The sequence below is a fragment of the Bombina bombina genome, chromosome 11, assembly GCF_027579735.1.
Source record: "Bombina bombina isolate aBomBom1 chromosome 11, aBomBom1.pri, whole genome shotgun sequence".
Classification (NCBI taxonomy): domain Eukaryota; kingdom Metazoa; phylum Chordata; class Amphibia; order Anura; family Bombinatoridae; genus Bombina; species Bombina bombina.
The window spans coordinates 197,004,261-197,076,349 of NC_069509.1; the positions used below are offsets into that span (position 1 = coordinate 197,004,261).

Consider the following 72,089-nt stretch of genomic DNA (forward strand, 5'->3'; position numbering starts at 1 on the left):
AAACAACTGTTAGAAGATAACTTTTCACTCTTTATTATCGTGTGACCAAAGTGCAAATGACAATGACAAGCCAGAAACATGTGGCTTTTCTCCTTCAATCCCTCTAAATGTGTAAATTGAGAATGTGCCAGGCCCATCCAGCACATAAGAGGAGTCAGTGTTGCACAACTGAATGCACAGCTAACGTCAGCAAACAATCCTCGGATACAAATAGTCCTGACATGGCGCCAGTGAGTACAGTGATTGGACTGTGTCTGCTGATTTGTGGGGTACTCCTGCCCAGTGCACATGCTGGAAAAGTCCTTGTTGTTCCAGTAGACGGAAGTCACTGGATTAATATCAAGGTCTTGATGGTGGAACTTATTCAGAGAGGCCATGAGCTGACAGTCATCAGACCCTCCAACAGTATTTATATTGAAGAGTCCTCAGAACATTTCTATGTGGAAAACATTCCAATGCCTGGCGATAGCTCCCTAAGCAAGGCTGAGTTTGAAGAATATTCTATAAACTACATTTTTCAAATAATTGCTAGAAAACGCACCTCCTCCTTCTCCATAGCTTGGGACTTCATTAAAAATCACCAGATTATGGCTCAGATGATTTCCATCCAAATGACAGCATTATTTGAGGACAAGGACATGATGGAACGCCTGAGGAATGCTGACTTTGACATGGTCCTGGCTGACCCCTTTAATGCAGGAGGTGTAATGTTGGCTCACTATCTCAAGCTGCCTCTGGTGTTTTTTGGAAGGTGGATGCCCACAGATGATATACACTTTGCTCTTGCACCGTCTCCTCTCTCCTACGTCCCGGTGCTACACTCCAGAGTGACAGACAGAATGCTGTTCCCAGAGAGAGTTAAGAATGTCCTCCTCTATTCCCTGTATTTTGTAGTCAACCATTTTATAGTTTATCCAGCTTATGATCAGATTGCCAAGCACTACCTTAACACCAACATTGGGGTGTTTGAGATGTACAAAAGAGCTGACATCTACTTGATGAAGGTGGACTTTGTCTTTGAGTTTCCTCGTCCAATGATGCCCAATGCTGTGTACATTGGTGGGTTCCAATGCAGGCCTCCTAAGAATCTGCCCCAAGAGATCCAGGAGTTCATGGATGCTTCAGAAGAGGGAGTGGTGGTCTTTACACTGGGTGCTCTTGTGAAGACCCTTCCCCCCATCATTGCCAGAGAGATTGCTGCAGGTTTAGCACAATTGTCAGAAAGAGTCATCTGGCGTTACACAGGAGAAAAAATGGACACTCTGGGGAATAATACCATGACGGTCAGTTGGCTTCCACAAAATGATCTGCTCAGTCATCCAAACACCAAGGCTTTCATTGCACATGGTGGGGAAAATGGTGTTTATGAGGCCATTTACCATGGTGTCCCTATAGTTGGGGTTCCCATCTTTGGTGACCAGTATGAGAACATTCTACGTTTGAAGACCAAGGGAGCTTCTGTCCTGCTGGAGAATCTAGGGGACCTGAAAGCAGAGGACATTTTCCGTGCAGTGCGTTTGGTAATAGACAACCCTTCATATGGAAATGCCATGAGAGAATTATCCAGACTGCACAGAGACACCCCTATACCTCCCCTTAAGGCTGCTGTGTTTTGGACAGAGTTTGTTATGCGCCATGGGGGAGCAGGGCACCTAAGAGCAGCGGGCACAGAGCTGCCCTGGTACCAGTACTATCTGATAGATGTCATTGCGTCTCTGACCTTTGTCCTCATCATTTGCATCATCTTTGTCAATAGATTTTTCCGAGTCATTGTGAAAAGATGCTTCCAAAAGAAGCAGAAAAAAAATAAAATAAATTGAATTGAATCATGTCTGGAACCACTGAATGTTCCAATGACCCCCGGTGTATCTATCACAGAGGTTAATTCATTCTCTTAGGTATGTTACTCACATGAGCTTGACAGCAAAACGCATCAGGGACTTTATATTTTCTCTGTGAAGGGGCATAGTGTGCTAAAAGAGTATGCACCCTGAGTGGCACCCAAAAAGGAACAGGCACAGAAGTTTTTCCAGCTTTTGTTCTGTCTCAGCTGCATCTCTCTCTCTCTTTTTATATTTATGCAAATTGCTCTTGGGTCTCCCTAAGAGTAAAAGGGGAAACCAGACGTGGACTCCTTGTACACATGCCCTTAGAGAGATGCGACTGCACCTCACTGACGAGGCCCACAGAAGGCCGAAACGATCGTCTGGGGTTGTTGTTTCTCTTGTTCAGAGAAGAATTGCCTGGTATTTCGGTGCTGGACTGTCATTGGGCAGGGTCAGACTGATATGCTACAGGATATTTTTTCTCTGTGAAGGGGCATAGTGTGCTAAAAGAGTATGCACCCTGAGTGGCACCCAAAAAGGAACAGGCACGGAAGTTTTTCCAGCTTTTGTTCTGTCTCAGCTGAGTGCATCTCTCTCTCTCTTTTTATATTTATATTTTCAGTATCTAGTACAATAATTTATAAATGTATCTAGACTGACAGTTACTTATCATATGTAGAATGTGTTTTAAATAAGCCCAGTGAATGTACTTAGTATAATAAATAACAGTATTTAATACCATCAAAAAAATTATTTTCTTTTTTAATGGAAGAATACGTATTATTGTAACCTTTACTACACCTTTTGTCACTTAGATCTTTGTATATTGTGAAATTTGCAATAAAAAAAGTAAAAAAAACAAAACAAAAATATATATATTTTTTTTACCACCTTCATATCAGGCCCCTGACCCTGTAGCCCTTCTGTCACATAGTCCCCCCTAGCTAATTATTAATTACATTGTAGCTATCTTAGGGTTTATTTTACAAGTAAGTATTTCGTTTTAAATAGGAATAATTTATTTAATGATAGTGTAGTGTTAGGTGTAATTGTAACTTAGGTTAGTTTTTATTTTACAGGTAAATTTGTCTTTATTTTATCTAGGTAGCTATTAAATAGTTAATAACTATTTAATAGCTATTGTACCTAGTTAAAATAAATACAAAGTTGCCTGTAAAATAAAAATAAATCCTAAAATAGCTACAATATAATTATTAGTAATAATTGTAGCTATATTAGGGTTTATTTTATAGGTAAGTATTTATATTTAAATAGGATTAATTTAGTTAATAAGAGTAATTTTTATTTAGATTTATTAAAATAATATTTAAGTTAGGGGGGTGTTATGGTTAGTGTTAGACTTAGGTTTAGGGGTTAATTAGTTTAATATCGATGGCGGCGGTATAGGGGGGGGCAGGATAGGGGTTGATACATTTATTATAGGTGGCGACGGTGTAGGGGGGGCAGATTAGGGGTTAATAAGTTTAATATAGGTGGTGGCGGGGTCCGGGAGCGGCGGTTTAGGGGTTAAACAATTTATTTAGTTGCGGCGGGGTACGGGATCGGCAGGATAGGGGTTAATAAATTTATTATAGGTTGCGGCAGTATAGGGGGGCAGGAGAGGGGTTAATAGGTATTATGTAGGTGGCGGCGGGGTCCGGGAGCGGCGGTTTAGGGGTTAAGATATTTATTATAGTTGCGGCGGGGTCTGGGAGCGGTGGCTTAGGGGTTAATAAGTTTAATAGAATGGCGGTGGGCTCCGGGAGTGGCGGTTTAAGGGTTAACATGTTTAATATAGGTGGCGGCGGTGTAGGGGGGGCAGATTAGGGGTGTTTAGACTCGGGGTACATGTTAGGGTGTTAGGTGCAGACATCTCCCATAGGAATCAATGGGATATCGGGCAGCAGCGAACATGAACTTTCGCTAAGGTCAGACTCCCATTGATTCATATGGGATCCGCCACCTCCAGGGCATCAGATTGAAAACCAGGTACGCTGGGACGGAAAAGTGGCGAGCATACCTGCTAGTCATTTGATAACTACCAAAAGTAGTCAGATTGTGCTGAACTTGCATTCGGAACATCTGGAGTGACGTAAGCATCGATCTGTGTCGGACTGAGTCCGGCGGATCGTAGCTTACGTCACAAAATTCTACTTTTGCCGGTGTGTAGGGCTTGATAACTTAGGCGAATCAGAATCGCCACAAATACGCTGCGGAATTCCAGCGTATTTGAGGTTGACGGCTTGATAACTAGAAGCCATAATCTCCACAAGTTTACAACAAATGCACTTAGCTTTGGTAGAACTGTTATTAGGCAGCAGGGTTCCAACAGAGATTTCTGAGACAGGATCGGATTGAGACATCTTTCAAAATGTAAGAGAAAAAAACAGCATATAAAGCAAAATTATCAATTTCCTTATATGGCAGTTTCAGGAATGGGAAAAAATGCAAACAGAATAGCCCTCTGACATAGAAAAAAGGCAAGAGGCATATAGGAATGGGGTTTTTAAACAATGAAATTATTTGGCGCCAAGTATGACGCACAACGTGACTGAAATTTTTTGGCACTAGCAACATCTGGAAATGACACACTCGCGTCATTAACGACGCAACCTTGTGCAAGGAACTCTGCGTCAACTAAGATGCCGGAAATGACGAATTTGCATCATCGGACATACATTTGCACCAAAAAATTCTCGCACCAAGAATCATACAATAAACTTTGTTATTTTGCGCCCTTGCGGGCCTAATTTTGCCCGTGAAATTGAAAGAAAAAAGCAGTCAATTTGAAAAAAAAGACTAAACCCCAGGTAAGAAAGATATTTCCTAAATATGTTTTTTTCCCCCAAAATATGAAACTGACAGTCTGCACAAGGAAATACATGAACCTGACTCATGGCAAATATAAGTACAATACATATATTTAGAACTTTATATAAATACATAAAGTGCCAGACCATAGCTGAGTTGTCTTAAGTAATAAAAACATACTTACCCAAAGACACCCATCCACATATAGCAGATTAGCCTAAACAGTACTGAAACAGTTATCAGTAGAGGTAATGGTATATGAGAGTATATCGTCGATCTGAAAAGGGAGGTAAGAGATGAATCTCTACGACCGATAACAGAGAACCTATAAAATAGATCCCCTAGAGGAAAACTATTGCATTTAATAGGTGAAACTCCCTTCACATCCCTGAGAGGAACCGGGCTTCAAAATGCTGAGAAGCGCATATCAAAGTAGAAATCTTAGCACAAACTTACTTCACCACCTCCATAGGAGGCAAAGTTTGTAAAACTGAATTGTGGGTGTGGTGAGGGGTGTATTTATAGGCATTTTGAGGTCTGGGAAACTTTGCCCCTTCTGGTAGGATTGTATATCCCATACGTCACTAGCTCATGGACTATTGCCAATTACATGAAAGAAATTTTAATTTTAATATACAGTTAGGGGGGCGTTAGGTTTAGGGGTTACTAGTTTAAATTAGTTTATTGCGATGTGGGGGGCTTTCGGTTTAGGGGTTAATAGTTTAATTTAGTATATTTTGTTGTGGGGGGCTTGCGGTTTAGGGGTTAATAAGTTTATTATAGTGGCGGCAGTGTAGGGCTTAAAAACTTTAGTATAGTGGGGGTGATGTGGGCGGACGGCAGATTAGGGGTTAATTATATTTAATTAGTGTTTGCTATGTGGGAGGGCGGTGGTTTAGGGGTTAATAACTTTATTATAGTGGTGACGATGTCGGGGAGCGGCAGAATAGGAGTTAATAAATTTTATTAGTGGCTGCGATGTCGGGAGCGGCAGATTAGGGGTTAATAAATTTAATATAGTGTTTGCGATGCGGGAGGGCCTCGGTTTATGGGTTAATAGGTAGTTTATGGGTGTTTAGTGCACTTTGTAACACTTTAGTTATCAGTTTTGTTGAACAGTTTTGTTGCGTAAAACTCATAACTACTTGTCTCAGATGGTGTTACAGATCTTGTCGATATAGGGTGTAACATAATTTTTACGAGTATGGGACTGACGTTGCGTTACAGGCTAAAAGGCTTGCATTACAGTTATACCAACAAGACTTGTAATGGCTGCGGTGCTGTTTTAACGCTGAAATGGCCATTTTTTCAAAAGACAAACGCACTGTAAGACTCGTGGGATACTCCTCTATCAGACCAAACTCGGCCAGTAGTCTTATTATCCCGGCGTCGAGCCGGAAAGATAGGGAATATCCCAGAGCAGAGAGTATCAGGCAAATGAGGAGAGTGACACTCACCACAGGCTGGACAGCACAAGGCAAATAGGCAGACAGGATCCGGCAACAGAAAGTCAAGCCAGTAATAAAGGAGTTAACCAGGTAGCGAAGTGAGACAGGCAGGGTTCAGCAACAAGGAGTCAGTCCAGCAAGTTAGGGAATAACCAAGTAGCGTAGTGAGACAGGCAGGGTTCAGTAACAAGGATCGGTCAACCCTTGAGCCCCCTCCTCAAGGGTTCCCTCCGGGAACCAGAGTCGGCTTCAAAGGGTGAGCAGCATGGAATTTGGAGACCAGAGATGGAGCATGCACATCACGGGCAGGAACCCAGGAACGGTCTGCTACAGAGTAACCCTTCCAATGTATCAGATACTGCAATTGTCTGCTCCTGTATCTGGAGTCCAGAATCTTAGCCACTTCATATTCAGGGTTACCATGGATCAAGAGCGGAGGAGGAGGAGTTTGAGGCTTGGAATATCTATTCTTGATGTACGGGTTGAGTAGTGAGATGTGGAAGACTGGATGTATGCGTAGGGTACTTTGTAGGCAACAGGAGACAGTCTTTTAAGGACCTTGTAAGGACCAATAAACCTAGGCCCCAATTTGTGACAGGGTTGACGTAGACGGATATGTTGAGTGGAGACCTAAACATGTTCACCCACTGGAATGGCACGTACAGAAGCCCTGTGACAATCAGCAAACCTCTTACATCTAGAGACAGCTGAACGGAGCTGAGAGCGAATCCGTTGCCAATGAGTGGTGAGATCAGTGACATGACGGTCTGCGGCAGGTACCCCAGTTGACCGAGCTGAAAGAGGAAAGATACAAGGTTGATAACCTGCTGAAGCTTGGAATGGAGAGCACCGAAGAGACGAGTGCCAATGGGTGTTTCTTGCCAGCTCAGATAAGGGTAGTAATGCAGACCAGTTGGTATGACGAGTGTTGACAAAGGCTCTGAGGTAGGCTTTAAGATCCTGGTTTGCTCTCTCAGTTAGTCCATTGGTCTGAGGATGGTAGCCAGACGACAAGGATACAGTGGTTCCAATTAACTTACAAAAGGCTCTCTAGAAGGCAGAGATGAACTGTGAACCCCTGTTGGAGACGATATTCACAGGAATGCCATGAAGTCGTACCACATGCAAGAGAAAAAGGGATGACAATTCCTGAGCAGAAGGTAGTTTGGCTAAGGGTACGAAGTGAGCCAGTCTGGAGAAGCGATCCACCACAACTAAGATAACAGTATGGTGGTTGGAAGAGGGAAGATCAACAATGAAGTCCATCGTTATGTGTATCCAGAGTCGTTTGGGAATGGACAATGGTTGAAGCAGACCAGGAGGCAAGGATCGGGGAATCTTGTTGGCAGCACAAATTGTGCAGGTTTTCACGTAGTCCTGAGTGTCAGACTTCATAGTAGGCCACCAAACCTACTAAAGGTCCTAGTCGAACGAGGATGTCCTGAGAGTTTGCTATAATGAGCTATCATGAGCCCAGGCTAGCACAGGGATACGGAGGTTCCAAGGCACAAAGAGGATATCAGAGGTCATGGGGGCACCAGGAGGTTTATTAGACTGAGCACGTTGTAATCTTTGCAGAAGAGTGGTATTGAGTTGAGCGATCACACAGGAAGGGGGTATGATGTGTTCGATAGGAGCTTCGGAGGAATCACTTGAGTGAGGGAACTGACGGGAAAGGGCGTCCGCCTTCTTGTTCTTGGTTCCAGGAAGGTAGGAAACCACAAAGTGAAAACGGGAAAAGAACAAGGCCCATTTGGCCTGACGAGGATTGAGTCGATGAGCAGTTTCTAAGTAAGTCAGATTCTTATGGTCGGAGAGGATCTGGATAGGGTTGACGGTGCCCTCTAGCCAGTGACGCCATTCAGTTAAGGCCATTTTAATGGCTAAGAGTTCACGATTACCCACATCGTAGTTCATCTCAGCAGGAGTGAAACGTTTAGAAAAGAAGGCTACAGGGTGTGATTTGGAAGTCAGAGGGTCCCTTTGGGTAAGAACTGCTCCAGCCCCTATCTCGGAGGCATCAACCTCTAAGGTGAACTGTAAGTTAGGGTCAGGATGGCGGAGCACAGGAGCTGAACAGAAAGCCTTTTTCAGACAAGAAAAGGCATTTATGGCCGCAAGAGGCCAATGTTTACAGTCCTTGTTCCGTCTAGTCAATTCAGTGAGAGGAGCGACTGTTTGAAAAAAGTTCTTTATGAACTTGCGGTAATAATTGGAGAACCCCAAGAACCTCTGTAACTCCTTTAAGGAAGTAGGTTGAGGCCATTCTAGTACAGCGGTGAGTTTAGCAGGATCCATGGCAAAACCCTCCTTCGAGATGACATATCCAAGGAATTGGATCCGGACTTGATCTAACTCACACTTTTCTAACTTGGCTACCAAAGAGTTATCCATGAGACGAAGAAGCACCTGTCTCACATGCCTGTGATGCTCCTCTAAAGTGGAAGAGAAAACAAGGATATCATCCAGGTAAACGATGACAGTGCGATTGAGGTGGTCACGGAAGACATCGTTGACAAATGCCTGGAACACTGCAGGGGCTTTACACAACCCAAAGGACATTACGAATACCTGGACATTCCAGAAATTTGATCTTGTGTTGAAGGCGGTCTTCCATTCGTGGCCTGGAGGGATACGAATCAAATTATATGCTCCACATAAGTCCAATTTAGTGAAGAAGCGAGCATCCTGGAGTGAGTCATACAGTTCAGTGATCAGTGGTATTGGATAGCGATTCTTGATGGTTATGTTGTTCAAGGCCCTGTAATCTATGCAGGGTCTGAGCCCACCATCCTTCTTGCTGACAAAAAAGAAACTGTCAGGTTTTTTTCCCTGTATTGTTTGCCATGTGCTGCTGGCAGCCATTTTACTCACCTCTCTTCCTGACTATGGTGCATTGTGGGGGATGCTGCTCATTTCCTGCACTTCCTTTTATGGCCAGACTGGTGTACATCATCCATGTGAGACAGGTTGCAGTCTCAGAATTGTGATGTCATCACTTATTATTTAAAGGGCCTCTCTTCAGTATGCTTTGCCTTTGTGTTGTCTCAGACATGTTTGTGAGAGTTCCTGTGTATTACCTGGCTACCTGACGTCCTTCCTGGTTCCTGATCCCTGGCTTGTTCCTGACTCTGCTGTTTTCCTTGTTGCTGATTCCGGCTCGTCTGACTATTCGCTTTGGCTCCTGACTCGGCTCATCTGACTACCTGCTCTGGTTTTGACTCCTGGCTTGTTATTGGACTTGTGGACTTTTTATTATTTTTTGCTATTAATAAAAGTGTGATTATTTTTGCACTTCTCGTCTCAGTCTGATTCCTGGCACCCTGACATTACGCAAAGGCCATGAATCCTGATGATGCTAATAATCCACCTTTACCTGCCATCATTTCCAGGATGGATGTACAGGATCACCGCTTGGATCAATTTGCACTAGCCCTGCAAACCCTGCTGACTCGCACTGCACATTTGGACCAAAGTGTCCCACAAGTTATGGCTGCTCCTGTTTCCGCTGGCTGCTCCTGTTTCCGCTGCTGCACCTATGCCTACCAGGAGCATGTCCGGTTCTGCACCTCTACCTCAGCGATATGGAGGCGATCCTATTCAGTGCAGAGGGTTTTTGAACCAGGTGGGCATTTACTTTGAGATGTTACCTCAGGCGTTTCCCTCTGACAGAGCTAAGGTGGGATTTCTCATCTACTCTCTGACACAGCGTTTGCCTGGGCTAATCCCTTGTGGGAGACAAATAAACCTGTGATTTCAAATTACCCTGAATTTGTGGCCTCCTTTCAAAGGGTATTTGATGTTCCGGCTCATTCCTCCTCTGCTGCTAAACGACTCATGTCCATTCAGCAAGGTACAAGATCTGTTGCTCAGTATGCTATTGAGTTCTGTATGCTTGCCGCAGAGGTAGGTTGGAACAATGAAGCCCTTGTTGCTGACTTCTTTCATGGGCTCTCTGATGCCATTAAAGACGAAGTTGCTGCCAGAGATTTACTAGAGGATCTAGAGGCATTGGTGTCTTTTTTGATCCTAATTGACATCAGACTCAGAGAGAGACCCTCTTTCAAGGAGCGCTTGCGGAAGCCTCTCCTACGTGCTCGTTCCCACCCATGCCTCCCTTTCCTCCCATGCCTCCTGGTCCCGAGTAACCAGGTACTGCTGAGCCAATGCAGTTGGGATTCATGCGTCTCTATGCGGTGGAGAGGGCCTTTAGGGAGGGAGGGGCTCTGCCTCTATTGTGCGTTACAGGGCCACCTTTTGAAGTCTTGTCCTACACGGCCAGGAAACGTTCACACCTAAGGAGCTGTCGGGGGGCAGACCTTGGGTGGTTTATCCTCATCCCCGGAACCGCTTAAGGAGAAACCTTTAGTCACCGTTGTCCTTTCCTGGGTGGACTCCTCCATAGTCACTCAGGCTCTTGTTGACTTGTGCACTTCTTCGGTATCTCAATTGCCAGAGGAGTACCGAGAGTTCCTAGACATTTTTGACAAGGTGCGTGCCGGTACGTTGCCTCCTCACCGGTCTTACAATTGTGCCATAGACCTGCAACCCGGAGCCATTCCTCCTCAGGGCTGGGTGTACCCTCTGTCTGTTGCAGAGAATTGTGCTACGGAGAATTATGTTGCCGATGCTCTGTCGTGGGGGATCATCTGCAAATCCTGCTCTCCTGCAGGGGCTGGCTTCTTCTTTGTGAAGAAAAAGGGTGGCGAGTTAAGACCATGCATCGATTATAGGGGTCTTAATCATCTTACCATTAAGAATGCTTAATTGTAATTTCCCTATTCTGCTCATTACGGAACTCTTTGACCGCCTCAAGGAGCTAGGTCTTTACTAAACTTGATTTGAGAGGAGCGTACAATCTTGTTAGGATTAAGGGGGGCCACGAATGGAAAACAGCATTTAACACCAGGAGCGGGCATTATGAGTATCTTGTAATGCCCTTTGGCCTATGTAATGCTCCTGCTGTTTTTCAGGAATTTATTAATGATGTCCTACGAGATATGTTACAACAGTGTGTTGTGGTGTACTTAGACGACATCTTCATACACACATCATCATACACTCACCCACACTTGAGGCTCATCGTTCTGATGTTACACGGGTTCTTCCAAGACTACGTGAGAACAGCCTGTTTTGTAAACTCCAGAAATGTGAGTTCCATCAGACTCAAGTAACCTTCCTAGGTTATGTTATCTCTGTTGCAGGGTTCTCCATGGATCCTGACAAGTTATCTGCAGTTCTGCAGTGGCCTCACCCAGTTGGTCTTCGGTCTATTCAACGTTTTTTGGGGTTCGCCAATTACTATAGAAAGTTTATTAAAAACTTTTCTTCCTTGGTCAAACCTATCACAGACATGACCTGTAAAGAGAATCCACTCCATTGGTCACCTACTGCCATTAAGGCCTTTGATAGTCTTAAGACTGCCTTTGCTGCCGCTCCAGTTCTGGCTCATCCTAACCCTGTCCTGCCTTTCGTTCTTGAGGTCGATGCGTCTGAGACTGGAGTAGGTGCCCTCTTGTCTCAACATCCTACGCCTGATGGTTCCTTGCATCCGTGTGGTTTCTTCACTAAGAAATTGTCTCCAGCAGAGTGCAATTATGAAATTGGCGAAAGGGAATTACTGGCCATAATTTTGGCACTCAAGGAATGGAGGCATCTTCTCGAGGGTACTAGCATGCCAGTGCTCATTCTTACTGACCACAAGAATTTAACTTATCTATCTGAAGCAAAACGTTTGTCGCCCCGACAGGCCAGATGGGCGCTATTTTTGTCTTGGTTTAATTATGTGGTCTCCTACCTGCCTGGTAGTAAGAATGTTAGGGCTGATGCCCTCTCTCGACAATTTTCACCTCTGTCCAAGGAGGAGTCTGTACCTACTCCTGTTATACCTCCTGACCATATTTTGGCTACCATACGTACTAATTTGACTTCTCCCTTGGGGGAGGAGATCCTGGCTGCACAAACCAATCCACCTCCTGAGAAACCTAGTGGTAAGTGTTTTGTTCCTGAGAATCTTCTAACTAAACTTTTGCACACTTACCACTATCCTAAAGCCGCAGGTCACCCAGGCAAGAACCACATGATTTGGTCGGTCACTCGACAATTCTGGTGGCCAGGTCTTCGTTCTGATGTTGCTGCGTATGTTGCCTCCTGCTCAGTTTGTGCACAGAATAAGACTCCTCAACGTTTTTTTTCAACCTATTGCTAATGGTGAGCGTCCTTGGACACATCTTTCCATGGACTTCATTGTCGAGCTCCCTGTTTCCAATGGCAATACTGTTATCCTTATGGTGGTTGACCGTTTTTCTAAAATGTCACATTGCATTCCCTTGATGAAGCTGCCTACCGCTCAGGAGCTTGCTTCAATTTTTGCCCGGGAGGTCTTCCGTTTACATGGGTTACCCAAAGAGATAGTGTCAGACCGGGGTAGCCAGTTTGTCTCCAGATTTTGGCGTTCCTTTAGTGCTCAAATGGGGATCCAGCTTTCTTTCTCCTCTGCATATCACCCTCAATCGAATGGGGCTGTGGAATGGTCTAATCAAGCTCTGGAACAGTTCCTCCGTTGCTATGTCTCAGATCACCACAATAATTGGTCTGAACTGTTACCTTGGGCAGAGTTTGCTTGTAATAGTGCTATTAATGCTTCCTCCAAGTTATCCCCGTTCATGGCGTATTATGGGTTTCAACCATCCTTGTTGTCTGATTCATTCATGTCTCAGGATATTCCGGCTTTGGAGGAGCATCTCCGGCAACTCTGTTTCTCGTGGGTGCAGATTCAGGATTGCCTTCATCGATCTATGCAGCGCCAAAAGTTCCAGGCTGATCGTAGGCGTCTGCCCGCGCCTTCCTACCAGGTTGGTGAGAGAGTTTGGCTGTCCTCCCGCAACTTGAACCTTCATGTGCCTTCCAATAAATTGGCTCCCCGTTATGTTGGTCCTTTTTGAATACTCTGACGGGTTAATCCTGTGGCCTACGCTCTTGACCTTCCTCCTGCTATGCGCAACGCCAATGTTTTTCATGTCTCCCTCTTGAAACCATTGGTTTGTAATTGGTTTACCACTGTGTTGCCTCGTCCCCATCCTATCTTTGTTGACAACCATGAGGAGTATGAGGTCAGCAGCATTATTGACTCTCGTATGTCCAGGGGCCGTGTACAGTATTTGGTTCACTGGAGGGGCTACGGCCTGGAGGAACGTTCTTGGGTTCCCTCCTCTGATGTTCATGCTCCTGCCCTCCTCCGTGCCTTCCATGCCCGTTTCCCCAATAAGCCTTTTGTCCTCCCGCGGGGGAGGGTACTGTCAGGGTTTTTTCCTTGTTTTGTTTGCCATGTGCTGCTGGCAGCCATTTTACTCACCTCTCTTCCTGACTATGGTGCATTGTGGGGGATGCTGCTCATTTCCTGCACTTCCTTTTATGGCCAGACTGGTGTGCATCATCCATGTGAGACAGGATGCAGTCTGAGAATTGTGATGTCATCACTTATTATTTAAAGGGCCTCTCTTCAGTATGCATTGCCTTTGCGTTGTCTCAGACCTGTTTGTGAGAGTTCCTGTGTATTACCTGGCTGCCTGACGTCCTTCTTGATTCCTGATCCCTGGCTTGTTCCTGACTCTGCTGTTTTCCTTGTTGCTGATTCCGGCTCGTCTGACTATTCGCTTTGGCTCCTGACTTGGCTCGTCTGACTACCTGCTCTGGTTTTGACTCCTGGCTTGTTATTTGACTTGTGGACTTTTTATTATTTTTTGCTCTTAATAAAAGTGATTATTTTTGCACTTCTCGTATCAGTCTGATTCATGGCACCCTGACAGAAACCAGCCCCAGTAGGAGAGGAAGAAGGGCGAATAAAACCTTTGGCTAGATTTTCTTGGATGTACTCCTCCATGGATTTGGTTCCTGCCTTGGAGAGTGGATACATCCTGCCTTTAGGAAGTGGGGCTCCGGGAAGGAGGTCGATCTTACAGTCATAGGGACAGTGGGGTGGCAGTACGTCGGCTGCTTTTTTCTCAAACACATCAACAAAGTCTGCATATACCGAAGGAAGGATGGAGGGAGTCTGGATGCTGGCTATGGGAATGCGGAGCAGAGGAGTGACTTTAGCAAGACAGGAGTGGAAACAGGAGGCACCCCAAGAATACAGTTGTCCCTCAGCCCAGTCGAACTGTGGATTATGTTAGCGAAGCCAAGGGAGACCAAGGATGACAGGCTGAACTGGGAAATGAATGACCTTGAACTGGAGCTGTTCGGTATGAAGAACACCTACGGTCAGGGTCAGGGGTGCTGACTCAAAATGGATCAAACCAGAACCAAGGGGGGTGCCATCCAGGGTAGTTATCTTGAGACAATGTCTTTTCTGTAGAAGAGGAAGACCAGCTTGCATCATAAAACGGTGATCCAGGAAGTTGCCAACTGCCCCTGAATCGATGAAGGCTTGAGTGTGGACAGGATTCTGAAGTAAGGTAAGGGTAACAGGTACCAGGATCCGAGAGGAGTGAGGCGTTTTGGTAGAGATCATGCTTAGAGGTACCCCTGTGTTATCCTCTAAGCATTGGCTTTTCCCTGCCGAATGTCACAGTCCTTTAGTTGGTGGGAGTTAGAGCCACAATAAAAGCATAGTCTCAGTCTCCTTCTCTGTCTTTTGGACTCTGAAGGTTTGAAGGAGGAGAGATCCATGGGTTCCTCCACTGAGGCAACTGGAGATGCTGAAGGGGTAAAGGATGTCGCCAGAACCGGATGAACAGGGGGACGGGAAGGGAGGACCCTCCTAGTTCGGTCTCTCTCAGAGGACCCTCCTAGTTCGGTCTCTCTCAGCTTGTCTCTCCTGAAAGCGGGAGTCCAGGCTGATACAAAGTGCAATAAATGGTTAAATAGAAAATATGAGAAGCGCTCTATCTAAAGGCTTAAGACACTATAATACAAATATAGTCCCAAATCTAATCAATATTATGACTGATATAATCCCAATTATTGTAAACTAATCCTAAACAGAAATAAGAGATTTTAGTTCCTAATCCACTTTATAACTAATCTCAGATCCCAATCAGTATATACTCAACACAAATACCATATATCTTCTCAATTAAATGTATGAATAACTCAGCTCGTTATTTTTAATTCAAATTTAATATCAACTTAAATAAATTCAATAAAACATTCACATACCATAATATCAAAAAGACAATTGAGTGCGCACTCTTAACAAAATTTAAAACCAAACATTCAGACACGGTTCCAGCAATGAATGACCATCTATTATGTAGTAGATCCTATAGTCACGTGTGTTCTTAACTGGCCAGTTATAATCTTGAATTATCGTTGTAGGGAAATTCAAAAGTTAAAGCGGTTATTTTGTATATGCATATAATAATGTGTTTCCAATATATGTATTTAACTGTTGCAAATCATAATGAAAGTCAAATGTATCCACTTGTAGTTTCAGGTAGAGATTGTGTGTTAACAGTTTATCCTAATGACGGTTTATAAAAGTCACTTTATATTTCCACAACCGGGTGGGTTTTAAACATCAGCTTCCCAGATAATATTTTCATTCACCACTTATTCTCACCCCTATCCGGCCACAACAGATCTTTATTACCTTGCGTTATGAACTTCTGCAATGTTCTTAGGTTGTCAGATCCTCTCCACGGCCGGATGGGTTCACACGGATTCAGCGGTGATTGTATTCCGGGTTGGCTCTGTACTCTGTTCAAACACTTATCTCCTTCTTTTACCTTCCAACGATTAGTTCTAAATTCCTTTGCAACAATAAATTGTTCAGCTTTTTGCGATCCCCAGAAGTAAATATATTTTATCTTCTCTTAGCTCATAGTCCAGCACAATAATCTACGCGTTTCAGCTCATATAGAGCCTTTATCAAGATGCTTTCTATGAGTATGCTTCCTCCTTATAACAGGTTTCTAATTGGATCAGGTGTTTTACCTTCATTTCTCAGCTTTTCACATTTAAAGGGACAGTGTCATATGGTCATTCTATTTCCCAATACATAGACTTTAAAATTCAAAGTTGATTATTATACATAGCAAATCCAGAAATACAAAATATATAGTCTAGTTATGTTATCTAAAATTTATATGTTTAATATGTGAGTTATTTCTTTTATACGAGAACATATATGGTCACATAAATATAATAAATTAATACCTATAATTAATATTTTAAATTTATAATTTAAAACAATTTTACAATCATAAATTACTAAAATTCTATAAAATTCATTAAAACACCAATAAAACTACATATGTATAAGAGGATTTAAATCTAATTCTGCATTTAAACCAAATGGGTGGAGGGTTTTAAAATTTTAAATTAATTCAGCTTCACTATATAATAAGTTATTTTCAAAATTACCCCCCTCCAATTTTTCTTCACTAATTTAATACCCCAGAATTTAAAACCTTTTGTGCTTTTATTGTGCACTTCTTTAAAATGTTTGGATAACATATGGCCCTCAAATCCATTCTTTATATTATTCAAATGTTCACATATCCTATCTTTTAGGGGTCTACTCGTTTGCCCCAAATACTGTTTCAAACATAAACATTGAATAACATAAATAACACCTCTATCCTTGTACCTTATCATGTCCTTAATTATGTATTCCTTTTTAGTGGTGCAGGCAGTTACTTTATTAGTTTTACAGCTGTATCTACATGCTGTGCAAAGATGGCAAGGGAAAAAGCCACTCAAAGTTATTTCTATATAAATCCACTTGTATTTTATTTTATTTTTGTTTAAATTCACTTGGACACAAAATGTTTTTAAAATGTCTTGCTTTTTTATATATTATCTGTGGTTTGCTATTTATGTTCTTTCCAAGAATGGGGTCCATGGTTAAAATATTCCAGGGTTTAAAAAATATTTTATTAATCTCTTTATGCTGTTCATTAAAAGTTGTTATCAAATGTACAAATAACTTATCATTTCCTTTATTATTCATATTTCTCTCTTTATACAGAATTTCATCTTGGGGAATTTTACCTACATCTATTTTGATTTTACTAATTTCTTCTTGTGTGTATCCTCTTTCTAAACATCTTTCTTCCAATATTCTAGCTTGCTGTTCATAATCACTTGCATTTGTACAGTTCTTTTTCACTCTTAAGAACGGGCCCTTAGGAATGTTTTTCTTCCATCTGCTGTGATGGCAGCTCTCTGCGTGGATATAATTGTTAGTATCCACTTTTTTAAAAAAAGTTTGAGTTACAATTTGATTATCTACAATTTCTATTATAATATCTAGAAAGGCCAGTTTAGAAGTACTAATTTCATGTGTGAATTTTAATCCCAGCTGATTACTATTAATGTCCTCAATAAACAAGTATAATAATTCTACATCCCCTTTCCAGATGATTATTAGATCATCTATATATCTTTTATACAGCACGAGGTTTGCCTCCCAGCTACCAGTATATATACATTTTTCTTCAAACAATCCCATATACAAATTTGCATAGCTGGGGGCAAACCTCATGCCCATTGCTGTACCTTTTTGTTGTAGATACATTTGTCCATTAAATGAGAATGAATTCTTTTTAAGTATGAATTCAATACAGTTTAAGAGAAATCCTGATTGGATATAAGTCATATTTGTATCTTTTTTTAAATAGTGTTTAATAGCTCTTAGTCCTAAATCATGATCTATCACTGTATATAAGGATGACACATCACAGCTGACTAGAATAAAATTATCATTCCATTTTATTTCTTTTAATAATTTTAGTAAATCAGTAGAATTTTTTAAGTATGCTGGCAGTTCCTTCACATATCCTTGTAAATAAGTATCCACATAGTGGGACAAATTCGAGGTTACAGAGTCAATCCCCGAAATAATAGGGTGACCTGGGGGTTTCAATGGATTTTTATGTAATTTTGGCAGGTAATAAAAACAGGAGTTTTTGGATATGCTATGACTAAAAATTGAAATTCAATTTGTGTTATTAGATCCAATTTTCTTGCATCTCTTAGTATTTGTACTAATTCATTCTTTTGTTTTTCATTTGGATCTTTTTTTTAAATTTTATATGTTTCTTTGTCCCCTAAGATATTTTCCGCTTCTTTTATGTAGTCTGATGTATTTAAAAACAACAATTCCTCCGCCCTTATCAGCAGATTTAATTGTCAGATTTTTGTTTTTACTTAAATCCAATAATATATTTCTCTCTTTTTTTGTCATATTCTTTTGCATATTCCATTTGAACCTGGATTCCACTTTTTCTAGATCTTTTTTAATTAAATCTTCAAACAATTCTAAATGTGCGCCTTTTTCATGTGAGCGAAAGAAATTAGATTTAGGTTTTAGGTTACTACATTGGTAAATATTACCCTTATTGTTTTGTTGATTAGGGAATTTTTTCTCCTCCATTGGATTTTAAAAAAAATATCGTTTTAGTGTCATTTTTCGTATAAATTGGTTAAGATTTACCAAAGTTTCACATTTATTCATGCTACATGTGGGAGCAAAACGTAGTCCTTTGTTTAGCACATCTTTTTGTTCTTCAGTTAGTTCAATGTCACTAAGATTAAAAATTCCTTGTTTTTTTTGTTACTGTTTTTTCTTTTTGTAAGTTTCCTGCTTTCCCCTTTCCTCTTTTTCCTCTAAACTTCTTTTTTTGTTGTTTCTTGTCTGAATTCCCTCCCTATGAGGGGTATTCCCTAAAAAAAAACTGTGATTCTTTCTGAATTTTGCCTCTTTCTACTTCTTTTCTACCTTTCTCTTTTATTTTTTCCCTTTTATTTATCTTCAATTTTATTTCCTCAGATGTGTCCCCTTTTCTATTTTCAATCTTAGAGGTATTATATTGGTTTCTTCTATTGCTTCCATTATTTTCATAATTAAACCTAGGTTCCTCTCTCACATTATAAAAATGATTAGTTCTTAAGTTCCCATTATTCTCATATCTCTCATACCCATTCCTCCAATTTTGGGATTTAAATGTCTTTTGATCTTTCCATCTGTTATAATTATCATAATCATAATTATTCCTCCAATATGGTCTATTATAATAATTTTCATAATTTCTTTGTTGGTTTTCTTTATTTCTGTAATTATATCTATTATAATTCCCATAGGAGTTATCCTTATTTCCAAAATTATCATTATTTTTCAGATAATATTCTTTATGACCAAAATTCTGTCTGTTATAATTTGTTTTATAGTCATAATTGACCTCTCTATTTCTATGTTTTTCTCTATTATAATAGTTATTTCTGTTATCATATATATGTTCCTTTTCTACACTCATATCCAAATTTAATCTTCTTCCATTTTTATACTATACTTTTATCCGTTTTTGACTAGCAAATTCCTGATCTCTTTCATTTTCTTTATTTGTTAGTTCTTTCTCTTTATTTAATTCTTTCTTATGTTTAAAGATGAATAAATCATCCTTTTCTATTTCAATGGGATTTTCTTCTAATAGTTCTCTTACATTATTATCATTTTTTAGTTCAACGTTATAATCATTCTCATCTCTATCATACTTTGATTTCTTTCTATTTAGTAGTTGTTCCTTTAAATCTTTTAAGGTGGTTTTTATATTATCCTCTTTTTCTTTATATTTTTTTGTGTTCTTTAAGAGAATCTAAAGTTTCTTTATAATTTTCAATTTCAATTGCTATCTGATCCAACGATTCACCTCTTGCTTTAATAATTGTTTCAATTAGATCTAAAGAGGCTTTCTTTAAGTTATTATACCACAATGTTGACCACTTCACATTCAAATCAAAAGTACAATCCTTTTTGAGCCTAAGGCCCCTAGGAACCATCTCAGTTTCTAAATATTTGCGCATAAAGGCAGCTTCCATTTTCTGCTTCAATTCTTTAACCATTATTTTTTCCAAATTATTAAAAGTGTGGCCAATATCTATACTTTTTACATTTTGTAACATATTTTCTCCATCTATCTTATCATTTTCAAAGTTGCCTAAAATTTCTTCTCTTAAGGAAAATAAATCCATAGTGATAAAACCTCCTAGTGTAGTGTAACACAGGTATATTTAAATAGATTATAAAGAAATTACCCACACTAAAAGGAAATAATGTCAAGCTTCTCAAAACTGTACCTGTGCAACAGTTAATTACATAAATGGTTAAATAGAAAATATGAGAAGCGCTCTATCTAAAGGCTTAAGACACTATAATACAAATATAGTCCCAAATCTAATCAATATTATGACTGATATAATCCCAATTATTGTAAACTAATCCTAAACAGAAATAAGAGATTGTAGTTCCTAATCCACTTTATAACTAATCTCAGATCCCAATTAGTATAAACTCATCACAAATACAAGATATCTTCTCAATTAAATGTATGAATAACTCAGCTCATTATTGTTAATTCAAATTTAATATCAACTTAAATAAATTCAATAAAACATTCACATACCATAATATCAAAAAGACAATTGAGTGCGCACTCTTAACAAAATTTAAAACCAAACATTCAGACACGGTTCCAGCAATGAATGACCATCTATTACGTAGTAGATCCTATAGTCACGTGTGTTCTTAACTGGCCAGTTATAATCTTGAATTATCGTTGTAGGGAAATTCAAAAGTTGAAGCGGTTATTTTGTATATGCATATAATAATGTGTTTCCAATATATGTATTTAACTGTTGCAAAGTGCAATAAAGTCATCCAAAGAAGAAGGGATATCACGATAAGTGAGTTCATGTTTGATGCGTTCATGCAGACCCCTCCTAAAGGCCACCTTGAGAGCACTGCCATCCCAAGTGGTTTCAAGTGCCAAGGTGTGAAACTCAACGGCAAACTGAACCACGGTTCTGCTTCCCTGGCGAAGATCCAGGAGGGAATATTCTGCAGCAGAGGTACGACTAGAAGCCCCAAACACAGCAGAAAAAGCAGAAACAAAATCATCAGCATCATGCAGGAGAGGAGAGTCCTGTTCCAGAAGAGGAGAGACCCAGGCTAGGGCCTTGTCTTTCAGCAAGGAAATGATAAAGGTGACCCTTGACTGAAAGGTGTGAGGATCATTACGGAAGTGCAGCTTACACTGGTTAAGGAAACCCCTGCAATCCATAGTACCTTCATACTTGTCAGGCAAAGGAATCCAGGGTATGCTTCCAGCAGCAGAGGGAGAAGCCACAGTAATGGGAGCAGGGACTGGCGGTGAAACAACAGGAGCAGTATTCCTTGATGTGACTAGTAAGGAGAGTTGAAGGGTAATAACTGCAGAATATGGATTCCATGCTGGAGGCTGTGTAGTATGGGTTCCCAACATCTGTCCCTGGAGATAAACAGCTCATGCCACCTCATCTGGTTCCATGGCCCAAATATAATGTAAGACTCGTGGGATACTCCTCTATCAGACCGAACTCGGCCAGTAGTCTTGTTATCCCGGCGTTGAGCCGGAAAGATAGGGAATATCCCAGAGCAGAGAGTATCAGGCAAATGAGGAGAGCGGCACTCACCACAGGCTGGACAGCACAAGGCAAATAGGCAGACAGGATCCGGCAACAGAAAGTCAGGCCAGTAATAAAGGAGTTAACCAGGTAGCGAAGTGAGACAGGCAAGGTTCAGCAACAAGGAGTCAGTCCAGCAAGTTAGGGAATAACCAAGTAGCGTAGTGAGACAGGCAGGGTTCAGTAACAAGGATCAGTCCAGCAGATAAGGGGTTAACCAGGTAGAGTAGTAAGACAGGCAAGGTTTCAGCAACAAAGTATCAGTCCAGCAGTTTAGGGGTTAACCAGGTAGCGTAGTAAGACAGGCAAGGTTTCAGCAACAAAGTATCAGTCCAGCAGTTTAGGGGTTAACCAGGTAGCGTAGTAAGACAGGCAAGGTTTCAGCAACAAAGTATCAGTCCAGCAGTTTAGGGGTTAACATGGTAGCGTAGTAAGACAGGCAAGGTTTCAGCAACAAAATATCAGTCCAGCAGTTTAGGGGTTAACCAGGTAGCGTAGTAAGACAGGCAAGGATTCAGCAACAAAATATCAGTTCAGCAGATGATCTGTCACTCCCAGGAGCACAAGAAGTAGTAACTATACTTGGGCAGTGACTGATTGTCTGCTGCCTGTTTAAATAGGCAGAGGATTGGCGCCACAGGACCGGCCAGCATCAGGAGCGTGCGGCGATGACGTCAGCCCCGCACGCATCCAGAGCCGACACAGCCCTAGGCAACGAGCATGGGGAAGACGCCGCGCCCCTAGCAACGGCGCCACGTGACACACACAACTTGTAATCTATCTGTATTGTGTTTAACCCTTTGATGCTGATTTTTGTCAGCATGTTTTTTAAGACATGACAATATCAGAAGAAAAACACATCTTTAGCCTAGGGGTGGCCAAATCTGTAAATGCACCAAAAGGTAGAAATAATTTATATAGGAGTTACAAAGCTCTGCTTAGGTTATACAGTCTCCATGTAAAACTTATTTAGTATTTATGCTAATGTTATGATTGTGCTTTACACAGGCTGATCAATAAGTATTCAGTTCCTTTTTCAAAGGGTAAATCTGCTATATTAGATAAATCACATGAAATCTGCAAAAAAAACTGTCCATTGCTGAATTAGATAAATCACATGAAATCTGCAAAAAAACTGTCCATTGCTGAATTAGATAAATCACATGAAATCTGCAAAAAAACTGTCCATTGCTGAATTAGATAAATCACATGAAATGGGCAAACAAAAAACTACCCACTGCTGAATTAGATAAATCACATGAAATCTGCAAAAACAAACAAACTGTCCACTGCTGAATTAGATAAATCACATGAAATCTGCAAAAAAAAACCTGTCCATTGCTGAATTAGATAAATCACATGAAATGGGCAAACAAAAAACTACTCACTGCTGAATAAGATAAATCACATGAAATCTGCAAAAAAAAACCTGTCCATTGCTGAATGAGATAAATCACATGAAATGGGCAAACAAAAAACTACTCACTGCTGAATTAGATAAATCACATAAAATGGGCAAAAAAAACCTACCCACTGCTGAATTAGATAAATCACATGAAATCTGCAAAAAAACCTGGCCACTGCTGAATTAGATAAATCACATGAAACGGGCAAAAAAAACTACCCACTGCTGAATTAGATAAATCACATGAAATGGGCAAAAAAAATTACCCACTGCTGAATTAGATAAATCAAATAAAATCTGCAAAAAAACTGCCCACTGCTGAATTAGATAAATCACATGAAATCTGCAAAAAAAACTGCCACTGCTGAATTAGATAAATCACATGAAATCTGCAAAAAAAACTGCCACTGCTGAATTAGATAAATCACACTAAATCTGCCAAAAAATTGCCCACTGCTGAATTAGATAAATCACACTAAATCTGCCAAAAAATTGCCCACTGCTGAATTAGATAAATCACATGAAATCTGAAAAAAATAAAAAATACCTGGACTGTAACAGAGCCCATTGCCGGTTTGCAAACGATAGGCCCAATTCACTAAAGCTTTCCTGTCTGGTGAGAAGTCGTCAGTAATGTGAGATCGCTGAATGAAATTATGGGCGAGATCACATATGCAGCGCAGGCTTCAGCATAACTGCTGAAACCCACGTCACCCGTAATTTTCCCCTCGCACATCGGCAGTGGCGTCACTAGGGGGGGGCGGGCCGCACCCGGGTGACACCCTCCAGGGGGTGACACCAAAAAAAAAAATATATATATATTTTTTTTTTTTAAATTTTATTGAAATTCAAAGAAATACAATGTTGAGATGCATAGATTTTTTTTATTAGAGGGGCTGGCATTTGTGAACATTGGTGGGACTGGGGAAGTTGTAAACACACTATTTTTTTGCCCCTTGAGCCAGTGCTGCAATTTCAACAAATAGTTTTCCCGGCTGCTTTTGCTTGTTTGTACTTTGCTTCTCCCCTGCCCAATTTCACTATGAATGTTGTGGGTGTGCCGTGGGGCTTGCAAAGTTGCGCTGCTAGCCTAAACCTGCCTGCCTATCTGTGCTCACTGCTCAGTGACATGTGGAGCAGTGGAGTCACTCACTGCTGTGCTGTCTCTCTAAACGGGAACTGGCAAATCATGAGGGCATGCCTGGCACCTGACCGCATGACTGTTTGACACTGTCTTTAAAGTGAAGGAGCCACGTATGATGCCCACCAGACCATTACGGTTACGGTACACTAAGTGCACACTGAACAGGTAGGAGGGCGGGCGGGGGTCTGGGGTGGGCAGAGTGCAGAGGTGATTGGCCATAAGAAGCGGTAGGCACGCGGCCCAGGGCTGTGCACTGACAGACTTGGAACAGAGTCAGAGAGCAGAATTTTCATAGTTTGCGCCTAAACCTTTTCTTCAGTGATTTATTTTAGAGTGCTCTGTTTATCTTTCATTTGATGCTCTGCTGAGCCAGGGAGCAGCTCTAGGCATGAGCTTTATAATTAATGCAGTGCAGATTACATATTTTGTAAGTGTGTGTCTGAGTTTTTGTGTGTGTGTTTTTGTGTGTGTGTCTGAGTGTGTTTCCGAGTGTTTGTGTGTGCATCTGAGTATGTTTTTAAGTGTGTCTGAGTGTTTTTGTGTGTGTCTGCTTTCTGGGGGGGGGTGACACCATAACTTACCGCACCGGGTGACACCAACCCTAGTGACGCCACTGCACATCGGGGAATCACATAAACCCCACCGGCAGTTCATAAAGTGCTGTAAGTTGGATAAACTAGCGATATCCCCCCATATCGCAACTAATAATAAATGTATTAACCCATAAACCGACAACCCCCCACAATGCAATATGTCTAATTAAACTATTAACCCCTAATCCGCCATTCACCCACATCACGATCTCCCTAATATATGTATTAACCCATAACCCGCCATTCACCCACATCGCAAATAACCTAATTAAACTATTAACCCCTTAATCCGCCATTAACCCACATCGCAATTAACCTAATATATTAACCCCTGAACCGCCATTAACCAGCATCACAATTAACCTAATTAATAAATTAACCCCTAAACCACCAAACTCCCACAACGCAATTAACGTATTTAAATTACTAAGCCCCATAACCTAACACCCCCTAAATTAACCACAATTACCTAAATTAAAAAATACTAAGTTACAATAAAAATAAAAAACCTACTTTAAAAATAAAAAAACTAAATTGAAATTAATCTAAAATTACAAAAAAAAAAATAAAAAAATCCAACATTACATAAAATAATAAACCAAATTATCAAAAATAAAAAAATAAAACCTGAACTCTATGAAAATAAAAACAACCCCCAATCTAAACTAAACTACCAATAGCCCTTAAGTTAAACAGCTCTTTTACCTTAAAAAATACTAAGTCCCCCTTTAACAGTAAAACCCCCACCCACCAAAATAAAAAAACCTAACATTAAAAAAAAATAAAAAATTTCTAACTCTAAGCCCCAAATAGGTACTCACCGTTCCTGTAGTCCAGTGGAGAAGGTCCTGTTCCAGGCAGCGGTGAGGTCTTCTTGAAACCGGCGACATCTTCCATCTTCATCAACGATAAAGCTAGCATGGAGCGAAGTTGACAGCGGAACTGAATACCGGCGACGCGGATCCATGGTGCCGTGGAGGATCCTCTTCGTATAATCACCACCGAACACTAAATAGTGAATGCAAGTTACGCGTTTAAATATGGCGTCACTTGCATTCCTATTGGCTGATTGGAAACTTCAAATTCAAATCAGCCAATAGGATGAGAGCTACTGAAATCCTATTGGCTGTTCAAATCAGCCAATCTCCTCTCCGCGACAGCTTGGTCCTGGATGAAGATGGAAGATGTCGCCGGTTCCAAAAAGACTTCACCTCCGCCCGGAAGAGGACCCCCTCCGCCGGACTCCAGGAACGGTGAGTACCTACCTGGGGCTTAGAGTTAGGATTTTTTTTTATTTTTTTAGATAAGGGATTTAATGGGCACTTGTAAAAGAGTTGAATGACCTTTTAAGGGCAGTAAAAGAGCTGAATGACCTTTTAAGGGCAGTAAAAGAGCTGAATGACCTTTTAAAGGCAATGCCCATACAAATGCAATGGGTAGTTTAGGATTTTTTAGTGTTATGTTTTTTTATTTTGGGGGGTTTGGTGGGTGGGGGGGGGGTTACTGTTAGAGGGGGGACTTAGTATTTTTTTAATGCAAAAGAGCTGTTTAACTTAGGGCAATGCCCTGCAAAAAGCCATTTTAAGGGCTATTGGTAGTTTTTTTTAAGTACTGTTAGGATTTTTTATTTTAATTGTAATTTAGTATTTTAGTATTTTATGTAATTTGGGGTTAATTTAGGAGGCGTTAGGTTAGGGGGCTTAGTAATTTAATTAGGTTTATTGCGATGTGGGGGTTTGACAGTTTAGGGGTAAATAGATTAATTAGCTTTATTGCGATGTGGGTGAATGGTGGATTAGGGTGTTAATATACTTTATTAGTTATTGCGGTGGGGGTTGGTGGTTGAAAGGTAGATAGATATTGCGCATGCGTTAGGTGTTAGTTAATATTTTCAGCCAGTTACGGTGCTCACATACTCAGCGCAAGGCTTGCTGCGCCTGCCTATGTGTGGCGAGGTGAAAATCGAGTAAAATGTCTCAATTTTTGCTGCATAAATCCTTACAGATTTGCGACGCGGTTATATGTTAGCTTATGGGACGGGCGACGGGTGAAATATATGAAATTATATGTGATACCAAAACCGTGTAAAAAACGGCGTCGCCCACAAATCTCACCATGGAGGTGCTGGGTGTGAAGGAAAGACACCTACATTACAATATAATGCCCAATAAAAAAGAAACTGCACAATTACTCTCCACTCCAGGGGCGAGATTACATATACGGCGCAGGCTTTAGAGCAAGCGCTGCAACCTGCGCCGCCCGTAATTTCACCTTGTACATCGGGGTATCCAATAAACCCCGCCAGCAGTTCAGTCGCTAGTGACTTACGTACTTACCGTGAGGTGCTAGCCGGACGCGGCTAAGCGAAAGCCGCAAAATGTACCACAATAGCAACAAAGGAGCAGCACTCGTGAGGCACGTTTTTGAAATAAAAACAACTATTTATTCATCAAAAAAGGGTAAAAATAGAGGCATAGAACAGGTGAATTAACCCTTACGCGTTTCGTGCCGCAAACGGGCACTTAATCATTCTATGCCTCTATTTTTACCCTTTTTTGATGAATAAATAGTTGTTTTTATTTCAAAAATGTGCCTCACGAGTGCTGCTCCTTTTTTGCTACTAAGCCCCCTAACCTAACACCCACTAAATGTACCCAAATTACCTAAATTACAAAATACTAAAGTTACTATTAAAATAAAAAAAACTAATACTTTTTTAAAAATAAAAATAAACAAATAAATAAAAGTATAAATTAAAGGGACAGTCTAGTCAAAATTAAAATTCTGGTGTAGACTTTGCCTTTAAGCTACAATTACAGAAAATAAAAAAAATCTAAGATTACATAAAATAAAAAACAAAATGACCAAATTTTAAAAAATTATACCTAATCCCTATGAAAATAAAAAGCCCCCCAAAATAAAAAACACCCCCTACTCTAAGAATAAACTACCAGTAGCCCTTAAAATGGCTTTTTGCAGGGCATTGCCCCAAGATAATCAGCTCTTTTACATACACAAAGTTCTCCCTAACAGTAAACCCCTCCCACCCACCAAACCCCCCAAAATAAAAGAACCTAACACTAAAAAACCTCAACTATCCATTGCCCTGAAAAAGGCTTTTATTTGGGTATTGCCCTTAAAAGGGCATTTAGCTCTTTTACTGCCCATCCCTAATCTAAATAAAACAAACCCCCCCAAAAAACCCTTAAAAAAACCTAAGTCTAACCCCCAGGTTGGTAATCACTGTTCCTGAAGTCCGGAGGAGAAGGTCCTGTCCCATGCGGTGAAGTCTTCTTCCAATCAGCGACCTCTTCTTCCAGGAACAATCCGGCACGAAGCGGAGGGCGGAGCTGAAGACCGGCGACCCTGGAACTGAAGGCCGGTGACCCTGGAACTGAAGACCAGCAACCACGGAGCCATGGAGCGTACGAATGCCACCGTACACTGGATAGATAATTCAAGGTACGTGATTAAAAATGGCGTCCCTTGAATTCCTATTGGCTGATTTGATTCTTCAAATTCAAATCAGCCAATAAGATGAAAGCTACTCAAATCCTATTGGCTGTTCAAATCAGCCAATAGGATGAGAGCTACTGAAATTCTATTGACTATTCAAATCAGTCATGGCTCCGCGGTCGCCGGTCTTCAGTTCTAGGGTCGCCAGTCTTCAGCTCCACTCTCCATTCCGCGCCGGATTGTTCCTGGAAGAAGAGGTCGCCGCTTGGAAGAAGACTTCACCGCATGGGACAGGACCTTCTCCGTCGGACATCAGGAATGCTGAGTATCAACCTAGGGGTTAGACTTAGGTTTTTTAAGGTTTTTTTGGGGGGGGTTTGTTTTATTTAGATTAGGGATGGGCAGTAAAAGAGCTAAATGCCCTTTTCAGGGCAATGGGTAGTTTAGGTTTTTTAGTGTTAGGTTCTTTCATTTTGGGGGGTTTGGTGGGTGGGGGGGTTTACTGTTAGAGGGGGGACTTAGTATTTTTTTTAATGCAAAAGTGCTGTTTAACTTAGGGCAATGCCCTGCAAAAAGCCATTTTAAGGGCTATTGGTAGTAGTATTAGATTAGGGGGTGTTTTTATTTTTATAGGGATTAGGTTTAATTTTTTTATTTTTGATAATTTGGTTTATTATATGTGATACCAAAACCGTGTAAAAAACGGCGTCGCCCGCAAAACCCGAGGCAAATTTTACCCTGATAGCTGTTTATCTCACCATGGAGGTGCTGGGTGTGAAGGAAAGACACCTACATTACAATATAATGCCCAATAAAAAAGAAAAAGAAACTGCACAATTTCTCTCCACTCCAGGGGCGAGATTACATATACGGCGCAGGCTTTAGAGCAAGCGCTGCAACCCGCGCCGCCCGTAATTTCCCCTCGCACATTGGGTTATCCAATAAACCCCGCCGGCAGTTCATAAAGTGCCGTAAGACGGATAAACTAGCGATGTCCAGAAATAAGCGTAAATACAAATTTCTGGAGTCGCTAGTGACTTACGTCACTTTAGAAACTGCCGGCGCCTAAGAAAAGAGAAAGACTGTAAAAGTCTAACATGCCTCCCAAAAATAAGCCCAACACGTAAAACCTCTACATCCGCAATCCCCCCTCTCACAACTCATAATAAATGTATTAACCCCTAAACCGAAACCCCCCACAATGCACTATGCCTAATTAAACTATTAACCCCTATATCCGCAATCAAACCCACACCGCAAGTAATAACTAAATTATTAACCCCTAAATCTGCCAACCCCAACATCGCAAACTACCTATTAAAACTATTAACCCCTAATTTTTTTACTGTTAGGGGGGACTGTGTATTTTGTGGTAAAAGAGCTGATTATCTTGGGGCAATGCCCTGCAAAAAGCCCATTTAAGGGCTACTGGTACTTTATTCTTAGAGTAGGGGGTGTTTTTATTTTGGGGGGGCTTTTTTATTTTCATAGGGATTAGGTATATTTTTTTAAAATTTGGTAATTTTGTTTTTTATTTTATATAATCTTAGATTTTTTTATTTTCTGTAATTTTAGCTTAAAGGGACAGTCTACACCAGAATTTTAATTTTGACTAGACTGTCCCTTTAATTTATACTTAGTTTATTTTTATTTTTATAGTAGTGTTAGTTTTTTTTTTAATAGTAACTTTAGTATTTTGTAATTTAGGTAATTTGTGTACATTTAGTTGATGTTAGGTTAGGGGATGTTAGGTTAGGGGGCTTAGTAATTTATTTATTTGCGTTGTGGGCTTTGGCGGTTTAGGGGTTAATACTTAAATAGGTAGTTTGCGTTGTGGGTTAATGGCGGATTAGGGATTAATACTTTTAATAGGTAGTTTGCGATGTTGGGGTTGGCGGATTTAGGGGTTAATAATTTAGTTATTACTTGCGGTGTGGGTTTGATGGCGGATATAGGAGTTAATACACTTTATTAGTTATTGCGGTGGGGGATTGCGGTTGACAGGTAGATATTGTGCATGCGTTAGATGTTAGTTTATTTTTGCAGGCATTTTCGGGAGTTACAGTGCTCACATACTCAGTGCAAAGCTTGCTGTGGCTGCCTTGTGTGGCGAGGTGAAAATGGAGTAAGATTTCTCCATTTTCGCCATGTAAGTCCTTGCGCTAAATATTGGATACCGATTTGCCACGTGGTCCCATGTTAGCTTATGGGAGTAAAAATTGCGGGCGACGGGTGAAATATACGTATATAAGCTTTTGCGGGCAATGCCACATATGTAATGCGGCCCCATGTCGGTGACATTTAGATAATTGTGTCCTATCTCTGCTCTAAACAGAATTATAACAATATAAATGCATAAATAATTCCACAGATCTTCATATAAGTTTTGTCTTGAGTTTGTGTTTAGACAGTACAGCAGCCCAATTCTCATAGCAAAATACTTTATTTTTGTCATAGCATTTAGACTATAGGTGCATTGATTCTAATAGTTTAGAAAGATCTGTAGAAGGGCACAGTTCATTCATGAGGATATAGAGGTTACGTAGATAAACAGAAGCTAGTCATGCAGATTATCTGTTATGGGTAACAGGTTAGTGCAGAATACATAACACAGGCTTGTGTCTTATTTATATGTAATTCTATTTATTCAGTCAATGACTATAAATGCTGCCCAGTGCTTTATCACTGAGTGTTTAGTTTCCCCTGGAAGCCCAGGAGAGGGAGTGGCCCAGAGCAGAGGCTGCTGCACAAGGATTACAGCCCAGCCCCCAGAGCTCATTTCATACCACACCAACCGCACGTGCCTGGCTGTCACTATACCCAGCTCAGCTCATGTAGCTTTTAGTCTGTTAAATTCTTTCGTCTGTATCCTGGGACCAAAGTGCAACTAATAAGCGCATAGCTTCAGGCACAACCCGATTGTGTAAACTGAGAATGAGTCAGGCCCATACTGTAACAGCCACACTCCCTCCCCATCCAGCACATAGGAGGAGTCAGTGCTGCACAACCACATGACTTTGCTCACTGCACTTAGCACAGCTCATACTCAGTGTAGGATCAGCAACAGATTTTCCCAGCATTGCTGGGATCTCTAACATGGCGCCAGTGAGTACAGTTATAGGAGTCTTCCTGATTACCTGTGTGATTACCTGTGGGGTGCTCCTGCCCAGTGCACATGCTGGGAAGGTCCTTGTGGTTCCAGTAGAGGGAAGTCACTGGATTAATATCAAGATCCTGATGATGGAACTTATTCAGAAAGGCCATGAGCTCACAGTCACCAGACCCTCCAACAGCATTTATATTGATGAGTCCTCAGAACATTTCCATATAGAAAACATACAAATACCTGGGGATCATACAGTAAACAAGGCTTTGTATGAAGAATTTATTCAAAACTTTGTTTTTAACACTATTGCTGCCAAACATTCCTCCTCCCTTAATGTAGCACTGCATTTCATTGAAGGCATTAAACAGATGACTCAGATGATCTCCATCCAAATTACAGCATTATTTGAGGACAAGGATTTGATGGAACGCCTGAGGAACGCTGACTTTGACATGGTCCTGGCTGACCCCTATAATGTAGGAGGTGTAATGTTGGCTCACTATCTCAAGCTGCCTCTGGTGTTCTTTGGAAGATGGATGCCCACAGAAGATATACACTTTGCTCTGGCACCGTCTCCTCTCTCCTATGTCCCGGTGCTACACTCCAGAGTAACAGACAGAATGCTCTTCCCAGAAAGAGTTAAGAACGTCCTCCTCTATTCCCTGTATTTTGTAGTCAGCCATTTTATAGTTTATCCAGCTTATGATCAGATTGCCCATCGCTACCTCAACACCAACATTGGGGTGTTTGAGATGCACAAAAGAGCTGACATCTACTTAATGAAGGTGGACTTTGTCTTTGAGTTTCCTCGGCCAATGATGCCCAATGCTGTGTACATTGGTGGGTTCCAGTGTCGGCCCCCTAAGCCTCTGCCCCAAGAGATCCAGGAGTTAATGGATGCCTCAGAGGAGGGAGTGGTGGTCTTTTCCTTAGGAGCTATTGTAAAGACTCTTCCCCCCAGAATTGCCAGAGAGATTGCTGCAGGTTTCGCACAACTGCCAGAAAGAGTCATCTGGCGTTACACAGGAGAAAAACCAGACACTCTGGGGAATAATACTAGGATTATGAGTTGGCTTCCACAAAATGATCTGCTTAGTCATCCGAACACCAAGGCTTTCATTGCACATGGTGGGGAAAATGGTGTCTATGAGGCCATTTACCATGGTGTCCCTATAGTTGGGGTTCCCATCTTTGGTGACCAGTATGAGAACATTCTACGTCTGAAGGCCAAGGGAGCTGCTGTCCTATTGGAGAATCTAGGGGACCTGACAGCAGAGGACATTTTCCGTGCAGTGCGTCTGATCATAGATGACCCTTCTTATGGAAATGCCATGAGAAAATTGTCAAAACTGCACAGAGACAGCCCTATACCCCCCCTTAAGGCTGCTGTGTTTTGGACAGAGTTTGTTATGCGCCATGGGGGAGCAGGGCACCTGAGAGCAGCGGGCACAGAGCTGCCCTGGTACCAGTACTATTTGATAGATGTCATTACATCTCTGACCTTTGCCCTCTTTCTTTGTATATTCTTGATCTACAAGTTCCTCCAAGCCATAGTGAAAAGATGCTTCCCCAAGAAACAGAAAAACAAGAGAGAGTGAAAGCCCCAGAATGTCCCAGTGACCACTGACAGCGACATGTATACAGACCTTTATGTGACTATGCAAATTCAAGCCCAGCAATAAGAGGAATGGCAATATTGTGACAGTACTCACCTTTCAAGGAAGTCAGAAAACTCATTACTACTCTATATCAGGGGAAGAGAAATGTGTGTGTCATAAAGCTGAGGAGCCAGTCACACTTCATGTCAATTATGTTATATTGGGATATATGTAGCTGAATCCAGAGTTAGGAAGTGCGGCTCCTGTGCTCTCGGAGTTAGTCAAGTTCCAGTCTAAGCTATCACATAAGGATTAATGATTATGTCTGTGGCATGAACCTGCTGAGGACACAGTGAATTAGTGACTGGGAGTGTAGACTGATGGTGAGACCTATAAACGGGTAATATTGTTAGCGGGCACTGACACCAATGATACAGCCACTGTACTGCCAGCCCATTATTAAAGGGACGTACAAATCCTGTTATTTGTAAGAGTTTTTTTTCACTATTGCTGAATAGGGGTTAAACGCATAGTTCATGTGAGCATTATTGGTATAGTGGTTGTGTGTACTGACTGAGTTATCTATTGTGCTAGTTTTTGTTAGTGTGAGTGCTGAGCTGACATGATGGGTAGCACTTGTATCTGCAGGGTAATGTTACACCTGTATAGTTGGGGTAATGTTAGTGCGTTTTGTGTAAACCAATGTTACGTTTATGTTATTAGAGGTTTTTGAAAATGAATAAGGGAAAATGTGTTGTTAAAGGGACAGTAAAAACACTGAGATAGTAATAGAAAATGATTAATTGTATATATATATAAAAAAAACCTCTGCAATATACTTTCACTGTGTATTTTGTCCCCTTTTCTTGTAATTCCATTATGAAATTGTGATCCTTTGAGTTCCTGTTAGAAATGGAAGCGCAGAACACTGTTATATACCACACAGCCATTGGCTGCACTCTAGTGACCTATTTATAACTGTCCCTAATTGGTCACAGCAGAGAAAGTAACCTAAGTTACAATATGGCAGCTCCCATTGTTTTATAGACACAAAAACTTTACACTTATATTGTCAATATTTAAACCGCTAATGAAACTAAAAAATACATCTACAGGTTATTCTCAGACTAATCTTTTCTTTGAATGCATCATTCTATCTAGCATTTATTTAGTGTTTAATGTCCCTTTAAATATTGTGACCAGCCAGAACAGCACTAACAAGTAAGTTAAGTCTAGGGACATATTTCACTAAACTAAGAAATAATAAAAATGGCTGATATGATTAAACATTTATGATTCAAATAGAACATATCATTTTAAAGGAACAAAATTGGAATCCACATGCATTTATATTCCAAAAATATTTCTATTAAAATCTGAAATGCATTAGCTAAAATCCTTCTAGTAAAAGCTATAGCTGTATGAAATGTGTATTTAAGTATGCTCCGTGCTCCAGCATTTTAACCACAGCATTTGCGCAGAGAGCCTAAAGTGCTTGTACATCTGGTAATGACTCACAGCTAGATTACGAGTTATTCGCGCTATAGAGAAATTAACGAACGCAACAAAAGTTGTGTTATTTAACTCCCTATAGCGCAGCCATTACAAGTTTTCAAACAGCCGGCTTGTGCATGCAATATGGTGCTTTTAAGCTCCATACCGCACAAAATTCAAGTGCTGTTTTGAGGTGCTCGTGAACGCTTTCCCCATAGCCATCAATGGGGAGAGCAGGTCAGAAAAAAACCTAACACCAGCAATTGCGGAAAGAAAAGCTCCGTAACGCAGCCCCATTGATGTCTATGGGGGAAAAAAAAACCTAACGTTTAAACCTAATACCCTAACATAAACCCCACGTCTAAACACCCCTAATCTGCTGCCCCCAACATCGCCGCCACCTGCCTACATTTATTAAGCCCTAATCTGCCGCTCCCGATATCGCCGCCACTATACTAAAGTTATTAACCCCTATTCCCCTGCACCCCAACATCGACCACACTATAATAAAGCTATTAACCCCTAAACCTCTGGCCTCCCACAGCACTATCACTAAATAAATATATTAACCCCTAAACTGCCAGCCCCCCACATTGCAGCAACCTAAAATAAACTATATTAACCCCTAAACCTAACCCTAACGTAACCCTAACCGTAAACGTAACCCTAACACCCCCTAACTTTAAAGGGACATGAAACCCAAAACATTTATTTCATGATTCAGATAGAGAATACAATTTTAAACAACTTTCCCATTTACTTCTATTATTTAATTTGCTTCCTTCTCTTGTTATCCTTTGCTGAAAGGTTTATCTAGGCAAGTTCATGTGCAGCAGAGAAACTAGGTTAAAGTAAAAGCTTGTAGAATCTTACTGCTCGAACACAGACGCTTCCTCAAACCGTCCAACCGGAAGTGAACTTGGAGGCCACGAGGCCGCTTGGGATTGCCCCAGGAGTGCCGTAGTCGGTGTGTGCCGAATCCAGCAACAAAACGATACAGGAGAAAAAGAATTTGACAGGCACTGCAATCCAGGTAAATTTGCAAATAAAAAGTCTCTTTTATTCAAAGATACAAGGTAAATACCAATCCAAGAAGAGGGAGACCTTAGTAAAGGTGACTCTTAACAGGTAAGGGTAACACACAGGTGACTGTCTGACGCGTTTCGCGCCCCCTACTGGCGCTTACTCATAGACACAATACAGGCAATACAGAGATGCTATAAATACACATTAGAACAATCAATTAAGAATGGGAGTTAACCCAATAAAGCCTAGACTAAAAAACATAGCTAGGATGTGTGTATGTTAATACTATAGCAAGCAAAAACATATATGTATAAAAAAGAAGCTAAGGAAGGGAAAATATACATACTAAATGTATATATTTAGGTACTCTGTTCTATTAATTTATCCAAATTTGTTCCTTAAATGAATATATATGTGATCTTACAAAATCTAACTTATGTATTAATAAGCTGCCAGTAGACTAAAAAAAGAGAAGAAGAACAAATAATAAACACAAATAAATATAAGCCTGAATGACTGTTATATAAGGGGTGATCTAAGGAATGAACAATGGTGTAAATATTGTTCATGTAATCAAAATCCCTAGTCTTGTGATTATCTATATAACAAAGAAAGAAAATAATAATAATAATAATGAATTGAAGAATGCAACAACAAAATGGGTACTAGAGTATCAGTTATATTAAGTGTCATCGATAAAATAATCAATGTCACATTCCCTGTTGATACCCATTGGGCTTCTAGTTTGAAGCTGCAGGATCCAATAGATCTCTTTCCTTTGTAGAATTGTATATCTGTTGCCACCTCTAGATGGCACAAGAGCTATGTCAATAATACTGATAGATAAATTGGCTATGTTTGTAAAATGTTCTCCATTGAAATGATTTGCAATGGCTGATTCCTTGACATAGTTCTTAGTGTCCCTGAGGTGTTCACCAAACCTTCGTCTGACCTCTCTAGGGGTCTGGCCGACATATTGGCAATGGCAAAGATTACATGTTAAAAGGTACACAACAAAGGTTGTACTACAATATGCATACAAATTGGTAGTATACCTTATGTGTGTATTGCTGCTTTCAAATTGGTTACCCACTTTAACTGAGGAACACATGCCACAATTTCTGCTGAGACATTTAAAGCTTCCTTGTCTATTCAGCCATTGTGTGCCTCTCGAGTTTTTTCTAACTACCTGACTAGGAGAGAGGCTACGGGCTAAAGTTTTTGGCTTTTTTGCAACAAATCGACAATCTTGAATTAGAGGAGCTAAGATGGTATCCCCTTGAAGAACATGGAGATGTTTTTTAAGAATTTTAGCTATCTTTTCATATTGGCTACTAAATTCAGTAGTAAAAACAACAGTGTCACCGAAGGAATTATTACATGGTTGCCGTCTGCTAGTGTCATAGGTTTTAATCTCAACTCTACATTTTTCAAGAGCTGCTGAATTATACCCTCTAGCAATCAATCTGTTTTTAAGTTCTAGAGACTGTATTTCATACGTTTCTAAAGACTGTGTATTCCTTTTTAATCTTATAAACTGTCCTCTAGGGACAGCCTTAATAAGATGTCTAGGGTGCTGAGAGGTAGCATGCAGAATTGTGTTACCTGCGCTAGGTGTACGGTATGTTTTGGTACATGCTCTATTGCCCTAGAAACTAGGTTCTAGCTGTTGATTGGTGGCTGCATATATATATATTGATTGTGATTGGCTCACCCATGTGTTCACTTAGAAACCATTAGTGCATTGCTGCTCCATCAACAAATGATACCAAGAGAATAAAACAGATTAGATAATAGAAGTAAAATAGAAAGTTGTTTAAAATTGTATTCTCTATCTGAATCATGAAAGAAAAAATTTGGGTTTCATGTCCCTTTAACATAATTAAAATAGAACTAAATTAAAATTACAATTATTAACTAAATACAAACTTACCTGTAAAATAAAACCTAAGCTAGCTACAATATAACTAATAGTTACATTGTAGCTAGCTTATGGTTTATTTTTATTTCACAAGCAAGTTTGTATTTATTTTAACTAGGTAGACTAGTTAATAAATAGTTATTAACTATTTACTAACTACCTAGTTAAAATAAATACAAACTTACCTGTGAAATAAAACCTAACCTGACTTACACTAAAACCGGACATTACAAAAAATAAAAAACTCTAAATTACAAAAAATATCAAACAAAATTATACAAAACAATAAAAATTATTAGTATTATAATACCCTTTAAAAAACAAATAAATAATATATATATATATAAAACCTAATCTATAATAAACTACCAAGGGCCTTTTGTAGGGCATTGCGCTAAAGTTAACAGCTCTTTTGCTACAAAACAAAACAAACCCCCCTAGCAGTATACAAACCCCAAACCCACAAAATAAAAATAAAACCTAAGCTCCCCATTGCCCTGAAAAGGGCATTTGTATGGGCATTGCGCTTAAAAGGGCATTTGTATGGGCATTGCGCTTAAAAGGGCATTTGTATGGGCATTGCGCTTAAAAGGGCATTTAGCTCTTTTGCTGCCCAAACCCTAATCTAAAAATAAAAACCCACCCCAAAACAAAAAAACTGCATTGCACAAAATAACAAAAATAATAAAAATTATTCATATTCTAATACCCATTGCAGAGAAATTAGATTTGGATGCTTGAACGGACCTTGAATTAGATGGTCCCATCGCAGTGGCAGAGTCCATGGTGGTAGAGATGACATGTCCACCAGGTCTGCATACCAAGTTTTGCGTGGCCACACAGGTGCTATCAAAATCACTGAAGCTCTCTCCTGTTTGATTCTTGCAATCAAACAGGGAAGGAGAGGAAATGGTGGAAACACATAAGCCAGGTTGAACGACCAGGGTACTGCCAGAGCATCTATCAGTACTGCCTGAGGATCCCTGGACCTGGATCCGTAACAAGGAAGTTTGGCGTTCTGACGAGACGCCATCAGATCCAATTCTGGTGTACCCCATAGCTGAACCAGTTGAGCAAACACCTCCGGATGGAGCTCCCACTCCCCCGGATGAAAAGTCTGACGACTTCGAAAATCTGCCTCCCAGTTCTCTACCCCTGGGATATAGATCGCTGATAGATGGCAAGAGTGAGTCTCTGCCCATCGGATTATCCTGGAAACTTCTATCATCGCCAAGGAATTCCTTGTTCCCCCCTGATGATTGATATAAGCTACAGTCGTGATGTTGTCCGACTGAAACCTTATGAATCCGGCCGAAGCCAGCTGAGGCCACGCCTGAAGAGCATTGAATATCGCTCTTAATTCCAGAATATTTATCAGTAGGAGAGCCTCCTCCTGAGTCCACAAACCCTGTGCTTTCAGGGAATTCCAGACTGCACCCCAGCCCAGTAGGCTGGCGTCCGTTGTCACTATAACCCATGCTGGCCTGTGGAAACACATTCCCCTGGACAAGTGATCCTGTGACAACCACCAAAGAAGAGAGTCTCTGGTCTCTTGATCCAGATTTATCTGAGGAGATAAATCTGCATAATCCCCATTCCACTGTTTGAGCATGCATAGTTGCAGTGGTCTGAGATGCCATGTGGGTTATAAAAAACCCTTAAATAAGCCAAGTGTACCCTCAAACATATGTCCCATAAAACACAAACGTTTGCCCAATATATTATGTTGAAATTGTTTTTATTAGTTTTTATGGTATATAACAATAACAGCAAAATAAAATAAAATAAAATTAAGTACATGTGTCGCTCATTTTTCTTCACATTTTCAATGTGTTCTAATTTACAGATTCAAATGAAAACAGTTTACATCATCGGTTATACAATTAGCAAAAATAAACGTTATATATGCACTTTCCAGATACTTATCGTATATCGGGATCATTATAAACAGTCATGCTTTTGTATCTATCGCTGCAAAGGTTCTCAGCGATTCTCAGCGGGGGTCCCGGCTCAAGTATTAGGTCTCGGTATTTAAAGCAGATGCGTTATTCTGATTGGCCTTTCTTTTTGCCTCATGGTGCATTATAAAAGGTTCCCATCTTGCTAGAAATCTCTCTGTATCATTGAGGGATTCAGCTGCTGCACTTGCCATATTGTAATGATATTCTAATTTATTATAAATAAAGGATAAGTCAGGAGGGGTGGATTTCCAAAACTGAGCTATGCTAAGTCTAACCATAGTGCAGACCATCATAGCTAGTTTAAGGTGTGTCTTTGGTATGCCTGGGATTGGGAAGTGAAGTAGAGCCTGCTCTATTGTTAGTGTTATTTGTTTTTGGAAAATTGCACTAAGCAGTTGAGAGGTGTAGTCCCAGATTTTTTTAATTCGCTCGCACTCCCACCACATATGGATATACGAGCCTCTTTCCCCACACCCTCTATAACAGGTATGCGATAGTGCGTCTCTCAAACCGTGTGACCTTGTTGGGTGAAGGTACCATCTGAACGCAACCTTTATGTAATATTCTTTAAGTAAGGCATTTTGTGTAAAGGACAATCCGTTTGAGAGGTTTGTATACCATGTTTTGATTGGCCAGTTTTTACCTATATCTTGTTTCCATCTAATGATAGTTAGTGTCTTCTCTGTATTTCCTGGGGAATTAAAAATGGAATAGAGGGATGAGATCACTCCTGGTATATGAGAGGCAGTAAGGCACATTGTTTCTAATGTTGTGTTTGGAAGGGGTTGTGCATTGCCTAGTATTTCATTTGCTCTTGATCTCAATTGTAAATAATGATACCATATATTTTTGTCATTGATATCCATGTTTTGGTATTGTGTAAATGTCATTATTTTATCTGCTATAAGTATGTCTGCTATTCTATAGAGTCCTTTATTGGACCATTTCTGTTGGACTGTTAAACCAACGGAAGTATCAAATGTTACTAGTGGGGTTAGTTTAGATCTGTCTCTAGTAAGTGTGTATTTAGAGTTTAGGGATTTCTATATGTGGATAGTGTGTTCAATCGCAATAAACTTGCCGTTCTGCTTGTGTTTTGTGAGATATGGAGCCCAAAGCAATTTGGGTAGGAAGTCGGTCTCGATGAGATTCGACTCAATACGAGTCCATTGCTTCTTATTATACTCTCTAAACCAATGTATAGTCTGCGCCATCCTTGCAGCGTGGTAATATGAAATTAAATTGTTGCCCAATATATTATACACAAACTGAGTGCCCATAAGATTAGCCCTGTATGTAAGCTAGTAATGCCCCTTATATAACTAGGATTACTGCTTCCCCTTCCCCTAATGGGGAAACTGTCAGCCTTTCTGAGTTAACACAGTCTCTGCAGAAAAAATGACTGAACATACCTCATTGCTGTATAGCAAGAAATTGTTCCTCACACTGAAGTTTTCCTGTACTCCTCAGCTTCTGTGGGAACAGCAGTGGACCTTAGTTACAAATGCTAAGATCATCATCCTCCAGGCAGAAATCTTCATCTATGTCCTGCCTGAGAGTAAATAGTACAACACTGGTACCATTTAAAAATAACAAACTCTTGATTGAAGATAAAATAAAAACTAACAGTTTAACACCTCTTCTCTTTACCCTTCCAGCTTAGAGCCAGCAAAGAGAATGACTGGGGGGTGGAGTTAAGGGGGGAGCTATATAGACAGCTCTGCTGTGGTGCTCTCTTTGCTACTTCCTGTTAGGAAGGACAATATCCCACAAGTAAGGATGAAACCGTGGACTCGGTACATCTTGCAAAAGAAAACATCATTTTTACAAGTGCGGGACTGACGCTGCGTTACAGGCTAAAAGGCTTGCAGTACAGCTATACCGACAAGACTTGTAATGGCTGCGGTGCTGTTTTAATGCTGAAATGGCCATTTTTTCAGCGTTAAAACACGAACGCAAAACTTGTAATCTAGGTGATAGTTTGTTAATTGCTGACATGATACAAGCCCCACTGGTGCTCTGAGCAGCTGCAGTATTTAACATGCTGGTGCACTGAGAATATCTAGCTAGAAGCATTTTTGCCAATACAAGTATATTGCAAATGTGTTTATTCAAATGTGTAATTCATCTCTGTGTATTTAAATTTTGTCTGAAAATGTCCCTTTAAAAAATAGAACAACGTTGAGGCGCTGAATGGCCTAGTACATTCTGATATAAGAGTAAATATGCAACAGATAGGCTACTCACATAGCAAAAGCACCTGAAAGGCACTCAGAAGGCAGACGGGCACGTCACAGTAGTCTACCTAACTGATATATGAGACTGGATCCGTACCTGAAGATGGTGGGGGAAATCCACATATGCAGGAGACCCAATTTGATACCTCAATCTCATGGGGTAAGTGCGGCACAATGTGGGTAGAACCCATCCAAGGCACCTGGATGTCTTCACTTTGGTACTTCTTTAGATATGGTTGTACTCTTATTCAATGATGTTGGTGATCATTTAAAACCCTCAATCTATGATGAGGTATTTATTAAGCCCTATGATAAAAACTATATACACTTTCAAAGTTGTTTTCACGGCAGTAAGAGCAAATCATATCCCTGAATATAATCCTCTCTCCATAGATGTAGACAGCCTCCCACCAACCCATTACCAGGGTGGCATAAGAACGGGCAAACTTAGCCCCTTTGGCTATTCTACATCTATGGAAATGTCAAACTTAAAATAATTATGTGTTAACAGAAATGCTGTCACTCAAATAATGTAATTAGAAAAATCAGCGCTCATACTGTTTTTCTTCACTAAAAAATGCGACATACACCGTTAAACAGCTATTATATTCTCCAAACACACTTGTAACAAATGCTTAGTGTCCCTCAAAAAGCTAGGAAGCCCTATCATTAGCGTGTGGAGAATACTATCCAACCAGGCGAAACGCGTCAGATGTGACTCTCTCTACGTTATGAATTTTAACATCTGGCAATAAAGTATAGACTTTTTAATAAGAAGGGATTTACCACATACAAATGTAAGCAGGCACTAAACTATCCATTGAACACTAAAAAATAACTTTGTAATAGAAGCGCTATTGATTGCACTCAAGCGATGTTAATGCACAATGGTGCTAATATTTGGGAAGTCTATAATATTCTATATATTGCCCTAAACAAACTAATTACACATAGGACGAGTGCCTGGGATTATCAGTACCTGAGGTATCAGGACTGTGTAACTTATTTCTTATCATTAAAGGGATAGGTAAGTTACAATTAAACGTGCATATATCAGACAGAGCTTGTCAGTTTAAAATTAAACTCATAAATGAACTTCTATTTTGAAATGTACTTTGTTCTCTTGGTATCCCCTGTTAAAAAAAGAATATGTACATATCCTACACTAGTGGGCGCTGGTTGGTGATTGGTGCTAGCACATATTTGGCTCTCGTGATTGGCTGAATAGATGTGTTCAGCTAGCTCTCAGTCATGCATTGCTGCTCCTTCAGCAAATGATAAAAAGAGAATTAACCAAATTTGACGATAGAGTTGTTTAAAATTGTATGTTCTATCTGAACCCTGAAAGAAAAATATTGTGTTTCATGTCCCTTTAATTGTATTTTGTTTTATTGATGGTGCTCTGTTGCTCAGTATAGGTCTTGATCATTTTCTTATTCATAGGCTGAGATCTCCTTGCACTCTCTCACTAACACAATGCGGTCACATCACTGAATGTTCAGGAATATGTGCAAAGCGCATTATTCTTCTGGGCAATTTCTAATAGTTCCTTTCATGAGTTTGTATCATGTAAAAACAAATGTTAATAAATAGTTAAATGTTTAGAGACAGCAGATTCGCCGCTACAACAAGACAACTATTCGCTACATTGTGCTGAATTTGTAGATTTCTCATTTGTGCTATTTTATCGTCTGAGAAGTTTGTACATTACAGCTGCGGGCTGCGTACAGAAACAGATTTATTTCAGTTGCTAAATAAGGTTGTAAAGCGCCCTCCACTGGTGAGATGGGAACATTCTTAGCAACAACCTTCTTTCACTTTTATTACAACAATATGAATTTATAAATAGAAAAAGAGGTCCTGTTAGAGAAAAAGGTTCTTACGGCATAGCTACTTTTGGTTGACCTTGATATATATAATTAATAATAGAGGTAAGCAACCAAAAGTGTGGTAAAAAGGCATTAATTGTACTTACAAAGAAAAACCTATAGTGCATAGGTCAAACACAGAATGCTCACGTAGCACAAGAAAAATAATATTTTTATATTAAAACTTAAATGGAAACTAAACTCATTTTTTTCTTTCATGATTCAGATAGAGCAGCAATTTTCTTTGTTCTATTGCTATCTTTTTTTTAAAAGCAGGAATGTAAAGCTTAGGAGCCGGTCCATTTTAGGTTCAGCACCCTGGATAGTGCTTGCTTATTGGTGGCTACATTTAGGTTCCCTCCCATCTTTCGCTTGTTGAATTATACTATAATGTTATAATATTTTAACAAACAGAGTGGTTAAAAAGATTGAAAGTGCCCCTGATGCGGTCGCGTTTCACATTACGTTGCCTTCCTCAGAAGGGTGCAGTGGGTCACAAATTCACTATATATAAATTGTATGGAAACACTCGGGTGAGTGAGGAACAGAAATGGAATTTCATTGGTCCCAGTAGCCGTCAAATTGAGCTAATAATACTATCTTGTATTGAAGGGAAACAATCAAATTATATCACAAAAATGTTTCAATTCCAAACTGAAAGGCCAATGCACATCCTTCAGTTTGCGCATTATGAGTTACAGGCATTGTGTACATTTATTTATAGCATTTCTTAGCTTTGTTTTCCTCCCTCTATGATGCATTTTCAGGTCAAAAGCCGGAGGCGTCCTCTTGTGATGTCTTGGTTTTTATTAGTTAAAGGACCAGTCAATACAGTAGATTTGCATAATTAACAAATGCACGATGACAAGACAATGCAATAGCACTTAGTCTGAACTTCAAATGAGAAGTAGATTTTTGTTAAATAAATTGCAAAGTTATGTCTATTTCCACTCCCCCTGTATCATGTGACAGCCATCAGCCAATCACAAATGCATAAATAGGATTGAGCTTGCATTCTTTTGGCTGTTCCAATCAGCCAATAGAATGCAAGCTCAATCCTATTGGCTGATTGCATCAGCCAATAGGATTTTTTCACCTTTAATTCTGATTGGCTGATAGAATTCTATCAGCCAATTGGAATTCAAGGGACGCCATCTTGGATGACATCACAAAGGAACCTTCATAAGAAGGAAGTCATCATAAGAAGAGGACGCTCCGCGCTGGATGTCTTGAAGATGGACCCGCTCCGCGCCGGATGGATGACGATAGAAGATGCTGTCTGGATGAAGACTTCTGCCCGTCTGGAGAACCACTTCTGCCGGCTTGGATGAAGACTTCTCCCGGCTTCATTGAGGACTTCTTGCCGCTTGGATGAAGACTTCTCCCGGCTTCGTTGAGGATGGATGTCCGGTCTTCAAAACTGTAAATCGATCTTCGGGGGTTAGTGTTATTTTTTTTTTTTTTAAGGGTTTATTGGGTGGGTTTTATTTTTAGATCAGGGTTTGGGCACTTGAAAAAGAGCTAAATGCCCTTTTAAGGGCAATGCCCATCCAAATGCCCTTTTCAGGGCAATGGGGAGCTTAGGTTTTTTTAGTTAGGATTTTATTTGGGGGGTTGTTTGTGTGGGTGGTGGGTTTTACTGTTGGGGGGTGTTTGTATTTTTTTTAAAGATAAAAGAGCTGATTTCTTTGGGGCAATGCCCCGCAAAAAACATAATTTATGTAAGAACTTACCTGATAAATTAATTTCTTTCATATTGGTAAGAGTCCATGAGCTAATGACGTATGGGATATACAATCCTACTAGGAGGGGCAAAGTTTCTCAAACCTCAACATGCCTATAAATACACCCCTCACCACACCCACAATTCAGTTTAACGAATAGCAAAGTAGTGGAGTGATAAGAAAGGAGTAAAAAGCATCAACAAAGGAATTTGGAATAATTGTGCTTTATACAAAAATATCATAACCACCATAAAAAGGGTGGGCCTCATGGACTCTTGCCAATATGAAAGAAATGAATTTATCAGGTAAGTTCTTACATAAATTATGTTTTCTTTCATGTAATTGGCAAGAGTCCATGAGCAAGTGACGTATGGGATAGCAATACCCAAGATGTGGAACACCACGCAAGAGTCTCTAGAGAGGGAGGGATAAAAATAAAAAACAGCCATTTTCCGCTGAAAAAATTAATCCACAACCCAAAATATAAGTTTAGTCTCATAATTGAAAAGAAAAAAAATTAAATTGGAAGCAGAAGAATCAAACTGAAACAGCTGCCTGAAGAACTTTTCTACCAAAAACTGCTTCCGAAGAAGCAAATACATCAAAATGATAGAATTTAGTAAATGTATGCAAAGAAGACCAAGTTGCAGCTGATCAACTGAAGCTTCATTCTTAAAAGCCCACGAAGTGGAGACTGATCTAGTAGAATGAGCTGTAATTCTCTGAGGCGGGGCTTGACCCGGCTACAAATAAGCTAGATGAATCAAAAGCTTTAACCATGAAGCCAAGGAAACGGCAGAAACCTTCTGACCTTTCCTGGAACCAGAAAAGCTAACAAATAGACTGGTAGTCTTCCTAAAAACTTTAGTAGCTTCAACATAATATTTCAGAGCTCTCACCACATCCAAAGAATGTAAAGAGCTCTCCAAAGAATTCTTAGGATTAGGACACAAAGAAGGGACAACAATTTCTCTATTAATGTTGTTAGAATTCACAACCTTAGGTAAGAATTTAAATGAAGTCCGCAAAACTGCCTTATCCTGATGAAAAATCAGAAAAGGAGACTCACAAGAGAGAGCAGATAATTCAGAAACTCTTCTAGCAGAAGAGATGGCCAAAAGGAACAACACTTTCCAAGAAAGTAGTTTAATGTCCAAAGAATGCATAGGCTCAAAAGGAGGAGCCTGTAAAGCCTTCAAAACCAAATTAAGACTCCAAGGAGGAGAGATTGATTTAATGACAGGCTTGATACGAACCAAAGCCTGTACAAAACAATGAATATCAGGAAGCTTAGCAATTTTTCTGTGAAATAAAATAGAAAGAGACGAGATTTGTCCTCTCAAGGAACTTGCAGACAAACCTTTATCCAAACCATCCTGAAGAAATTGTAAAATTCTAGGAATTCTAAAAGAATGCCAAGAAAATTTATGAGAAGAACACCATGAAATGTAAGTCTTCCAAACTTGATAATAAATCTTTCTAGAAACAGATTTACGAGCTTGTAACATAGTATTAATCACGGAGTCAGAAAATGACTAAGCACTAAGCGTTCAATTTCCATACCTTCAAATTTAATGATTTAAGATCCTGATGGAAAAACGGACCTTGAGATAGAAGATCTGGCCTTAATGGAAGTGGCCATGGTTGGCAACTGGACATCCGGACAAGATCCGCATACCAAAACCTGTGAGGCGATGCTGGAGCCACCAGCAGCACAAACGATTGCTCCATGTTGTTTTTGGAGATCACTCTTGGCAGAAGAACTAGAGGCAGGAAAATATAAGCAGGATGATAACACCAAGGAAGTGTCAATGCATCCACTGCTTCTGCCTGAGGATCCATGGACCTGGACAGGTACCTGGGAAGTTTCTTGTTTAGATGAGATGCCATCAAATCTATTTCTGGAAGACCCCACATCTGAACAACTTGAGAAAACACCTCTGGGTGGAGAGAGACCACTCCCCTGGATGTAAAGTCTGACGACTGAGGTAATCCACTTCCCAATTGTCTATACCTGGCATATGAACCGCAGAAATTAGACAGGAGCTGGATTCCGCCCAAACAAGTATCCGAGATACTTCTTTCATAGCTTGGGGACTGTGAGTCCCACCCTGATGATTGACATAAGCCACAGTTGTGATATTGTCTGTCTGAAAACAAATGAACGGTTCTCTCTTCAACAGAGGCCAAAACTGAAGAGCCCTGAGAATCGCACAGAGTTCCAAAATATTTATTGGTAATCTCGCCTCTTGAGATTTCCAAACCCCTTGTGCTGTCAGAGATCCCCAAGCAGCCCCCCAACCTGAAAGACTTGCATCTGTTGTGATTACAGTCCAGGTTGGACAAACGAAAGAGGCCCCTAGAATCATACGATGGTGATCTAACCACCAAGTCAAAGAGAGTCGAACATTGGGATTTAAGGATATTAATTGTGATATCCTTGTATAATCCCTGCCCCATTGGTTCAGCATACAAAGCTGGAGAGGTCTCATATGAAAACAAGCAAAGGGGATCGCGTCCGATGCTGCAGTCATGAGACCTAAAACTTCCATGCACATAGCCACTGAAGGGAATGATTGAGACTGAAGGTTCCGACAAGCTGAAACCAAATTTAATCATCCCTTGTCTGTTAGGGACAGAGTCATGGACACTGAATCTATCTGGAAACCTAAAAAGGTTACCCTTTTCTGAGGTAAATTGATTCTCCAACCATGTCTGAAGAAAAAACACTAGTTGATTTGTATGAGATTCTGCAGAACGTAAAGACTGAGCAAGTACCAAGATATCGTCCAAATAAGGAAACACCGCAATACCCCGCTCTCTGATTACAGAGAGTAGGGCACCGAGAACTTTTGAAAAGATTCTTGTCGCTATGCCAAAAGGAAGAGCAACAAATTGGTAATGCTTGTCTAGAAAAGAGAATCTCAGGAACTGATAGTGATCTGGATGAATTGGAATATGAAGATATGCATCCTGTAAGTCTATTGTGGACATATAACGCCCTTGCTGAACAAAAGACAGAATAGTCCTTATATATAATAAATATACCAAAAATCACAAACAGAAAAAAATAATGCAAAATAAATGTGATAATAAAATACACAAAGTGAATCGTGAAAAAAGTTCAAATATAAGGATATGTAAATCTTCTAAGAAAGGTCTCTTCACTCTTCTGCGGTCCTCCGTGTGTTCTCAAAGAAAAGGAAACAAGCATATGCAACATAGTGTAACTCTGTAACCACTTATAGTGCAACAATTCTGCTTGTTTAACGAGTGATTACTCACATTTGTTGGAGCTTATGGCCAAGCTCAGGGTAATGCGCACTCCCACTTTATACTGGTGGGAAAACAGTACTCTCAGGCAAATCTTATAAAAACAAACATTTATTAAAATACATAAAAAGCATCACAAATGCTTTTACAACACCTCTTACAAAGGGAAACTGAGTAATAATAGCTGTAAAATTACTCAAAAGAGTAGATGCCAGTCCTGGATGGAGATGGATGGACAAGCAGAATCTTAACCGCTTAGAACCACCACTTCTCAGTGCCACAAAGACCGCTCCTCCCTCAGGTGAATAAGCAGATGTAGAGACGCAAGAGAGTGTCAATTCCGACGTACATTTCGCTGGATCAGCTTTTTCAAGGAATAAAGTGCGCATGTCCATGAGTCCTTTTAAACCTCTAATTGATGAAAAAAATGGAAACTTGAAGTCTGTCCCTCCATCTTGAAAAAGGGCATCTCTTTCAGAGTGTTGTTACCATACTTATTCTACCAATCATAGGTCTTTTTATTTGTCCAAATAGATTTGTGTGCATATATATATATAGTGTCCTATCGCCGCTATATAGATGACCTGTTTTTAATCTGGTCAGGGAGTGAGAGTCAGCTCTTAGAATTTATGGAATATCTAAAAAAAAACAATGAATTCAAGGTAGCCCTGACCTGGAATTACAGTAAAACCAAGGTAGAATTCATTGATCTTGAAATCTATATCGAAAATGATACACTAAAATAAAAAAATTATTTTAAAAGTATAGATGTAAACAATTATATTAGCCTGGATAGCTGCCATCAAAAACATTGGCTAAAAAACGTACCAAAAGGTCAATTTTAAGGCGTAATTGTAAAGATAAGGAGGTATTTAGGGCTCAATCAGCAATTCTAAAAGAACGATTTTTAGAAAAAGAATATTCAAATACATTTTTAGAAGAGAAAATAGAAGAAGTAACAAATATGGACAGGACTGAGTTATTGAAATATAAAATGAAAGATAAAAACAATATGGGAGGGTCACATAATAATCTTGCCAATAGGTTGATTTTTCAACACAGTACACAAAGTAGTGAGTTGAGGAAGATAATTCAGAAGCATTGGGGAATACTCTCAAGGGATTCTAGTTTAGTTGAATTTTTAGGTGATGGTCCAAATGTGATGTTCAAAAAAGTTCAGAATCTGAAATTACAACTTTCCCATAGCAACAAAGAACTGGCCAAAAATGGTAACATGAAAAACTGGCTATTACCATCTCAAATAGGTTTTAGAAAATGCCAATACTGTAATGCATGTAAAATGATGAAAAAGACTGCAAAACTGAGTAATAAATTTTATTCAGCTGATCATAAGAAATAATATGATATTAATCAGTTCATTACCTGTAACAGTAAAAATGTTATCTACCTTTTACGCTGTTCTTGCAATTTAATCTATATAGGACGTACCTCAAGACCTTTAAAAACCAGATTAAACGAACATATCTACAACATTGAGAAGGGATATCAAAACCATACTGTGTCTGCACACTTTGATAGAAAACACAACAGGAAGGTAGGTGATCTGGAATTCCTAGGTATCAGAAGATTAGAACACAATTGGAGGGGAGGAGATATTCAGAACAGTTTGGGTCAGTTAGAAATGAAGTGGATACACACTATGGATAGCTTCATTCCTAATGGACTAAATAAGGATTTCGAAATCCATCACTTTCTGTGAAAGTTTTTTCTGTGAATGGTATATAAAAACCTCAACAAGTTGTAGCAATAAGAAGACACTAGAAATGTAATATATAATATATTAAAGTAGTGCAGTATATACCCTGTATACAAAATAGGTATACGAATATAAATGTAAGAGTGTGTATACACAAAAGGGAGATTGTTATTACAATATAAGACCACTAGATGGAATACACTGTTTCCAATGGATCGAGTGGGTCTGAATATGTATATATACACAAATTGGTTACCAATATAAATATTCATACATTAGTATCTGGAATAATGAAATTAACCATTTAACATAAAAAGAAGGTGAAAAAATTTATATTTTATAGGTAAGGATTGGATGTCTTATTTTACATTTCAAAAATACTACGATAGATGGTATTTCATAGTAACGAATCATTGTAACATGTTGTTTTATCTTAACCACTATATCTATATCCACACAAATCTATTTGGAGAAATAAAAAGACCTATGATTGGTAGAATAAGTATGGTAACAACACTCTGAAAGAGATGCCCTTTTTCAAGATGGAGGGGCAGTGAATATCCCATTAGCAATTAAGATGATCCGTGGACTCATCGCGTCTTAAAAAAGAAAAGCAGGCAGCGAAACTCGTCAACGCTGATTGCTTGTGGAGCTGTTAATATGAGTCGGGATGGTTTCGCAGAAAGACTCTCCCTGCATCTCTGGACTCTAACTTTCACCCATGTTCTCACTGAGAGGCTGACAGGATTACTTAAAACTCCAGTCCCATGCCGAAGAGTACTACCCTCCATAACAGACTATTGAAACTTCTGACACTTCTCTGCAAACCTCCTGTGACGAAAGGCAAAGAATGACTGGGGGATGAGGGGAGTGGGAGGAGTAGTTAAGCCTTTGGCTGGGGTGTCTTTGCCTCCTCCTGGTGGCCAGGCTCTGAATTCCCAAAAGTAATGAATGCAGCTGTGGACTCTTTCCATTTATGAAGAAAAAGCATGTGATAAGAGGCTGTCTGTAGTGGCTAAGAAACAGGCAGAACTGTAATAAAGTACATAAATATAATAATGTTAGTTGTGCAAAGCTGAGGAATGGATAGTAAATATGTTGTCTATCTTTTTAAACAAAAACTATTTTAGTGTTGACTGTCCCTTTAATAGTTGTATTTTCTTTTAACAGCTCATTGCACTTCCCAGTGCATATTGTACCTGAGCGTATACTGTTAATGAAGCAGGGTCTGTAACATCTTTATTTATAGTATTCTCCATACAGACCATGAAGTGGAAGCAGTGTATAGCGTGTAGCAGTGTCAGAGTACGGTATTAATCCTTACAGACTGGGAAGTGGAAACAGCACAATACGAAAGAACAGCCAGTATAAGGAATATATATTGCTTCTGCTAAATTAAAGAGACAGTAAGCACATTGAGATTTTAATATGAAATGTTTAGCTGAGAGTAACAAAACAACTTTGGCAGTCCAGATCTTTTAGCTAGATTTTTTATTTCCTTAGCCAAAGAGTACAGCAGCGCCACACAAATCTACCCCCGGCTGTAGTGTAGAACAGCGGAGGATGGTCAAGTGCCTCTGAGGCCCATTGACTTAGTCTTCACTTCAGAGCCTGTGAAATTAACATTGTATTTGTGATTCTGCTGTAAAATGTACAATTAAAATACCTACAAAACGTACAGGTATGGGGTACACTGCGTATAATGTATGCCTAAGTCTGCCCTGCATGCGTATAATGCATGTGTATGGGTACAGTGCATGTGTATAATGTATGTGTATGGGTACAGTGCATGTGTATGGGTACAGTGCATGTGTATGGGTACAGTGCATGTGTATAATGTATGTGTATGGGTACAGTGCATGTGTATAATGTATGGGTATAATGTATGTGTATGGGTACAGTGTATGTGTATAATGTAAGTGTATGTGTATAATGTATGTGTATGGGTACAGTGTATGTGTATAATGTATGGGTACAGTGCTTGTGTATAATGTATGTGTATGGGTACAGTGTATGTGTATAATGTATGTGTATGGGTACAGTGTATGTGTATGGGTACAGTGTATGTGTATAATGTATGTGTATGGGTACAGTGTATGTGTATGGGTACAGTGTATGTGTATAATGTATGTGTATAATGTATGTGTATAATGTATGTGTATGGGTATGGGTACAGTGTATGGGTACAGTGTATGTGTATAATGTATGTGTATGGGTACAGTGCATGTGTATAATGTATGGGTATAATGTATGTGTATGGGTACAGTGTATGTGTATAATGTATGTGTATGGGTACAGTGTATGTGTATAATGTATGTGTATGGGTACAGTGTATGTGTATAATGTATGGGTACAGTGCTTGTGTATAATGTATGTGTATGGGTACAGTGCATGTGTATAATGTATGTGTATGGGTACAGTGTATGTGTATGTGTATAATGTATGTGTATGGGTACAGTGTATGTGTATAATGTATGTGTATGGGTATGGGTACAGTGTATGGGTATGGGTACAGTGTATGGGTACAGTGTATGGGTATGGGTACAGTGTATGGGTACAGTGTATGTGTATGGGTACAGTGTATGTGTATAATGTATGTGTATGGGTACAGTGCATGTGTATAATGTATGTGTATGGGTACAGTGCTTGTGTATAATGTATGTGTATGGGTACAGTGCATGTGTATAATGTATGTGTATGGGTACAGTGTATGTGTATAATGTATGTGTATGGGTACAGTGTATGTGTATAATGTATGTGTATAATGTATGTGTATGGGTACAGTGTATGTGTATAATGTAAGTGTATGTGTATAATGTATGTGTATGGGTACAGTGTATGTGTATAATGTATGGGTACAGTGCTTGTGTATAATGTATGTGTATGGGTACAGTGTATGTGTATAATGTATGTGTATAATGTATGTGTATGGGTACAGTGTATGTGTATAATGTATGTGTATGGGTACAGTGTATGTGTATGGGTACAGTGTATGTGTATAATGTATGTGTTATGTTCTGTGTGTAGTCAGGATTAGAACATTCAGTTGTGTGCTGTTACCTTGTGTCTTGCACATATCATGAAGACTCTGCAGCAGGAACTTTAGATAACTTTTATTCAGCTACAGCCACATGGCTTATTCTCTAGCAGGTTCCATCAGTAAAACTAACATGGCTTCTGATGATGTCACAGAGACCCAGACACACCCAGGGGGTGTGGTGAGCTGAGCTTAAAGCTGCAGTAATCTTAACATCCCCTTTTTTCTCCAAAAAAAAAAAAATATATAAAAAATAAATTAAAAAAAAAAAAAAAACAGACAGTGGATAATATTGTAACATACAACAAGTAACTAAACCATACACTTGAACTTAGAACAGTTTATCTCTATAGTCTATGTGCACAAGACCTAGGTCGCAGGCTAGAATTTAGTCACAGTTATGTTTTCTGCGATAAGTCCGCCTTCGGATTAGGTCATTCCTTGCTGAATAATCTCTCACTGAATCCTCACATTGCCATCTAGAAGGTGGCCTTCTGTTTCTAGAGGGCCGTAGAGTATTTGGTTCAGGAGAAATTGTCTGTGGAGGAGTACCCAATGGTTGTTGATCACCTGTGATATTTTGTTGTTGGACAGAATCATTCTGAGGTTGATCTGTTTCAGTTGTGTTCATTGCATTTTCATCCTCAGAAGACTCAGGTGGGCTCCACACTCCATGCCAGATATCCTCACCATCTGAATCATTTGATATTTGTGTAGCTGGTTGAGATCTATGTCTCATTTGTTCTACATGGCGGGAAACTGTACCACCAGCTTGTAGTTGAACTTTAAACATTCTGTTGCCCATGCCTTGTATTATGACAGCTGGAATCCATTTATTTGGGCCACGGTAGTTTCTAATCCATACTCTGTCATGAAGAACAAATTCTGAAACGCTAGAAGTGTTCAACTCTTGTGTGGGATGTTCTGGTCTAACTTTATCCAGTGGAGTTCTCAGGCGTCTTCCAAACATTAACATTGCAGGTGATAGCCCAGTAGTGGCATGGGGTGTGTTTCTATAGTTAAACAAAAAATTAGAAAGGGAGTTTGGATTAAATTTTGATTTCTGAGAGACAGCTAAGTGGCGTTTTAAAGTTTGTACAAATCTTTCAGCCTGTCCATTAGAGGCTGGAAAATATGGAGTTGTCTTACAGTGTTTGATGTTATTTGTATCTAGAAAGGTTTCAAATTCATGTGATATGAACTGTGGACCATTGTCTGAGACTAAAGTTTGTGGCAGTCCAAATCTTGCAAACATACTGGAAAGAACAACAATGGTTTGTTGGGTTGTAGTACTTGACATTTGAACTACTTCTGGCCACTTGGAATGAGCATCCACAGCCACCAAATACATTCGTCCTTCCACTGGCCCTGCAAAATCAACATGGATTCTTGTCCAAGGTTCATTTGGCCATGGCCAAGTTTTTGAGGTGTCCCTGCTGGGATTCCGCTGTGTCTGTGCACATGCATTGCAAGCAGCTACATAAGAAGCAATATCTGTATCCAATTTAGGCCACCACAAATATTCTCGTGCTCTTTGCTTCATTTTTACTACACCCTGGTGTGAGCTGTGTAGTAACTTTAATGCTAATGTTTGCAGTAAGGTCGGAATTATCACTCGTGACCCCCATAACAGACAGCCTGAGTCATGCACAATTTCCTTCTTCCTTGTAAAATATGGCTGAAGGTCAGAGCGAACCACTTTAGGCCACCCATGTTGAACAAAAGACTTGATTTCCTGTAAGGTAGAATCAGAGCATGTATAAGTAGCAATCACTTTGGAATTTAAATTTACAGGCTGTGGAGGGGTTTCTATGATTTTAGAAGATGTTGTCATGTGATGTACCATTGGTAATCTAGAAAACATATCCACATTCGTATGATCACTGTGGCATCGATATTTAATGGAGTAGTTGTAAGCCGCCAGCTGAAGTGCATAGCGCTGAAGTCGTGCAGCTGTTGTGTTGGAGATACCCTTCTGAGGGTGCAGAATGGACAAAAGTGGTTTATGATCCGTGATCAGAGTAAAAGGTCTGCCATATATATAAATGTGGAATTTCTTCACAGCCCAAATTATTGCTAAAGCTTCCCGATCAATCTGGGCATAATTTCTCTCCGACGGAGTTAAAGATCTGGACGCAAAAGACACAGGACGTTCAGACCCATCGGGCATAATGTGTGAAAGTACTGCGCCTAAACCATATGGTGAAGCATCACAGGCTAGTACCAAAGGCTTCTTAAGGTCATAGTGGACAAGGAGTCTTGATTCCAGAAGAAGCTGCTTAGAGCGTTCAAATGCTCGTGTACATAAGTCAGTCCAGGCCCACTGGTTTTTACTATCTAAAAGACGGTGTAGTGGATATAGTAAATGAGCCAAATTTGGTAAAAATCTGTGATAGTAATTGAGCAACCCCAAATAAGAACGTAGCTGAGATACATTAACAGGGGTGGGAGCATGAACCAGCGCTTTCACTTTTTCAGCAGTTGTGTGTAGACCAGTCTTGTCCACTACATGTGCACAATATTCTAAACTCTTGCAGAAGAACTCACACTTTTCCATGTTAACTTTCAGTCCGAATTCCTGTAGGCGTTGTAAAACAGCTTCAACATTGGCTTTATGAGCAGCATCATTTTCACCAGTGATAAGCATGTCATCTAACATACAGTGGGTATGTGGAATACCTGCCAAGATCTCATCCATTATCCGTTGCCACACTGCAGGTGCTGGGGCAATGCCAAACACCATCCGCGTATACTGAAAAAGTCCTTTGTGAGTGTTGATAGTTAACAGGTGTCTGGAATCTGGATGCACCTCTAATTGTAAGTATGCTTGATGCAAGTCAATTTTTGTAAATTTTTCACCCCCTGCCAGAGAACTAAACAATTCTTCAATCCGTGGTAAAGGATACTGGTCCACAAGTAATTGAGGGTTAAGGCCCACTCTGAAATCTCCACAGATGCGAATGTCCCCATTCTTTTTTCTGACAGGAACTATTGGGGAAGCCCATTCACTGCTAGACACTGGAACAATAATCCCCTGATTTCGTAGTCTTTCTAGTTCTGCTTCAATTTTAGGTTTAAGTGCAAATGGTACAACTCTTGGTTTACAAAATTTTGGAATAGCATTTTCTTTTAGGTGAAGCTGAATCTGCTTGTCTTTCACTAAACCTAGGTTCCCATCAAATACAGTCTTATATTTGTGCTTTAGTGAATTAATCCAAGAAGAATTTGAATTCCCACTTTGGTCAAGCAGTTTGTTAAGTGGTAACTGTTGTGGTAACTTTGGCATGCCCAATGCTTGGATCCAGGATCTACCAAACAAAGGTGGTCCTCCTTTAGGTAAAATGTAGAGGCGTACCTTTTTAGTTATACCATTAAATGTCACTGTAGGTGATACACACCCAATAGGCTTTATTATTTCATTTGAATATGTTTGCATGGTGACAGCTGTTGGAACAATTGGTTGCCTTAGTCCCAGGCGGTTCCAATCAGCAGCTGTGATAACAGAGACTGCTGCTCCTGTATCAACTTCCATAATGAGAGGTTTACCATCTATATTCACCTTTGCTTGCAGTTCTGGAATTTTATTCTCAAGGCTGTAGATCTGTAATGTGTATAATGGTTTGTCTTCCTCTGAATCAGTGTGTGGTGTATCTACTTGCACATGAAAAGCTGCACGTGACTTGCTGCCTTTCTTACTTTTATCTCTGTCTAAGGAACTTCTGCACACTCTCTTTGTATGACCAATCTTCCCACACCCATAGCAGGTGCTGTTCCTAAACCTGCAGGCATTTGCTGTGTGATTTGTGTCACCACATCTGTAACAAGCTGTCTGTGACCCTTGTCTAGCTGGATACTGTTTATTTAGGTGCATACTTGTATGAAAAACATCTATTTCCTTATCACAAACTGCCTGTGCTGGGGCCTGGAGCATTTGTGCATCTTTAGCAGCAAGTTCCATGACTGTAGCTATCTCTATAGCACGCTTTAGTGTTAAATCATCCTCTGCTAATAGTCTTTTTTGTACTGTACAGTCCATGAGTCCAATAACAAACATATCACGTAAAGCAGTGTTTAAATAATCACCAAATCTGCAGCTACTTGCTAGTTTCTTTAAACTGATCACATAAGTTTTAATGTCCTCATGCTGCAATTGCTTGCGTGTGTAAAACTTAAAGCGTTCTGATATCTCTAGAGGCTTAGGTAGGTAGTGGTCAGATAACAGGCAGATCAGGTCAGACAGAGGTTTAGCATTAGGTTTATCTGGTGAGAGAATGTCCCTTAATGTAGTGTAAGCTGCTGAGCCTATAGTTGTCAGAAACACAGCCACTTGCTTATCAGCTCCTATGTTATTTGCTGTACAATATAGCTCAAACTGTTCAACCCATGTGTCCCATCTGTCTGTGTCTGCTGCAAACACAGGTAAGGTGCCAATAAGTGTAATTATATGTGTGTTATCTGTCTGTGTCTGGTGCAAACACAGGTAAGGTGCCAATAAGTGCCATTATATGTGTGTTATCTGTCTGTGTCTGCTGCAAACACAGGTAAGGTGCCAATAAGTGCCATTATATGTGTGTTATCTGTCTGTGTCTGGTGCAAACACAGGTAAGGTGCTAATAAGTGCCATTATATGTGTGTTATCTGTCTGTGTCTGGTGCAAACACAGGTAATGTGCCAATAAGTGCCATTATATGTGTGTTATCTGTCTGTGTCTGGTGCAAACACAGGTAATGTGCCATTATATGTGTGTTATCTGTCTGTGTCTGGTGCAAACACAGGTAAGGTGCCATTATATTTGTGTTATCTGTCTGTGTCTGGTGCAAACACAGGTAATGTGCCAATAAGTGCCATTATATGTGTGTTATCTGTCTGTGTCTGGTGCAAACACAGGTAATGTGCCAATAAGTGCCATTATATGTGTGTTATCTGTCTGTGTCTGCTGCAAACACAGGTAAGGTGCCAATAAGTGTCATTATATGTGTGTTATCTGTCTGTGTCTGGTGCAAACACAGGTAAGGTGCCAATAAGTGCCATTATATGTGTGTTATCTGTCTGTGTCTGGTGCAAACACAGGTAAGGTGCCAATAAGTGCCATTATATGTGTGTTATCTGTCTGTGTCTGGTGCAAACACAGGTAATGTGCCAATAAGTGCCATTATATGTGTGTTATCTGTCTGTGTCTGGTGCAAACACAGGTAAGGTGCCAATAAGTGCCATTATATGTGTGTTATCTGTCTGTGTCTGGTGCAAACACAGGTAAGGTGCCAATAAGTGCCATTATATGTATGTTATCTGTCAGTGTCTGGTGCAAACACAGGTAAGGTGCCAATAAGTGCCATTATATGTGTGTTATCTGTCTGTGTCTGCTGCAAACACAGGTAAGGTGCCAATAAGTGCCATTATATGTGTGTTATCTGTCTGTGTCTGGTGCAAACACAGGTAAGGTGCCAATAAGTGCCATTATATGTGTGTTATCTGTCTGTGTCTGGTGCAAACACAGGTAAGGTGCCAATAAGTGCCATTATATGTGTGTTATCTGTCTGTGTCTGGTGCAAACACAGGTAATGTGCCAATAAGTGCCATTATATGTGTGTTATCTGTCTGTGTCTGGTGCAAACACAGGTAAGGTGCCAATAAGTGCCATTATAGGGTCAGACCACAGATCCTCGTCGCCAGCTGTTATGTTCTGTGTGTAGTCAGGATTAGAACATTCAGTTGTGTGCTGTTACCTTGTGTCTTGCACATATCATGAAGACTCTGCAGCAGGAACTTTAGATAACTTTTATTCAGCTACAGCCACATGGCTTATTCTCTAGCAGGTTCCATCAGTAAAACTAACATGGCTTCTGATGATGTCACAGAGACCCAGACACACCCAGGGGGTGTGGTGAGCTGAGCTTAAAGCTGCAGTAATCTTAACAGTATGTGTATGGGTACAGTGTATGTGTATGGGTACAGTGTATGTGTATAATGTATGTGTATGAGTACAGTGTATGTGTATAATGTATGTGTATGAGTACAGTGTATGTGTATAATGTATGTGTATAATGTATGTGTATGGGTATGGGTACAGTGTATGGGTACAGTGCATGTGTATAATGTATGTGTATGGGTACAGTGCATGTGTATAATGTATGGGTATAATGTATGTGTATAATGTATGGGTACAGTGCTTGTGTATAATGTATGTGTATGGGTACAGTGCATGTGTATAATGTATGTGTATGGGTACAGTGTATGTGTATGTGTATAATGTATGTGTATGGGTACAGTGTATGTGTATAATGTATGTGTATGGGTACAGTGTATGTGTATAATGTATGTGTATAATGTATGTGTATGGGTACAGTGTATGGGTATGGGTACAGTGTATGGGTATGGGTACAGTGTATGTGTATAGGTACAGTGTATGTGTATGGGTACAGTGTATGTGTATGGGTACAGTGTATGGGTACAGTGTATGTGTATAATGTATGTGTATGGGTACAGTGCATGTGTATAATGTATGTGTATGGGTACAGTGCTTGTGTATAATGTATGTGTATGGGTACAGTGCTTGTGTATAATGTATGTGTATGGGTACAGTGCATGTGTATAATGTATGTGTATGGGTACAGTGTATGTGTATAATGTATGTGTATGGGTACAGTGTATGTGTATAATGTATGTGTATAATGTATGTGTATGGGTACAGTGTATGTGTATGGGTACAGTGTATGGGTACAGTGTATGTGTATAATGTATGTGTATGGGTACAGTGTATGTGTATAATGTATGGGTACAGTGCTTGTGTATAATGTATGTGTATGGGTACAGTGCTTGTGTATAACGTATGTGTATGGGTACAGTGCATGTGTATAATGTATGTGTATGGGTACAGTGCATGTGTATAATGTATGTGTATGGGTACAGTGTATGTGTATGGGTACAGTGCATGTGTATAATGTATGTGTATGGGTACAGTGCATGTGTATAATGTATGTGTATGGGTACAGTGCATGTGTATAATGTATGTGTATGGGTACAGTGCATGTGTATAATGTATGTGTATGGGTACAGTGCATGTGTATAATGTATGTGTATGGGTACAGTGCATGTGTATAATGTATGTGTATGGGTACAGTGCATGTGTATAATGTATGTGTATGGGTACAGTGCATGTGTATAATGTATGGGTATGGGTACAGTGCATGTGTATAATGTATGGGTATGGGTACAGTGTATGTGTATAATGTATGTGTATAATGTATGTGTATGGGTACAGTGTATGTATATAATGTATGTGTATAATGTATGTGTATGGGTACAGTGTATGTGTATAATGTATGTGTATGTGTATAATGTATGTGTATGGGTACAGTGTATGTGTATAATGTATGTGTATGGGTACAGTGTATGTGTATAATGTATGTGTATGGGTACAGTGTATGTGTATAATGTATGTGTATGGGTACAGTGTATGTGTATAATGTATGGGTACAGTGCTTGTGTATAATGTATGTGTATGGGTACAGTGCATGTGTATAATGTATGTGTATGGGTACAGTGTATGTGTATAATGTATGTGTATGGGTACAGTGTATGTGTATAATGTATGGGTACAGTGTATGTGTATAATGTATGTGTATGGGTACAGTGTATGTGTATAATGTATGTGTATGGGTACAGTGTATGTGTATAATGTATGTGTATGGGTACAGTGTATGTGTATAATGTATGGGTACAGTGTATGTGTATAATGTATGTGTATGGGTACAGTGTATGTGTATAATGTATGTGTATAATGTATGTGTATAATGTATGTGTATGGGTACAGTGTATGTGTATAATGTATGTGTATGTGTACAGTGTATGTGTATAATGTATGTGTATGGGTACAGTGTATGTGTATAATGTATGTGTATGAGTACAGTGTATGTGTATAATGTATGTGTATGGGTACAGTGTATGTGTATAATGTATGTGTATGGGTACAGTGTATGTGTATAATGTATGTGTATGGGTACAGTGTATGTGTATAATGTATGTGTATGGGTACAGTGTATGTGTATGTGTATAATGTATGTGTATGGGTACAGTGTATGTGTATAATGTATGTGTATGGGTACAGTGTATGTGTATAATGTATGTGTATGGGTACAGTGTATGTGTATAATGTATGTGTATGGGTACAGTGTATGTGTATAATGTATGTGTATGGGTACAGTGTATGTGTATAGTGTATGTGTATAATGTATGTGTATGGGTACAGTGTATGTGTATAATGTATGGGTACAGTGCTTGTGTATAATGTATGTGTATGGGTACAGTGCATGTGTATAATGTATGTGTATGGGTACAGTGTATGTGTATAATGTATGTGTATGGGTACAGTGTATGTGTATAATGTATGGGATTGGGTACAGTGTATGTGTATAATGTATGTGTACAGTGTATGTGTATAATGTATGTGTATGGGTACAGTGTATGTGTATAATGTATGTGTATAATGTATGTGTATGGGTACAGTGTATGTGTATAATGTATGGGTACAGTGTATGTGTATAATGTATGTGTATGGGTACAGTGTATGTGTATAATGTATGTGTATGGGTACAGTGTATGTGTATAATGTATGTGTATGGGTACAGTGTATGTGTATAATGTATGGGTACAGTGCTTGTGTATAATGTATGTGTATGGGTACAGTGCATGTGTATAATGTATGTGTATAATGTATGTGTATGGGTACAGTGTATGTGTATAATGTATGTGTATGGGTACAGTGTATGTGTATAATGTATGGGTACAGTGTATGTGTATAATGTATGTGTATGGGTACAGTGTATGTGTATAATGTATGTGTATGGGTACAGTGTGTATGTGTATAATGTATGTGTATGGGTACAGTGTATGTGTATAATGTATGTGTATGGGTACAGTGTATGTGTATAATGTATGTGTAGGGTACAGTGTATGTGTATATGTATGTGTACAGTGTACTGTGTATATGTATGTGTATGGGTACAGTGTATGTGTATAATGTATGTGTATGGGTACAGTGTATGTGTATAATGTATGTGTATGGGTACAGTGTATGTGTATAATGTATGTGTATGATACAGTGTATGTGTATAATGTATGTGTATGGGTACAGTGTATGTGTATAATGTATGTGTATGGGTACATTGTATGTGTATGTAAGTGTATGTGTATAATGTATGTGTATGGGTACAGTGTATGTGTATAATGTATGTGTATGGGTACAGTGTATGTATAATGTATGTGTTTGGGTACAGTGTATGTGTATAATGTATGTGTATAATGTTATGTATGTGTAAGCGGTACAGTAAGTATGTGTATAATGTATGTGTATGGGTACAGTGTATGTGTATAATGTATGTGTATGGGTACAGTGTATGTGTTAATGTATGTGTATGGGTACAGTGTATGTGTTAATGAGGTACAGTGCTATGTGTATAATGTATGCTGTATGGTACAGTGTATGTGTATAATGTATGTGTATGGGTACAGTGTATGTGTATAATGTATGTGTATGGGTACAGTGTATGTGTATAATGTATGTGTTGGGTACAGTGTTGTGTATAATGATTGGGTAGTGTATGGTATATTGTATGTGTATGGGTACAGTGTATGTGTATAATGTATGTGTATGGGTACAGTGTATGTGTATGGGTACAGTGTATGTGTATGGGTACAGTGTATGTGTATAATGTATGTGTATGGGTACAGTGTATGTGTATAGTGTATGTGTATAATGTATGTGTATGGGTACAGTGTATGTGTATAATGTATGGGTACAGTGCTTGTGTATAATGTATGTGTATGGGTACAGTGCATGTGTATAATGTATGTGTATGGGTACAGTGTATGTGTATAATGTATGTGTATGGGTACAGTGTATGTGTATAATGTATGTGTATGGGTACAGTGTATGTGTATGGGTACAGTGTATGTGTATAATGTATGTGTATGGGTACAGTGTATGTGTATAATGTATGTGTATAATGTATGTGTATGGGTACAGTGTATGTGTATGGGTACAGTGTATGTGTATAATGTATGTGTATGGATACAGTGTATGTGTATAATGTATGTGTATGGGTACAGTGTATGTGTATAATGTATGTGTATGGGTACAGTGTATGTGTATAATGTATGGGTACAGTGCTTGTGTATAATGTATGTGTATGGGTACAGTGCATGTGTATAATGTATGGGTACAGTGTATGTGTATAATGTATGTGTATGGGTACAGTGTATGTGTATAATGTATGTGTATGGGTACAGTGTATGTGTATAATGTATGTGTATAATGTATGTGTATGGGTACAGTGTATGTGTATAATGTATGTGTATAATGTATGTGTATAATGTATGTGTATAATGTATGTGTATAATGTATGTGTATAATGTATGGGTACAGTGTATGTGTATAATGTATGTGTATGGGTACAGTGTATGTGTATAATGTATGGGTACAGTGTATGTGTATAATGTATGTGTATAATGTATGTGTATAATGTATGTGTATAATGTATGTGTATGGGTACAGTGTATGTGTATAATGTATGTGTATGTGTACAGTGTATGTGTATAATGTATGTGTATGGGTACAGTGTATGTGTATAATGTATGTGTATAATGTATGTGTATGGGTACAGTGTATGTGTATAATGTATGTGTATGGGTACAGTGTATGTGTATAATGTATGTGTATGGGTACAGTGTATGTGTATGGTTACAGTGTATGTGTATAATGTATGTGTATAATGTATGTGTATGGGTACAGTGTATGTGTATAATGTATGGGTACAGTGTATGTGTATAATGTAAGTGTATGGGTACAGTGTATGTGTATGGGTACAGTGTATGTGTATAATGTATGGGTACAGTGCTTGTGTATAATGTATGTGTATGGGTACAGTGCATGTGTATAATGTATGTGTATGGGTACAGTGTATGTGTATAATGTATGTGTATGGGTACAGTGTATGTGTATAATGTATGTGTATGGGTACAGTGTATGTGTATAATGTATGGGTACAGTGTATGTGTATAATGTATGGGTACAGTGTATGTGTATAATGTATGTGTATGGGTACAGTGTATGTGTATAATGTATGTGTATGGGTACAGTGTATGTGTATAATGTATGTGTATAATGTATGTGTATGGGTACAGTGTATGTGTATAATGTATGGGTATAGTGTATGTGTATAATGTATGTGTATGGGTACAGTGTATGTGTATAATGTATGTGTATGGGTACAGTGTATGTGTATAATGTATGTGTATGGGTACAGTGTATGTGTATGGGTACAGTGTATGTGTATAATGTATGGGTACAGTGTATGTGTATAATGTATGTGTATGGGTACAGTGTATGTGTATAATGTATGTGTATGGGTACAGTGCATGTGTATAATGTATGTGTATGGGTACAGTGCATGTGTATAATGTATGTGTATGGGTACAGTGTATGTGTATAATGTATGTGTATGGGTACAGTGTATGTGTATAATGTATGTGTATAATGTATGTGTATGGGTACAGTGTATGTGTATAATGTATGTGTATGGGTACAGTGTATGTGTATAATGTATGTGTATGGGTACAGTGTATGTGTATAATGTATGTGTATGGGTACAGTGTATGTGTATAGTGTATGTGTATAATGTATGTGTATGGGTACAGTGTATGTGTATAATGTATGGGTACAGTGTATGTGTATAATGTATGTGTATGGTTACAGTGTATGTGTATAATGTATGGGTACAGTGTATGTGTATAATGTATGTGTATGGGTACAGTGTATGTGTATAATGTATGTGTATGGGTACAGTGTATGTGTATAATGTATGTGTATGGGTACAGTGTATGTGTATAATGTATGTGTATGAGTACAGTGTATGTGTATAATGTATGTGTATGGGTACAGTGTATGGGTACAGTGTATGTGTATAATGTATGTGTATGGGTACAGTGTATGTGTATAATGTATGTGTATGGGTACAGTGTATGTATATAATGTATGTGTATAATGTATGTGTATGGGTACAGTGTATGTGTATGTGTATAATGTATGTGTATAATGTATGTGTATGGGTACAGTGTATGGGTACAGTGTATGTGTATAATTGTATGTGTATGGGTACAGTGTATGTGTATAATGTATGTGTATGGGTACAGTGTATGTGTATAATGTATGTGTATAATGTATGTGTATAATGTATGTGTATAATGTATGTGTATAATGTATGTGTATGGGTACAGTGTATGTGTATAATGTATGTGTATGGGTACAGTGTATGTGTATAATGTATGTGTATGGGTACAGTGTATGTGTATAATGTATGTGTATAATGTATGTGTATGGGTACAGTGTATGTGTATAATGTATGTGTATAATGTATGTGTATGGGTACAGTGTATGTGTATAATGTATGTGTATGGGTACAGTGTATGTGTATAATGTATGTGTATGGGTACAGTGTATGTGTATAATGTATGTGTATGGGTACAGTGTATGTGTATAATGTATGGGTACAGTGCTTGTGTATAATGTATGTGTATGGGTACAGTGCATGTGTATAATGTATGTGTATGGGTACAGTGTATGTGTATAATGTATGTGTATGGGTACAGTGTATGTGTATAATGTATGTGTATGGGTACAGTGTATGTGTATAATGTATGTGTATAATGTATGTGTATGGGTTACAGTGTATGTGTATAATGTATGTGTATAATGTATGTGTATGGGTACAGTGTATGTGTATAATGTATGTGTATGGGTACAGTGTATGTGTATAATGTATGTGTATGGGTACAGTGTATGTGTATGGGTACAGTGTATGTGTATAATGTATGTGTATGGGTACAGTGTATGTGTATAATGTATGTGTATGGGTACAGTGTATGTGTATAATGTATGTGTATGGGTACAGTGTATGTGTATAATGTATGTGTATGGGTACAGTGTATGTGTATAATGTATGTGTATGGGTACAGTGTATGTGTATAATGTATGTGTATGGGTACAGTGTATGTGTATAATGTATGTGTATGGGTACAGTGTATGTGTATAGGTACAGTGTATGTGTATGGGTACAGTGTATGTGTATGGGTACAGTGTATGTGTATAATGTATGTGTATGAGTACAGTGTATGTGAATAATGTATGTGTACAGTGTATGTGTATGGGTACAGTGTATGGGTACAGTGTATGGGTACAGTGTATGTGTATAATGTATGTGTATGGGTACAGTGTATGTGTATAATGTATGTGTATGGGTACAGTGTATGTGTATAATGTATGTGTATGGGTACAGTGTATGTGTATAATGTATGTGTATGGGTACAGTGTATGTGTATAATGTATGTGTATGGGTACAGTGCATGTGTATGGGTACAGTGCATGTGTATAATGTATGTGTATGGGTACAGTGCATGTGTATAATGTATGTGTATGGGTACAGTGCATGTGTATGGGTACAGTGCATGTGTATAATGTATGTGTATGGGTACAGTGCATGTGTATGGGTACAGTGCATGTGTATGGGTACAGTGCATGTGTATGGGTACAGTGCATGTGTATGGGTACAGTGCATGTGTATGGGTACAGTGCATGTGTATGGGTACAGTGCATGTGTATGGGTACAGTGCATGTGTATGGGTACAGTGCATGTGTATGGGTACAGTGCATGTGTATGGGTACAGTGCATGTGTATGGGTACAGTGCATGTGTATGGGTACAGTGCATGTGTATGGGTACAGTGCATGTGTATAATGTATGGGTACAGTGCATGTGTATAATGTATGTGTATGGGTACAGTGCATGTGTATAATGTATGTGTATGGGTACAGTGCATGTGTATAATGTATGTGTATGGGTACAGTGCATGTGTATAATGTATGTGTATGGGTACAGTGCATGTGTATAATGTATGTGTATGGGTACAGTGCATGTGTATAATGTATGTGTATGGGTACAGTGCATGTGTATGGGTACAGTGCATGTGTATGGGTACAGTGCATGTGTATGGGTACAGTGCATGTGTATGGGTACAGTGCATGTGTATGGGTACAGTGCATGTGTATAATGTATGTGTATGGGTACAGTGCATGTGTATAATGTATGTGTATGGGTACAGTGCATGTGTATAATGTATGTGTATGGGTACAGTGCATGTGTATAATGTATGTGTATGGGTACAGTGCATGTGTATAATGTATGTGTATGGGTACAGTGCATGTGTATAATGTATGTGTATGGGTACAGTGCATGGGTATAATGTATGTGTATGGGTACAGTGTATGGGTATAATGTATGTGTATGGGTACAGTGTATGGGTACAATGTATGTGTATAATGTATAGTGTATGGGTACAGTGTATGTGTATAATGTATGTGTATGGGTACAGTGTATGTGTATACTGTATGTGTATGGGTACAGTGTATGTGTATAATGTATGTGTATGGGTACAGTGTATGTGTATAATGTATGTGTATGGGTACAGTGTATGTGTATAATGTATGTGTATGGGTACAGTGTATGTGTATAATGTATGTGTATGGGTACAGTGTATGTGTATAATGTATGTGTATGGGTACAGTGTATGTGTATAATGTATGTGTATGGGTACAGTGTATGTGTATAATGTAAGTGTATGGGTACAGTGTATGTGTATAATGTAAGTGTATGGGTACAGTGTATGTGTATAATGTATGTGTATAATGTATGTGTATAATGTATGTGTACAGTGTATGTGTATAATGTATGTGTACAGTGTATGTGTATAATGTATGTGTACAGTGTATGTGTATAATGTATGTGTATGGGTACAGTGTATGTGTATGTGTATAATGTATGTGTATGGGTACAGTGTATGTGTATGTGTATAATGTATGTGTATGTGTATAGTGTATAGTGTATGTGTATGTGTATAATGTATGTGTATAATGTATGTGTATAATGTATGTGTATAATGTATGTGTATGGGTACAGTGTATGTGTATAGTGTATGTGTATAATGTAAGTGTATGGGTACAGTGTATGTGTATGGGTACAGTGTATGTGTATAATGTATGTGTATGGGTACAGTGTATGTGTATGGGTACAGTGTATGTGTATAATGTATGTGTATGGGTACAGTGCATGTGTATAATGTATGTGTATGGGTACAGTGCATGTGTATAATGTATGTGTATGGGTACAGTGTATGTGTATAATGTATGTGTATGGGTACAGTGTATGTGTATAATGTATGTGTATGGGTACAGTGTATGTGTATAACGTATGTGTATGGGTACAGTGTATGTGTATAACGTATGTGTATGGGTACAGTGTATGTGTATAATGTATGTGTATGGGTACAGTGTATGTGTATAATGTAAGTGTATAGGTACAGTGTATGTGTATAATGTATGTGTATAATGTATGTGTATGGGTACAGTGTATGTGTATAATGTATGTGTATGGGTACAGTGTATGGGTACAATGTATGTGTATAATGTAAGTGTATGGGTACAGTGTATGTGTATAATGTAAGTGTATGGGTACAGTGTATGTGTATAATGTATGTGTATAATGTATGTGTATAATGTAAGTGTATGGGTACAGTGTATGTGTATAATGTATGTGTATGGGTACAGTGTATGTGTATAATGTATGTGTATGGGTACAGTGTATGTGTATAATGTATGTGTATGGGTACAGTGTATGTGTATAATGTATGTGTATGGGTACAGTGTATGTGTATGGGTACAGTGTATGTGTATAATGTATGTGTATGGGTACAGTGTATGGGTATAATGTATGTGTATGGGTACAGTGTATGGGTATAATGTATGTGTATGGGTACAGTGTATGGGTATAATGTATGGGTACAGTGTATGTGTATAATGTAAGTGTATGGGTACAGTGTATGTGTATAGTGTATGTGTATGGGTACAGTGTATGTGTATAATGTATGTGTATGGGTACAGTGCATGTGTATAATGTATGTGTATGGGTATAATGTATGTGTATGGGTACAGTGTATGTGTATGGGTACAGTGTATGTGTATGGGTACAGTGTATGTGTATAATGAATGTGTATGGGTACAGTGTATTTGTATAATGTATGTGTATGGGTACAGTGTATGTGTATAATGTATGTGTATGGGTACAGTGTATGTGTATAATGTAAGTGTATGGGTACAGTGTATGTGTATAATGTATGTGTATAATGTAAGTGTATAGGTACAGTGTATGTGTATAATGTATGTGTATGTGTATAATGTATGTGTATGAGTACAGTGTATGTGTATAATGTATGTGTATGGGTACAGTGTATGTGTATAATGTATGTGTATGGGTACAGTGTATAACGTATGTGTATAATGTATGTGTATGGGTACAGTGTATGTGTATAATGTATGTGTATGGGTACAGTGTATGTGTATAATGTATGTGTATGGGTACAGTGTATGTGTATAATATATGTGTATAATGTATGTGTATGGGTACAGTGTATGTGTATAATATACGTGTATAATGTATGTGTATGGGTACAGTGTATGTGTATAATATATGTGTATAATGTATGTGTATGGGTACAGTGCATGTGTATAATGTATGTGTATGGGTACAGTGCATGTGTATAATGTAAGTGTATGGGTACAGTGTATGTGTATAATGTATGTGTATAATGTATGTGTATAATGTATGTGTATGGGTACAGTGTATGTGCATAATGTATGTGTATGGGTACAGTGTATGTGTATAATGTAAGTGTATGGGTACAGTGTATGTGTATAATGTATGTGTATAATGTATGTGTATAATGTAAGTGTATGGGTACAGTGTATGTGTAAAATGTATGTGTATGGGTACAGTGCATGTGTATAATGTATGTGTATGGGTACAGTGCATGTGTATAATGTATGTGTATGGGTACAGTGTATAACGTATGTGTATAATGTATGTGTATGGGTACAGTGTATGTGTATAATGTATGTGTATGGGTACAGTGTATGTGTATAATATATGTGTATAATGTATGTGTATGGGTACAGTGTATGTGTATAATATACGTGTATAATGTATGTGTATGGGTACAGTGTATGTGTATAATATATGTGTATAATGTATGTGTATGGGTACAGTGCATGTGTATAATGTATGTGTATGGGTACAGTGCATGTGTATAATGTAAGTGTATGGGTACAGTGTATGTGTATAATGTATGTGTATGGGTACAGTGTATGTGTATAATGTATGTGTATGGGTACAGTGTATGTGTATAATGTATGTGTATGGGTACAGTGTATGTGTATAATGTAAGTGTATGGGTACAGTGTATGTGTATAATGTATGTGTATAATGTATGTGTATAATGTAAGTGTATGGGTACAGTGTATGTGTAAAATGTATGTGTATGGGTACAGTGCATGTGTATAATGTATGTGTATGGGTACAGTGCATGTGTATAATGTATGTGTATAATGTATGTGTATGTGTATAATGTATGTGTATGTGTAAGTGTATGTGTATAATGTATGTGTATAATGTATGTGTATAATGTATGTGGTAAAGTGTATGTGTATAATGTATGTGTATAATGTATGTGTATAATGTATGTGTATAATGTATGTGTATAATGTATGTGTATAATGTATGTGTATAATGTATGTGTATATGTATGGGTACAGTGTATGTGTATAATGTAAGTGTATGGGTACAGTGTATGTGTATAATGTAAGTGTATGGGTACAGTGTATGTGTATAATGTATGTGTACAGTGTATGTGTATAATGTATGTGTATGGGTACAGTGTATGTGTATGTGTATAATGTATGTGTATGGGTACAGTGTATGTGTATGTGTATAATGTATGTGTATGTGTATAGTGTATGTGTATGTGTATAATGTATGTGTATAATGTATGTGTATAATGTATGTGTATAATGTATGTGTATAATGTATGTGTATGGGTACAGTGTATGTGTATAGTGTATGTGTATAATGTAAGTGTATGGGTACAGTGTATGTGTATGGGTACAGTGTATGTGTAATGTATGTGTATGGGTACAGTGTATGTGTATGGGTACAGTGTATGTGTATAATGTATGTGTATGGGTACAGTGTATGTGTATAATGTATGTGTATGGGTACAGTGCATGTGTATAATGTATGTGTATGGGTACAGTGCATGTGTATAATGTATGTGTATGGGTACAGTGTATGTGTATAATGTATGTGTATGGGTACAGTGTATGTGTATAATGTATGTGTATGGGTACAGTGTATGTGTATAACGTATGTGTATGGGTACAGTGTATGTGTATAATGTATGTGTATGGGTACAGTGTATGTGTATAATGTAAGTGTATAGGTACAGTGTATGTGTATAATGTATGTGTATAATGTATGTGTATGGGTACAGTGTATGTGTATAATGTAAGTGTATGGGTACAGTGTATGTGTATAATGTAAGTGTATGGGTACAATGTATGTGTATAATGTATGTGTATAATGTAAGTGTATGGGTACAGTGTATGTGTATAATGTATGTGTATGGGTACAGTGTATGTGTATAATGTATGGGTACAGTGTATGTGTATAATGTATGTGTATGGGTACAGTGTATGTGTATAATGTATGTGTATGGGTACAGTGTATGTGTATGGGTACAGTGTATGTGTATAATGTATGTGTATGGGTACAGTGTATGGGTATAATGTATGTGTATGGGTACAGTGTATGGGTATAATGTATGTGTATGGGTACAGTGTATGGGTACATGGGTACAGTGTATGGGTACAGTGTATGTGTATAATGTAAGTGTATGGGTACAGTGTATGTGTATAGTGTATGTGTATGGGTACAGTGTATGTGTATAATGTATGTGTATGGGTACAGTGCATGTGTATAATGTATGTGTATGGGTATAATGTATGTGTATGGGTACAGTGTATGTGTATGGGTACAGTGTATGTGTATGGGTACAGTGTATGT

The 72,089-nt window shown here is 39.1% G+C and overlaps 3 protein-coding genes across 3 annotated transcripts; 2 read left to right on the plus strand and 1 right to left on the minus strand.

The window, feature by feature from the left end:
• Positions 1-122: 122 nt before the first annotated feature.
• Positions 123-1,820, plus strand: LOC128641762 (UDP-glucuronosyltransferase 2C1-like). Its single transcript, XM_053694284.1, has one exon. The coding sequence runs from the start codon at positions 123-125 to the stop codon at positions 1,818-1,820; it is 1,698 nt and encodes a 565-aa protein (XP_053550259.1).
• A 29,117-nt stretch (positions 1,821-30,937) lies between these two features.
• On the plus strand, positions 30,938-33,310 carry LOC128641981 (UDP-glucuronosyltransferase 2C1-like). The gene has a single exon (XM_053694604.1). It carries the CDS (start codon positions 31,224-31,226, stop codon positions 32,829-32,831), a length of 1,608 nt encoding a protein of 535 aa, XP_053550579.1. The 5' UTR covers positions 30,938-31,223; the 3' UTR covers positions 32,832-33,310.
• Positions 33,311-35,785: 2,475 nt separating this feature from the next.
• On the minus strand, positions 35,786-56,949 carry LOC128641763 (uncharacterized protein K02A2.6-like). The gene is made up of 2 exons (XM_053694285.1): positions 53,981-56,949; positions 35,786-35,811 (listed from the first exon to the last, which is right to left on the minus strand). Exons 1-2 carry the CDS (start codon positions 56,619-56,621, stop codon positions 35,786-35,788), a joined length of 2,667 nt encoding a protein of 888 aa, XP_053550260.1. The 5' UTR covers positions 56,622-56,949.
• Between the last annotated feature and the right edge of the window lie 15,140 nt (positions 56,950-72,089).

Coding starts and splice junctions, on each gene's coding strand:
- LOC128641762 (XM_053694284.1), top strand. CDS start 123: ATGTGCCAGGCCCATCCAGCACATAAGAGGAGTCAGTGTTGCACAACT.
- LOC128641981 (XM_053694604.1), top strand. CDS start 31,224: ATGGCGCCAGTGAGTACAGTTATAGGAGTCTTCCTGATTACCTGTGTG.
- LOC128641763 (XM_053694285.1), bottom strand. CDS start 56,621: ATGGAAGTTGATACAGGAGCAGCAGTCTCTGTTATCACAGCTGCTGAT. Junction 35,812..53,980: donor AGAGTTGAACACTTCTAGCG/TTTCAGAATTTG, acceptor CTCTTTTTTTAG/TCTACTGGCAGCTTATTAAT.